At 46.5% G+C, this 64,943-nt stretch overlaps 4 protein-coding genes across 5 annotated transcripts; all 4 read left to right on the plus strand.

Moving 5' to 3' along the window:
- Nucleotides 1-1,659: 1,659 nt before the first annotated feature.
- Nucleotides 1,660-6,025, plus strand: LOC119303026 (BTB/POZ domain-containing protein At1g30440-like). 2 transcript variants are annotated; one of them, XM_037580106.1, is made up of 4 exons: nucleotides 1,660-2,249; nucleotides 3,339-3,408; nucleotides 3,918-5,105; nucleotides 5,226-6,025. In XM_037580106.1, the coding sequence occupies exons 1-4, from the start codon at nucleotides 2,176-2,178 to the stop codon at nucleotides 5,796-5,798; spliced, it is 1,905 nt and encodes a 634-aa protein (XP_037436003.1). In that variant the 5' UTR covers nucleotides 1,660-2,175; the 3' UTR covers nucleotides 5,799-6,025. The 2 variants fall into 2 exon arrangements, with proteins under 2 accessions (XP_037436003.1, XP_037436004.1); XM_037580107.1 differs by having other exon boundaries at nucleotides 2,211-2,249; nucleotides 3,862-5,105.
- Nucleotides 6,026-14,249: 8,224 nt separating this feature from the next.
- On the plus strand, nucleotides 14,250-18,443 carry LOC119303027 (cationic amino acid transporter 1-like). The gene is made up of 2 exons (XM_037580108.1): nucleotides 14,250-14,751; nucleotides 16,767-18,443. Exons 1-2 carry the CDS (start codon nucleotides 14,337-14,339, stop codon nucleotides 18,140-18,142), a joined length of 1,791 nt encoding a protein of 596 aa, XP_037436005.1. The 5' UTR covers nucleotides 14,250-14,336; the 3' UTR covers nucleotides 18,143-18,443.
- A 2,641-nt stretch (nucleotides 18,444-21,084) lies between these two features.
- Nucleotides 21,085-24,279, plus strand: LOC119303028 (IQ domain-containing protein IQM6-like). Its single transcript, XM_037580109.1, has 9 exons — nucleotides 21,085-21,412; nucleotides 21,527-22,066; nucleotides 22,178-22,243; nucleotides 22,353-22,441; nucleotides 22,546-22,636; nucleotides 22,732-22,878; nucleotides 22,991-23,083; nucleotides 23,174-23,275; nucleotides 23,396-24,279. Exons 2-9 carry the CDS (start codon nucleotides 21,560-21,562, stop codon nucleotides 23,903-23,905), a joined length of 1,605 nt encoding a protein of 534 aa, XP_037436006.1. The 5' UTR covers nucleotides 21,085-21,412; nucleotides 21,527-21,559; the 3' UTR covers nucleotides 23,906-24,279.
- A 30,373-nt stretch (nucleotides 24,280-54,652) lies between these two features.
- On the plus strand, nucleotides 54,653-60,243 carry LOC119303029 (homeobox-leucine zipper protein HOX32). Its single transcript, XM_037580110.1, has 18 exons — nucleotides 54,653-55,196; nucleotides 55,993-56,152; nucleotides 56,263-56,381; nucleotides 56,465-56,555; nucleotides 56,652-56,747; nucleotides 56,828-56,941; nucleotides 57,048-57,131; nucleotides 57,355-57,510; nucleotides 57,588-57,662; nucleotides 57,773-57,879; nucleotides 57,988-58,180; nucleotides 58,284-58,472; nucleotides 58,564-58,644; nucleotides 58,732-58,866; nucleotides 58,952-59,274; nucleotides 59,406-59,511; nucleotides 59,614-59,763; nucleotides 59,868-60,243. Exons 1-18 carry the CDS (start codon nucleotides 54,934-54,936, stop codon nucleotides 60,012-60,014), a joined length of 2,589 nt encoding a protein of 862 aa, XP_037436007.1. The 5' UTR covers nucleotides 54,653-54,933; the 3' UTR covers nucleotides 60,015-60,243.
- The last annotated feature ends 4,700 nt before the right edge of the window (nucleotides 60,244-64,943 follow it).

Genomic DNA, 64,943 nt, shown 5'->3' on the forward strand with positions numbered 1-64,943 from the left:
TGTTTATTTTACTCCTATCACATCAAGGTGGTTTGGGTTTCCTCCAGGCACGTACTCCCTCCGGTCCTTTTTACTCTGCATATTAGGTTTGACCGAAGTCAATCTCATCCAACTTTAACCAAATTTGTACAAAAAATTATAGACATTCACATAACAACACCAATATCATTAGATTCATCTTGGAATATATTTTCATATTATATTTATTACATATTATAGATGCTAATAATTTTAAATATAAATTTGGTCAAACTTAGCAAAGTTTGACTTTCGGCAAATCCAATGTGCAGAGTAAAAAGGACCGGAGGGAGTACTACTGTACGTGCTAGTAGTACCGACTGCGTAAGGTTAAAGACATGCGCCACCGATCGAGAAGAGCATTTGCCGGTAGCCCAAGCTTCCATTTTTTTTTTCTGAAAACAACATAGTACTACTAGTAGTATGAGATATACGACGATTTGATTTGCGCCTTCAAAGATTCTTTCTTATAAAAAGGATTTGCACCCGCTGATTTCATGTGGTGGGTTGAGGATACCACTGTCCAGCTAACCAACTCAACTCTGGTGCGTCGTATTTCCTTGCATGGCACAGTATGGGCTTCACTATCAGGCCCTCTTTGATTTGCAGGATTTTAGAACGTAAGGATAGGAAAAATACAGGATTTAAGTGTCACGTCGACTTGAATCTTATAGAATTAGTATAGAGTGTTTGATGCCACAGGAAAAACAAAAGAATTATGAAAAGAGGTTGAAGTAGATGCATGATTTTCAATGAACTGCAGCACACTTGATTCCAAAAGAAAAAACCTTGTGAATCAAACGACCAACATAGATAAAAACCCTAAGGACGTATTTTCAAGTACTACAAGTCTGCAACCCTAGAAGTAGAGGACCACCGTACCTAAATTTGAAAATGCTACGGACGTCCGGAAATATAGTCGGTATTGAGGTCAAGAGGACAAAGCGGTGGCTGAAATGCATGCATAAACAAACGTTGCCCGGCTGTACTCTCTCCTTCAGAGAATCTGTGTACACGCAGCCCAAGATTTCCAGACCCTTTAATGCCCTCCTCATCAGTAAATATTAACTCCCGCGCCAACAACACACGCAGCACACTGGCAGGCAGGAACCAACGCACAACCCCCGCTCCTCCCATACGCACCTTGCTTCTTCTTTTTTCCCTCAAAAAAAAAGAAAAGAAACACCTTCTTTTTCTGGAATAAATATACTAAAAAAACGCCTTCCAACACATTACTAGTCGTAGCTTTGGGATATTTGCGCCATTACTGTCACACAGGTATAGATTCCTACTCTACTAATTTATTTCCCACTATTTGCGCCTCAATGGATGGGAACCAGCCGTGCGATTCCGCAGGCCGCAATATTTCCCTTGTCGACCAAATAATTGATTGACCTGCTGCCTTGTCGTCTGGCCGCTCCCTCCGTTTGACGCCTACTACCAATTGACCCGATTCCTTTTCTAACTTCTTTCTCCTTGCAACAAAACAAAACAATTGTCGAGTTGGCAATGAATTGCCACCAGAAACAGAAAAGGATCTCTGCCGCTCTTTTACACCCAGTCATGGCGCTGTCCCCGTGACCACGAGCTCTAAAGAAGTAGAGAAAAACACACAGCGCCAACTGCTTCCCCTCTCCATCTCCATCTCCATCTCCACCTCCCCCCCTAATCAAACTCCCCGAGACCTTCTTAATCACCCACAAAAGCAGTTAAGCAGAGAGAGAGGGAGGGTGAAGACACAATAGAAACTGCCGTCTTCAAGCCTCCTCCCTGCCCCAACCCAACTACTCGCACTCCTGCTCTCTCTCCCAACCCCCATTGTGCGCCGGCGCCCACCATTAACTGCTTCGATTGAATCGGTGCTCCTCTTCCTGCAACCCCCGCTTGCGCTTGGTTTATTGGAGGAGGAGTGGTTGGATCAGCAGCAGGCCCGTCGCCAAAGGGGTCTCCACCTCCAACCATATCATGTATCGCTGACCCTGCCCTGCCCTGTCTTTCTTTCGCGGGGAGCTGGTTCCGGCGGCAGCTGGGAGAGAGCGAGAGAGAAAGGGGCAGACCAGGCCATGGCCTGAGCTTCCGAGTGCTGGTTGAGGGTTCTTCTTCTGCGCCCGAGTCTTACTCGCGCAGCCTTCTTTGGGGGAGGCCGCGTCGACCAGAATGGCCGCGTCGGCGTCGGCGTCGGTGAAGCTGGGATCAAAGCCTGATGCCTTCAGAAGGCAGGGACAGGCGTGGTAAATTTCTCGCCTCATTACTCTCTTCTTCCCTGTTCGCCCTATGTTCTCCGCGTTAATTCAGCCTTGATTTCTGCGGTCTACTTGCTCGCTCTCCCTTGCCAGGATAGACAATTGGGCCTTGTTGTCTTGTTCCTGCCCTTCTTTTGCTGCTACCTGAAACCTCAAGAATTTAGGGGAGAAAATAGGACAAGAGTGGCTGGTTGGCGTTCTTGGGGGTTTCTGCTCAAATTGGTGCCAATTTGGTGCCATAATTCACAAGTCTTTAACTTGTTTGGCTGGACTGCACGGCTTCGCTCTACACCGCTCTCCCTGAGCTCTGTCTCGAGTTTTGTTTTCTTTGTATATATACAGGCCACTGCCACTGATTCCATGTTCACATGCGTATTTTCAATTGCAAAACGATGAGATTCGAATAGCAGACTTGGTTTACTTGCTCCTGCTTGCTTGTCATTTGTGATTGAGAGAGAAAATTCAGGGTTGAAAACATTACTTTCAAATGCTATGCTAGTTGCCAAGAAAATGTGTTCAAAACAAGGCGTTAGCTGGAATTTGAAATTTCGTTTTGTCACCGACACACTTGTTGATTAAGAATATTTCCCACGAAATAAGGAGAAGACTTGCGGTATTGCCTGCCTTGGTGCCCCATTGCACATGCTAGATACAGTTCCACCATTCAAGTATGGTGGGGTGTTATTCACTCATTGTACCCACTAATATGCACAGTTGATCGCAGTTGACCGCTTCTGCAATCAGTTTGTGGTGGCCGGTGGGGGTCGCCTGCGGTTTTTCATGGATCCACATCACATTGGTTGGCAGCGGGATGCCATCGTTCCTCATTTCATTTATACAAGACAATGCAGCCAACTTGTAGTTATTTACTAGGGAGCAGGTTTGGATTTTGTTTTAAATGGACAGCCCAAGCTTCCCATGTTTCATGAAATCAACCACCTTTAGCACCACTGTTTGTGACGTCGAAGGGACCATTACCGTGGATATATATGTTTCAAATTTGCTCTGTGAAGTTTCGTATTTAAATATGTCTGATATAATGATCTTGACTTTTTCTTCTGCTTTTGAACCTTCTAGGTTCTGCACAACAGGACTGCCAAGTGATGTTACTGTGGAAGTTGGGGATATGTCTTTCCACCTTCATAAGGTAATATGCATTTCCTGTGATTGTCCGTAAACAATTTCGCCCTCTATGGCACTAGAAACAGCTACTGTATTACTATTACTTGTTACTAGAATGCCCTAGAAGAAAGTTATTTAAACTGTTTGGTATTAAAAAAGAATGTAGTCTAAAACATCAAGGTGGACTAACAAACTTTTTTTTGAGAGATAAGACTAACAAACTTTAGTCTGTCGTAACAAGCAAACAGTGTCCATTCTAAGTTGGCAAGGAACTACCTGTGGATTTATAGGAAAATATACATTGTCCTTATTAAGAAGGATGAGCAACTTGTACTTGTATTGGAAGGATTTCACTCATTTTTGGAGAATTAATTTGTGGCAACATTTCATCTTTAAAAATAATACACATGCCATTTGTTTACTTTCTCCTGTGGTCATTCATGCATCTTTACAGATTTTTCTTACCTTGTACTTGTAGACCTTCACTACATGCTGGCTGTTCTTTTACCATAATGCTGGTCATCGTCTTTGCAGTTCCCTTTACTTTCCAAAAGTGCCGTTCTTGAACAATTGATAGAGGAGAGTTCAGATCAAGAAGAGTGCATCATCAAACTAAGTGATATCCCAGGGGGTGCAAAATCATTTGAAATGGTGGCAAGATTCTGCTATGGAGTGAAAATAGAACTTTCTTCTTCAAATGTTGTCCACCTGCGTTGCGCCTCTGAGCATCTCCAGATGACTGAAGAAATATCTGATGACAACCTGATTGCACAGACAGAAATGTTTCTTAACCAAGTGGTGCTTCGTAACTGGAAAGATTCTTTAAAGGCCCTCGAAACATGTGATGACCTTCTCCCTCATGCTGAAGATCTTCAAATTGTGAAGAGATGCATCGAGTCATTAGCATCGAAAGCAACTACCGACCCAAACCTGTTTGGCTGGCCGATAAGGGAACATGGCCTCATGCAAAGCCCTGGTGGCAGTGTGCTGTGGAATGGGATCAGCACCGGTGCCAGGCCCAGAAACTTCAGTTCGGACTGGTGGTATGACGATGTTTCATCATTGAGTTTTCCCATGTACAAGAGGTTGCTATCTGGTATGGAGTTTCGACGCATTCGGCCTGAGATCATCGCTGGTTCTTTGGCATATTATGCGCGGAAGTATATTCCAGGACTCAGTAGGCGCAATAGCATGGGAACAATGCCCCTGGCCGGTACTCTTTCTGATGTAGAACAGAGGAACTTGCTTGAGGAGATCGACAGACTATTGCCTGTTCAGAAGGGTTTGGTGCCTACAAAACTCTTGCTCGGGCTGCTTAAAACATCCATGATTCTGAAAGCCAGCTCCACCTGCATCGCCAACTTGGAGAAACGCGTCGGCATGCAGCTTGACCAGGCCAGTCTGGAAGATCTACTGCTGCCAAACTACTCTTACACCATGGAAACACTGTACAATGTGGAGTGCGTGCACAGGATTCTTGAGCACTTTCTGGCAATGGACCAAGCCAACGGCGGTTGCTCCCCGTGCATCGATGACATGATGGCGTCCCCTTCTATGATACCAATCACTGCTGTTGCCAAGTTACTGGATGGCTATCTTGCAGAGGTTGCACCGGATGTCAATCTGAAACCTCCGAAATTCCAAGCCCTGGCATCTGCTTTGCCCGAGTATGCCCGGCCGCTAGATGACGGCCTCTACCGTGCCATCGATGTGTACTTGAAGGTAGATCTTCTATCCTACTTCCTTTTTTTAAAGTTGTTAATCTTTGTTTGTCTTGAGAAATCGGACGCTCACTTGTATCTGCATCTGCATGACATCATTTTGGTTTTGTGTTGCTCACAGGCACATTCCTGGCTATCAGAAGCGGAACGGGAGCAGCTATGCCGGCTGATGGACTGCCAGAAGCTATCCCTGGAGGCGTGCACCCACGCGGCGCAGAACGAGAGGCTGCCGCTGCGCGTGGTCGTGCAAGTCCTCTTCTTCGAGCAGCTGCAGCTGAGGACGTCGATCGCGGGGTGCCTGCTGGTGTCGGACAACCTGGAAGGGTCGTCCAGGCCGCTGCGGAGCGGCTGCGTGGCGATGTCCGGCGAGGCCGGGGGGTGGTCGGCGGCCGTGAGGGAGAACCAGGTGCTGAAGGTGGGCATGGACAACATGCGGATGCGGCTGGCGGAGCTGGAGAAGGAGTGCTCGGACATGCGGCAGGAGATCGAGAAGCTGGGGCGCGGCGGTGGCAAGAACGGAGGAGGAGGGTGGGCGTCCCATGTCCCGAGGCGGTTCAGCCTGAAGATGAAGCCGCAGATGTGCAGCACGCAGGAGGGGTCGGTGAGCGAACAGCAGAAGAGCATGAGCGCCAAGCTCGACAAGCTGCAGGCCAAGCTGTCCAAGCAGAAGCGCCAGCTCTCCGCCCACGCCTGAATGAAACACCAAACTCCCTACTAGTTACTCCCGTAATTTTAATTAACTTGGTGTGAGCTGTGTTATAGTTTCCGTAGTCGTCGTTTATAGGTTTAAATGTGCTGAAACGATTGTCATTATTCATATCAAACCAATAGCGATTCATACAAGCTAAATCTTCTAATCAATGGTGGGCCAATAATGAATTTTTTTGCATATGTATTAAGACGCTTGGCCTGATTTCGAAATTGTCCAGAGTTTTATATGTTGTTTTCATTGCAAAATGATGGGTCTCCTTCCAGAACTTTCCAATTACGAGTACGAGAATTGAAAGACATGAAAATTCTCAATTCTCTACGGCGTCTAGTAGATAGAAACAAGAAAATCAGAAGAATCTTTCTCTCTATTCACTATCATTCCGCGTCTTCGACTTCTATTAGTTTCTTTTCTTCTTTAATGCAATAGCTATAGTTTGATATAAGAATCCATTTCTCAAAGTAATGGAAACCATTCTCTTATAGGAAATGGTTCGAAAATCGCTATTCCACCTTTTAGGTATCGTGAAAAGTGATACCTGTGAAGATCGTGCATTTCAGTCAAATTCAGATACGTTTTTCGAGTCCATGATATAATATAACCAAATTGGATAGATCTCCCACCTGTTTAGCTAAGAAAGAATAGATACAGAGGTGGATAATAGATCGATATGAAGATCATGAGCTGCCCCATAATGAAATCGCCAGTAAGTGCAAGTGTTTTGAGTCCCTTTGTGTGAACATTTTCTGGTGTTTTGGGGTGTGTTGGTTAGTGGGAATGGAAATGTGTAGCAAAGTTTGATGTTCTGTGTTTACTGAAGTAGTGCAAGTGGTGGTCAGTTCATAGTTGCGAGTAATCAAATAATAGTGAGTACTATCTATGCACATAATATTTTTGGTTATTTGGACTTGTAGATCATTTTCTCTTTGGTTTGATTGTTCAAACAAAATGTTCAGACACGCAACGCGAGGTCAGTATCATTGGCACGACTGATGATTTGTGTGGACCGAGGAAGTTAAGGACGCTGCAGGGAGTCCAGTTGATTCCTTTGACCTCTGAAGCTAAGCATCCTTGTCTGCTCTGCGAAGGCCAGAGTCTGACCAGAGATCGCCATCTCAGGTCAATGCAAAGAACCTGTGATGCTTCAAGCAAGAGAATTGCTGACCAAATCAAACAGCTTCTGTGGCCAGCACGGAGCCATTGAGCTGGCAATGCAGATTTGATGTATCTTTTCCACATCATAAATCTCGAGGTTTCTGATTTCTCTAGAAACCAGAGGGAAATCTCTTTGTATACTTTCGTTCTTTCTTACTGCTGGCACAAAGCATGCTCAGCAGACTGTGTGATATGGACACAGAGAGATGATCAAGATGGGAGTAGTTCATGACATTTTTATTCTGTTCATCCTTGGAGTTGTAGTACATTACTTGAAGCAGTTTGAGTTCCTTTTTCTCTTTCTTTTTCTTCGCGCCGCATGTCGTTTTTCCTGGGTGACAATGACATCAAAATGTTCTTACTCATGTTCCTCGTCTCCAGCCTGGTGACAACCTGAAGAAATGTTTTGCTGCATTATGTTTTGCCCATCAACTGGCGGTACGTACTCGAAATTATATTTGTATAAATTTATTATTACAATTCTATGATTTTTGCCATGAAAGATACTCCCTCCGTTCCGATTTACTTGTCGTGGTTTTAGTTCTATTGGAACGGAGGGAGTACCTGTCATGGATTCGATTGGCCCGTCATTTGCAAGAGACAACCAAAGTAAAATGTTTGTTAGCTCAGTGCATCATTGCGTACTCCGAACGAAGTGTACACCACGTAAATGGACATCAACGTTCATTGTATTTCTTGGAGCGACTCCAGCTGAGTCGCCAAAACAGCCCGATCATCATAATAATCACCAATATACCACCCCCACCCTCACCCCAGCGCGCAAAAAATAATAATCACCAACATGACGGTTTTAACCAATAAGGCCGTTCTAATTGAGTTGTTATCCGACCTCGTAGTGTCATAATTTATGAAGGACGCTCTATATCGAGCTCGCGGGCCTTCTAATTTGAAGGTGGTGGGGCTTGGTTTTTGAAGGGTCTATCCGACAACGACGAGAGAAAGTTTCACATCCTCTTCATCCTCCTGTGTGGTCCACCTCCTCTTCCCGTCAATGGCGCAAGCGGCCGACTCCCATCACATCAGGAAGCAAGCCAATTAATGGTGGACGCCGCGTGCCCAATTACCCGCGCCCTTCCCATCATGATTTCCCACCACCTGCTGGAATAAAAAGGTCATTCCTCTTTCTCTCCACTTTCACCATGTCACTTACCCCTCGACCGGAAAAGGTTTTGCTCTCGGAGGAGAGAAATGATTGCTCGACGAGGAGGAAACGACATAAGACGCCACCAACATCGCTGAGGAGGAGGAGTGGGATCGCTGCGACACGGAGGAGGTCGCGCAGGAGGATGCCGCCCTCCTCAATGTGTGGTCAGATTCTAATCCCAAAACACATGTCGTTGTTTGGGATGTCAAGCATATCTGCCAGCAATTCCCGTATGGGGCAGGAGAGGTCTCGCCCACACAACTCATATCGACCACCACATGCTCCTCGTCGCCTCATTGTTAAGGAGGCATGGAATGAGCGATACGTTGCCTACGCGTCGGTCGTACAACCCAATGAAACTTTTGAGCAGACCATCCCTGGGCAGAGGCTGGCGTTCGAGAGGAACATCGCCATATGGCTCCACCGTGAGGAGGCACAAGCAAATTTCATGGCAGAGCGGGAACACATCATATGGCACTTTCAATGCCAATGGTTCGATTTGAGGAGATTAATTGCGGAATATTGCGTCTTCCCCTCCCCCTCCCCAAACATTACGGTTAATCTGTGTTTGCACATAATTGTCGTAGTCTCCGAATGGATATGAAGCACGCTCCATAAGACATATGATGACCCACATATGGTGACTCTGCTAGAGTTACTTTATTCGAGACAAGAATACAAGGTTTATGCAGTGCAATAGGAGGTACTGACACCCTTAGGATTGTTGTGAGACAAACTGAATGAATGAATCAAACAACCTTATTCCATCAATGGTCATTGACGGTCGAATACACTAGGGGTGACTTCTCGGAGGGGAGCCTGACAGTAGGCCTTCCATGGGGCCATATGGCTCCGACAGAGCCCGACGACAAGAGGGAGTCAGGAGGCCCGAATAGATCTTAGGAACCATCTTGGTGAGCAAGGAAAGAGATTTCTCATGTAAACTCTAGCCCCTGTGATCAATACAATATAGGACGGGGCTAGGGGTACATAGCAATTCCCATCTATACCCATAATCTATAGTCTTGATAACAAGAAACTCTACCATGAATATAGATTAGAAATAGGGCACGGGATATTACCTCCTTTGGAGGGCCCGAACCTAGGTAACCCACTTGTGTGAACTCTGTTCTGACACTTTCAACCATGTTTGCGAACCTAACGAGGGACCGCCGATTCTACGTATCATCAATAATAGAATCTATAGATGGAGGACATACAAGATGTGCAGATGCGGCCATACGTGCGGGTGTGGAGAGCGTCACGGCGGTTGCTAACCAACGGCACAAGAGATTTGACGAGTAAGGTTACACTTTAGTTATAAGATTAAATCAATCCTAACACCCCCCCCCCTAATCCTTGCTTGTCCTTGCGACTGGTCATCCTTGGAATCATGACCTTCAGAAACTTCGTGGAAAAAATGAAGGAGAAATATACAATATGCCATGAATAACTCCTTTTAAAAATCCAATGAGATAATAAGGAGAATATGACATATGTTGTCCATACTTGTACTTAAATTGCTTTATTGAAAACCTTACATGAGAAACAGTTAGGTAAAAATCACAAAGGAAAAGAGTACATACTGAAGATCTGATGATCTTAACAGGTTATAACCTAGGAGATTTCTCCCCCTGAATTTTGCAAGTCAGGGAGCTGCCTCATACCAATTCCATTTACATATTTATGTAATAGATAACCAGGCAAGGACTTGGTAAACAAACCAGAGAGAATATGGCATGACTTCGTTTGCAAATACTTATTTCCCTATTCTTTTGCACTTCATAGGGATAAGACAGCTTAGGAGCAATATGCTTTGTAATACTGTTTTTAATACGCTAAGAGCAACTTTAACAGAGTCGTCATGTCAGCAATGAGCGTAATGTATGTCGAGCATGCTTCATATGTATTTGGAGGTTGGTCAAGCGAAACGCAAACTAATAGTTGCCATATCCATATCCCGGCCTCAATAATTTGCTTTTAATAGTTTGCGGTCGTTTGGTCTTTCCCGTGAATGCATCGAAAGAGATATCTTCCCATGCCTAACGAGCACAATATCCTCATCGGGCTTAACGTTAGCTCCCTAAATTGCGACCTTTCTTGACAAGCCGGAGGGTTCAAATTGATCAAATTCCGCACGTCGGTCAGACACATGATCAAAATGTGACAACAATGTGCCCGAGATCAACATTTTTTGTTCCCGTATCACCCATAATACTAATTGAGAGGACATCCCAATTTCGCCAGCCCTCGAGACCAACCAAGGAGAGGCAACGGCATGGCCCTTCCCCGTCTTTTTCTTCGCTCCCTTTGCTAAACTCTTTGCCGGCAGGGTGGACGAGGTGTTGGCATAAGCGGCGACGAGGCTATTAGTTGGCTCCCGTGGAATTGTTTTTTGAAACAAACCATCGACGTGACAAGTGACAAGCACCAAAACCCTAGGGAGACTTGTATGAGATCTCACATTTAGGCGAGATCGTGAGATCAACCATAAAATAAATATTTAGACATTTTGGAAAAATCTAAAATTATTTGACAATATCCATGTGGGGTATGTCTACAACTCTGAAAAATCAGCTCAAAACTCGTTGTACATTTAGAGATTCGGAAAAAGACAAATTTGAATGTGAATATTGACAGCCTTAGGTGAATAGTACTTTGACACGATTCACATCTAATTTTGTTTTTTTTTGTTTCTACTAATGTAAGTTGAATTTGGAGCTGAAACCTTTTGAGGTTGTACACCAAAATTTGATGTGTGTCTAAAAGAAATTGAGAACGTTTGAGCATGTTTTTTTTTCAAAAAAATTGACCTCACACAAAAAAATCAACCTAAAAAAGATCAAGGATTGGCTGCAGAAGTCCATCCGGTGTATGAAACTAGCTTGGCATGCATTTCCTGGAATGGAAAGGAAACAACATAAATGCTTAGGCCAACTCCAGCGCATGGATCCCAAACGGACGTCCGTTTTGGCCTGGATTCTGTCCATTTAGGGCGGGTAATGAGGTCGTGTCTGGACCATTTCTGGGATGTGATGGCCGTGCGCCCAACACGAGGATACATCCTTCGGCCGCATCCTGTCTGCCTCCTTTTTCAAACGTAAATTTTCGAATAAACCACGCCCTAGTTCATGCCAGCAGCCCTAGTTCACGCCGGCAACATAGCCTGCCTACACGTCCTTGTCGGCAATAGAGCCAGCGGCCGACAATAAAGCCAACCAACAAAATGAATCGTTTTGTCGCCGGCAACACAACCAGCGGCCAGCAACACAACTAGCCTCGAAAATGAATAGGTTTCTCACCGGCACACAGCCAGTGGCCGGCACCTATGCCAGCCTCCAAAAAGAATGGCCACGGCCGAACAAACCACCTAGTTCAGTTCATTGGCGTCAAACATCTTCTGCCTGGCCTCGAACCAGCTCCTCGTCGTCTCGCTCATCTTGGTCAAGTCCACGCTCATGATCGCTAGGGCCACCTCCTTTGATTTGGTTGCAACATTGATGGCCTCGATGTCGAGCTGCCTCTACATGGCCGTGACATTGGCGGCCTCATGTCGAGCTACCTTTGCCGGGATGCCTCCTCCTCCATGTCGATCTTCCTCTTCTTGGCTGTCTCCTCCATCTCAAGCTTCTTCATTTGAAGATCTAGGTATTGCTTCATTTGCTCGTCCTTACTTTGTCGCCTTTTCTCGTCCCTCATATCCTTTTGAGACATCATGCCGTGCAAAGTCTCATGCAAGGCCATGTATGACGCATCACATATGTCGTCCATCTTGGAGTTGGTCTTGCCCCTGGGCCTCTTCAACACCTCACCATCTCCACCTTCGTCCAACGCGGCCGTCTTCTTGCCTCTCTTCCTTTGAAGTTCACAGTATTAATCTTTGAACTTAGGGCAATTGTTGATGAGTGTCCAACAATGCGTAAGAGTGAATGGCTTATCATTGTGCCGTGCCTTGAATGCTTCCAAAGATTGAAATGCCTACACGATCAACAACAATTAAACATGCAAACATATAGAAGGCCGAAGTCTCATGGCCGTAGCAACGAAAGATAAGAGAGCATACCATGTCCCCAATGCCGAGACCACTCACGGGTCGTGCTTCAACGCTCTCAAGTGCGGCACAATACTTGTTGCATTCTTGTTGGATGAACAACCACCTCTTTTGAATCGAGGTGATGCCACGGTTGCTCGCAAATTGGTAGGGCGCAAACAACTTCCTTTCATGGAATGTTTTGTGAACTCTTGTCCAGAAAACAAGTCCCTTTTGTTGCGTACCGGTCCTCGAATCTTGGCCAACCTCCATCCAACTTTGTCAAATCAACTTCTCCTCCTCTTGTGAGTATGATCCCGTACGAATGCTCTTCTTCCTCTTTTGTGCTTTCGCTCTCTGGGTGAGCTCGTCGATGAACAATGGCTCACCCCCAATATCAATGCCTTCCTCTTCTTCATCAACATCACCTTCGCAATAGATGTCATCATCTTCATGCCACGAGTCACCATGGTCGTCGTCAGCATGGTCGTGGGCATCAATGTCTTCATCAACAACTTACTGGCCGCGACCATCCTGACTTTGGGTCTCGTCGGGATCGTAGGAACCACCATGCCCACCCTCGTAGATGGCATTCTCCATGAACTGATTGTAGAAGGGGTCGTCGACCGTTGGCGTTGGCGTTGGCATTTCGTCGAACAGGACGCGGGGCGACGACATGGTGCCCGTAGACGGCGGTCGTGCTTGCTTTCTTTGCATCTTGACGGACGGCCGGCCGCTGCTGCTGGACCCCGGCATGACGTTGAGGTCGATGACGGCCGAGGGGCGCGGGGTGGACGGCGCGATCACGCCAACGTTCGGCGACCCGAGAAACGGGTCTGGCCTTCGTGCCTTGGCGGAAAAAAAACTGGGCGACAAAGGCGTGGTCCGCGACGTAGGCGAGGGGCAGTGTGGAGGCCTGGCGACCAACGAGCATGTGCTCGCCGGGCCGACGGGCGCTGCCGAGAAACCCGCCGGATGGCAAATCCCAAGCATGAGGGGGGGGCGTGCGCTTTGTTGACGATGTCCTCCTTCTCGTCCACGTCGACCTTGCGCCGCGTGGCCTGCAACGCATCGCGCTCAGCGGCGAACTTGGCCGCGTCGTTCTTGCCCTTGGCCGCCGCCCTCCGGTTCCTCCTCTTGGCCGATTCCGCGTCCAGCTTTGTGAGCTCCGCCGGCATGAGTTCCGACCGCGGCTTCTTCGGACCCTTGGCCGTCGCCTTCTTCTTCACCTGTTCGAGCAGGTCGACGGTCTAGCCGTCAGAATTCAGCGGGGCATCGGCCACGGACGGAAGGGTAGTGGGCGGGATGTGGGAGGGTTTGGGAGGAAATGGCGCGAAATGGGGCGCCGGGGTGGTGCTTTGTGCCACCGACGGACGGGCCAGAGGAAGACAAGTGCGAGCGTCCCGCTCGTCCGCGCGATGTCCGTTTCACTTCAAAAGCGACCCAAAACTTGGACCGTGGATAAGTCGAAAGCAGACATAAAACAGATAAAAGTCTGTTTGCACCTGCACGTTGGGTCGTATGATTTATCCGTTTGCCCCAAACAAATGCATCCGAACAGGTCTGAAGATGGGTGCCTGCAAAGTGCAAACTAGGCAGTGTGACCTCTCGCGTGCGTGCGTTGGCATGCTACCAGCCCGGTTTTTAATGGCGTTCCCATGTTCGCCGCTGACCCGGACCATACCTGCACTGCACAGCGCACCGTGCGTTCTGCACATGCGCTGTGTGTCCCGTCGCGGTTCATTGGTAAACAAACGGAAACGATCCACGATATGTGCTCCAAGCCTCCAATCATGCGCAAACAGCCAACGGTGAGCCGATCAGGGGTGCGCGGTCGCCACCCTGGAGCACGCCGGTTCCAACGCAGCTTTTGGAAGAAGAAAAACGTTTTCAGAAACGAAACAGAAGCATAGGAGTAGGTACTACTAGCTTGGTAAAATTCCTGTCCCAGTCGTGTGGCCTGTAGAAAATTCAAGAGATTATAAAGCATCGTCGTCCATCTAACCAGTTGCCAGCTTAAAAACCCACGCACGCGCACCCTCCTCCTTCTTAAAACCCCGCCCATCTCCTCTCCGCGACACGACCAAGCGGACGCCCCGAGGGAACCCGCCCAGAGCCAGACAAACCAGCCCATACACAAGAGCCGGGACAGGAAGAGAGCCCATCGACGGCCATGGCGATGGGCGCCGAGGCCGGCGGCGGCGGCGCGCGGCGGCGCGGGTGCGCGTGCGCCAAGGCGGACTTCTTCCCGGAGGAGTCGTTCTCGAGCTGGGCGGCGTACGGGCGCGCGCTGCGGAGCACGGGGCCGCGGCTGGCGGACCGCCTCACGTCGCGCTCCCTGGAGGCCACGGAGCTGCACGAGGTGCGCGCGCGGAGCGGCGCCGACATGAAGCGCGACCTCACCTGGTGGGATCTGGCCTGGTTCGGCGTGGGCGCCGTCATCGGCGCCGGCATCTTCGTGCTCACGGGGCAGGAGGCCAAGGAGGTGGCCGGCCCCGCCGTCGTCGTCTCCTACGTCGTCTCCGGCGTCTCCGCCATGCTCTCCGTCTTCTGCTACACCGAGTTCGCCGTCGAGATACCCGTCGCAGGTACGTGCCACGTGCACACAACACATACGCATGCGTACCTAGGTGCTATATATCGGCCCGACGTGCATGATCTGGTTTAAGTTCGCAAGAGAAACACACAGGCATGATCCGCAGTTCAGGATTTCTCCCGTCGTCGCCGTCTGACGATTAATCAAGATGCTTTTCATTTCTCTTTGGTTGATTTGGTTAATGAAGAAACTTACTAAGTACTCCTTTCGATCCAAATTAATTGTCGCGGCTTTCGTACAACGTTAGAGGGAGTAGTTTTTGTAGTGAATTTGATGGATAAGAAGGCACGTTACAAATTGGAAAGATTCTCTGTCACTGCTAAAGAAGTCCAAACATGAAGCAGGCCCTTAAATTAGAAATACAGTTATAACAATTACACTTGTAGAGATTCTGAGCTATTTTGGCAATTTCCCGTCTAATTGCCAAATGAACCAGCGAAGGATGAGTATGCTTGATCTATAATCTTCACAGGGGGGACAAGATATCGGTTGAATTTACCATATGGACCGGCCTCTCGCTCACTTCGAATCTGGCCAACACGTCACTGCCAGCACTTACAACGTGACAGGATTTATACTTGTTCAGTTTTCCAGGGGACAAGTCAAAGCCCAGAGCAAGTGTGTGGCATTCTTTTCCACACTGATGCGATGCTATCCAGTCCAAGTGATGGCTTGAGTTGAGACCGGCTCACATGGATCCTTGACCTCGCACGCCTTAATAAGTTTCTTTTTCTTTTTCTTTTCCTTTCAAAATGAACGGTGTTTAAAAAATAATATCGTTCGTCAATTCTCCTTGGGCGTTGGGTGATAGATAGTTCACACTTCACCTCACCAAACTAGTCTCAAGTGACAAGTCCAGTACTACTGTTGATTTGGTCAAATACTCTGCTTTCTGAGAATTCTCCTCCTTTGACCGAATGCTAACAGTGTAAGTATAGTGACAGGGATGAGATGGGCGTCCGGTTTTTTCTTCTTCTTATTATTTTATAAGAACCGTCAATTGAGTTCTACAGCACGTTACGTTATACTCCCTCCGTCCGGAAATACTTGTCGGAGGAATGGATGCATATAGACATATCTTAGTTCTAGAGACATTCATTTTTATCCATTTCTTCGATAAGTATTTTCGGACGGAGGGAATACTAATAACTTCAGCAAGACATAGTTCAAGCGGAAAAAAACTACAGTTGGTCTAATTCACATCTATATATTTTTTAATGATGTCACATCTAACCTTCCATATATATAGTGCAATATAAAAAAAAACTAGGACAAAAAAATAGACCACGAACAAAGTGAACATCAGTTTATGTCATATCTAGATGTGTCATAGACAGATCCAATAGCATGAACTTACTTGTACATAAATGTTTTAACCAACTTTATGTTTGTGCTAGTACTTTGTCAACTAGCCAAATTGACGAATTATTCAGTTCCAGTATACCAGATTTTCTAGGAAATTCTGGCGTGCCATGTGAAGATAGAAACAGAGCGTAGTAAGGGCAATGCTACATCCACGTAATGGTTTACCTAAAGTTACGAACTAATCTAACGTGGGACTATTTGATCGGATTAAAGGAGGGGGCTAGGCCCACCCCACCTGAAAATCGGGGGAGGGTTCGGGGGCATGTTTAAATTACTTGGAGTTTTGGTAGCAGCTACAGTCCTTCATATAGGATTTGGGTCTGTTTAGAACACATCTAGATGTGACATAGTTATGTCACAATTAACCTGATGTCCACTAGGTTTATGGGGTTTTTTTCAGTTTTTTTGCTTTATTGTTGTGTATTTGTGAGAGCTTAGATGTGATATCCTTAAAAAAACGTCTAGATGTGAATTAGGCAAACTATTAGGATTTTCGAGGTAGCAACCATATAAGTGTTGGCATTTCATCAGCAGAAAAATAAAATAAAATAAGCGCTCGACAAAATTCTTGCGAAGGATCGGCTTCGATCAATCCCTGACGGCTGACGAAGAAGGTTGATGAAAAGAATGGCTGCATTGCAGGCGGTTCGTTCGCGTACCTCCGGGTGGAGCTGGGCGACTTCATGGCGTTCGTGGCGGCGGGCAACATCCTCCTCGAGTACTGCATCGGCGGCGCGGCGGTGGCGCGCGCCTGGACCTCCTACTTCGCCACGCTGCTCAACCACCAGCCCGGCGACTTCCGCATCCACGCCCCCGCCCTCTCCCCCCACTACTCCGAGCTCGACCCCATCGCCGTCGTGGTCATCACGCTCATCTGCGCCCTCGCCGTCCTCAGCACCAAGGGCTCCTCTCGCTTCAACTACCTCCTCTCCATCCTCCACCTCGCCGTCATCGCCTTCATCATCGTCGCCGGCCTCACCAAGGCCGACACGTCCAACATGCGCGACTTCACGCCCTTCGGCACCCGCGGCATCTTCGCCGCCTCAGCCGTCCTCTTCTTCGCCTACATCGGCTTCGACGCCGTCAGCACCATGGCCGAGGAGACCAGGAACCCCGCCCGCGACATCCCCATCGGCCTCGTGGGGTCCATGGCCGTCACCACCGCGCTGTACTGCGTGCTCGCCGTCACGCTGTGCCTCATGCAGCCCTACGGCGCCATCGACAAGGACGCGCCCTTCTCCGTCGCCTTCGCCGACCGGGGCATGGACTGGGCCAAGTACGTCGTCGCCTTCGGCGCGCTCAAGGGGATGACCACCGTGCTGCTCGTCAGCGCCGTCGGCCAGGCGCGCTACCTCACGCACATCGCCCGCACGCACATGATGCCGCCCTGGCTCGCGCAGGTGCACCCCAGGACCGGCACGCCCGTCAACGCCACCGTCGTCATGCTCCTCGCCACCGCCGTCATCGCCTTCTTCACCGACCTCGGCATCCTCGCCAACCTCCTCTCCATCTCCACGCTCTTCATCTTCATGCTCGTCGCCGTCGCGCTGCTCGTCCGCCGCTACTACGTCACCGGCGAGACCACCGCCGCCGACCGCAACAAGCTCGTGGCCTGCATCGCCGCCATCCTGGCCACGTCCGTGGCGACGGCCACGTGCTGGGGCCTGAACGTGGACGGGTGGGTGCCGTACGCGGTGACGGTGCCGGCGTGGCTGGCGTCGACGGTGTGCCTGTGGGCGCTGGTGCCGCAGGCGAGGACGCCCAAGCTGTGGGGGGCGCCGCTGGTGCCGTGGCTGCCGTCGGCGTCCATCGCCATCAACATCTTCCTGCTGGGCTCCATCGACGCCAAGTCGTTCGAGAGGTTCGGGATATGGAGCGCCGCGCTGCTCGTCTACTACCTCTTCGTCGGCCTGCACGCCTCCTACGACGAGGCCAAGGCGATCGCCGCGGAGGCCCGCGCCGGCAAGGTGGAGGACGGGGACTCTGGGCAGATGGCGCCGCCGACCAACGGCAAGTGATACTAGATATCATCAGCGCGCGGTTCGTCGCCCCATACATAAGACGTGAAATTGTGAATCATAGTGGGATTGTATAGTAGAGTGTGTCAGTATGATATGCACATGCACCATCGACCAGAACCTACTCGAGTACCCGTGGAATTGCAACCGGGTGACAAGTTTATGTTAGGATGACAAGGTAAATCTCCTAAAATTTGCTAGTGTTGCGTCTGAGCTTAAAGTTTTAAAATTTGTATTCAACTTCAAGTGTGAAAGTGTAGGCTGTATTGGCATCCATGGCAATCAGTGCTCACTCAGAACATCTCTAGCAGATCTCCTATCTCTTCTTCCTATTCCATTTCCCTAATTTTCTTTTTAGGAGAATCACTGTTGCTCATCTAGCAAAACCTCTATCCTAAAAAAATTATTTTGTCTAATCTTCAATACATTTTCAAACTTACATAAAATATATTAATTAAAAACTTGACACGGTTCGTCGTCGTTGACCGCACACGGCGGTTCCTTGGCGTCCTCCATCCCCCATAGCGGTTCTTCTGTAGCGCCGATAAGTTGGAGATGGGCTGTAGCGATGATTGCCAATCGTCCACCACCTTTGGCGACAGCTCCTCGTCACCCTCCGTCTCATGTGGCTCCTCCTCAACACCCAGCCACAGTCGCAGCGACAGGTCGTGCGGGCATGGATGCGCGATAGAGAAGGGGAAGGGGGGAGGTGTGTCTCGTTGCCGACAGTCCGTCGGGCAGGAGAAGCGGCTCTCGGCCACAGTGAGGGCGTAGGTGCGCTAGTGGTAGCAACGTAACAGAGATCGCGTCGGCAAGTGGGAGGAGGAATAGAGTGAGAGAAAGAGAAGCACTGTCAAACCTAGCCAAATGGGTCAGTCTTAGCATGCTGCCCATGTGGGCCTTTTGCGACATGTTTATAATCGGGTCATGCCTCTGCTTTTGAGGCTGGGCACGGGTACCCACACAACACGCCATGTTTAATGGGCCGTCATACCGGCCCGTGTAAGAAGGGGTCGTACCTGGGGAGGGAGGGTAGCACGCGTGCTGGCCTAACATGGGCCGTGTACTTTGCGTGCCTGGGTGGGTCGTGTCATGCCTGGCACGACTTATGTACTTGGTGTGTCTAGGTGGGTCGTGCCATGCCTAGCCCATAAAACCTATTTGACCACATTTAAGCGTTGTTGGGTATGGACAAAGCTCTCCACTCTTATAGGAGAGTAGGTAGTGCGGGAGTATTCGCACATAAATCACAGTAGAGCGAATGGCTTGACCCTATGGTGCATTGCCACACGATTCGTGCACTCAATCAAACGGCCCATGAGTCGTTTGCTCGGAAAACATTGTCACCTGACGTTAGTGGTTTAGCATTTAGGATTACGTTACATTGGATATGTCCATAAAATATGGACGCAAATATCCGATGATCGATCGTCGGGGAGGGAGGCTCCAACGACTGAATTTGTCGCTCGGACGAGCTGCTCCCAGGAACAAATCGGTCCCCATCGATCGTTCGCCAGGGGACGGGCCAGGGCGAACCCCCATTGGCCCATAGGCCCAGTTTACTGTTTTTTTATTTAAATGTAGTGGGTGAAAAAACATATTTTCTTGTAAAAACAGAGAAAAAATGCCATGTACCTAAAAGAAAGCATCTCTTTAAAAAATGCTATCTCTTAATAAAAAAGCCACCTCTCTAAATATAAAATGCCATCTCTTAATATAAAAATGCCACCTCTTTAAATTAAAAATGTCATCTCTTTAAAAAAACGACATCTCTTAATATAACAATGACACCTCTTTAAATAAGCAATACCTTATAAAAATGCCATCTCTTAATATAAAAATGTCACCTCTTTAAATTAAAAATGCCATCTCTTAATATAAAAATGCCATCTCTTTAAAAGAACGACATCTCTTAATATAAAAATGACACCTCTTTAAATAAGAAATGTCATCTCTATAAATGAAAAATGCCATCTCTTAATATAAAACTTACACCTCTTTGAATTAAAAATGCCATCTCTTTTAAAAAAATGACATCTCTTAATATAAAAATGACACCTCTTTAAAATAATGCCATCTCTTAATATAAAAATGCCATCTCTTTTAATCGAAAATGCCATCTCTTATTACAAAGATGTCATTTCTTTAAATGAAAATGCCACCTCTTTTAATGAAAAATGCCATCTCTTAATATAAAAATGCCATCTTTTTAAATAAAAAAATGCCATTTCTTAATATAAAAATGACACCTCTTTAAATAAAAAAATGTCATCTCTTTAAATAAAAATATGGCACCTCTCTAAATAAAAAAATGCTATCTTCTAATATAAAAGTGTCATCTCTTTAAACAAAAAATGAGATCTCTTTAAATGAAATATGCCATCTCTTAATATAAAAAGACCATGTCCTTAAATAAAATGTTATCTTTTAATATAAAAATTCCATCTTTAATAATTGAAAATTCCATCTCTTAATTAAAAAATGCTATATCTTAATAAAATAAAAATGCTCTCTTAATAATTTTAAATGCCACCTCTTAATTTAAAAATGCCACCTATTTAATAAAATAAAAACGACATCTCTTAAAACAAAACTGGGTATCTGTTTAATAGAAAAAACACCATCTCTTAAAAAAATATAAAAATGCCAACTGAAATACTTCAAGGAAATATATTCGAACACAATTCTCCGATGAGGGGGACTGCGCCGCTAGCCAGTGTGGTGGCGAGGATTGTTTTGAATAAGTGAAATGTTCGCTGCCTTTTGTCTTACGTCGACCTAGTTTCAAATCTGACGTGGCAGCGGCCTGGCGCCATGATTCGTGCAACGGTGGAAAAGGGGCTCGCTGCATGCGTGAGTACGGTACGGATGGAGAGGAAAACAGGAGGAAGGTGCAGATACGGGGAGCATCGCTGGTTTCGATACACGCTATTCCCGGCGGACAGCTGCCAGATGCGGTTCGGTCGGAGCACGTGGAATGGAAAATGGAAGTCCCTATCTACACCGCCACCGCCGCCGCCACCACCGGCCAGCCTCCGTCTCCCTACATATTGCCGTTGTCTCACACTAGCAGTAGCACACACATCCATTCATATCGATCGGATAATTAGCTCCCCTCGACTGACAACCACGTGCAGTAGCTACCAAACCACCACCAGTTGCAGTCGGTGCTTTGTTTACGGGGGAGCGGCGGGCAAACAGCCGGACAACACCAAACATTCAAGCAGCAGCAGGCATACCTCAGACCTTCTTGTTGGAGGCCGGCCGGAGGTGAGAGTGTTCTCCATGATTTTGTAGCAATGATTTTTGCCGTTTCTTCTTCTTGTTCAGCACCGATGGTTGGCATCTGAAGCAATGGCTTGATTTTGGCCTTGTTTCTTCCAGTTCGTGTCAAGGTAGGTCCAGGCTACTAGAACAATGGGGGTCATGTTCTCCTGCCCCGCCGATGACTATGACCCCATGGAGGAAGGCATCCTCGCGCCGGCCGACGGCGGCGAGCCGACGATGCTCAGGGCCTTGGGCTCCGGTAAGCTGCTCATACAGGGGTCGCTCAGCTTCAAGAGGGAGCGGCAGCTGGACGACAGCCCGGGCTCTCTCCAGCTGGAGACCGAGATCTCCATCAGGACAGCCGGCGCCGGCGCCGAGGCCGAGGCGCCGCCGCCGCTTGCGCCGAGGGAGCTTGCCAGGCTGAGCGCGGGGGCGGAGAGCCCGAGGCACGATGCTGCGGCGCTCAGGCTGCAGAAGGTGTACAAGAGCTTCCGCACGCGGCGGCAGCTGGCCGACTGCGCCGTGCTGGTGGAGCAGAGCTGGTGGAAGCTGCTGGACTTCGCGCTCCTCAACCGCAGCTCCGTCTCCTTCTTCGACATCGAGAAGCAGGAGACGGCCGTGTCCAAGTGGTCCAGGGCCAGATCCCGAGCTGCCAAGGTAGGAAAACAAATTTCGCATCTGAATTTGTTCCCAAACAAATCTGGTCTGAAATCGGCAAAACTGGGCTGAATATCTTATCAAATTTGGGCGCGTTTTTCTCTTCTTCAGGTTGGAAAGGGACTGTCCAAGGATGACAAGGCGCAGAAACTCGCATTGCAGCATTGGCTCGAAGCGGTGAGTGTCTCGTCATTTTTTCCATCTTCTTACTGATGTTACGTAGTAATATGTTGTATTTACCACGCCATGAGCTGATGTTGGTACTCAAATCAAATTGTTAATGGAGATTGACCCGCGCCACCGCTACGGCCACAACCTGCACTACTACTATGATTGCTGGCTCCACAGTGAAAGCAACCAGCCTTTCTTCTACTGGTAAGTTAATTAGCTCACTCTAGTCACTAGCCACATTTCTGAATTGTTCATCCAACGAACAGAAGAATGTGAACTTATGGTCCTTGTCATCGCTAAAAATCCAGGCTTGATGTTGGAGAAGGCAAGGAGATCAATCTTGAAGGCAAGTGCTCCCGATCCAAGCTTCTCAGCCAGTGCATCAAGTACCTCGGTCCGGTAAGTAGTGTTTACAATCATAGACTGAGCAGGACTGAGTAGGAGTTGTAGCAACGCATATATGGTGGCTGACAGAATGTATTGAAACTGTGCAGAAGGAAAGAGAGGACTATGAAGTCGTGATTGAGGACAGCAAGTTGTTGTACAAGAAGAGCCGGCAAATAATCGACACGTCCTTCGGCCCGAGAGACGCAAAGTGGATCTTTGTTCTTAGCACATCTAAGAGCTTGTACGTTGGTCAGGTAAATATGCAGTTATGCGCATGCCATCGTATAGGGAGGGCAGCCCTAACATAATCAACTGTAGAAATACCAGTTCAGTGTGTGATATGAATCTTGCCATTGTGAATTGCAGAAGAAGAAAGGTAAATTTCAGCATTCTAGCTTTCTTGCTGGGGGAGCTACCTCTGCTGCTGGGAGACTGGTTGCTGAAAATGGAACCCTGAAGGTAAGCAATTCCTATCTGCAAACTGCTCTTATATTACATCCAGTTTTATCAGGCAACATGCTGACACCATCTGAACTTTATTGTTGGCAGGCTATTTGGCCTCACAGCGGTCACTACCGCCCCACAGAGGAGAACTTCCAGGAGTTCAAAAGCTTCCTCATGGACAACTTGGTTGATCTCACTGATGTTAAGGTAAGCATCCTACGATACGATTCAGACAAAAATTACACGACATTTCCGGCCGTGTCGTGTCATTGTGTCAATAATACATTGTAGCACTGTGGTCTTACTACATGTTTCAAATTGCTGCAGATGAGCCCAGCAGAGGAGGACGAGGAATTCTGGGGCAGCCTCAAGAGGATCTCGTCGGAGAACGACAAGTCTGAAGATGGCCCTGCTGCAGTTGAAGAAACTGGCTCTCTTCAGACAACTCAAGCTATTCAAACAACATCTACGGAGACAGAGAAACGGGAGGAACCAGTGGTGGCGCGCGAGAAGATCCTTCAGAGGATCAACTCCAAGAAGGACATGAAGTCGTACCAGCTCGGCAAGCAGTTGTCCTTCAAGTGGACGACCGGGGCAGGCCCTCGGATCGGGTGCGTGCGCGACTACCCTTCGGAGCTCCAAGCGCACGCGCTAGAGCAGATGAACCTGTCGCCGCGGTGCGCCGCCGCCGCCAGGTCTGCGTCCACCCGGTTTGCCTCGCCGCTGAGGCGGAGCTTCAACAGCATTGTGACGAAGGGGGGCGAGAATGAGACGTCCACGCCGAGAGGAGCGTTCCGGTCGCCTCTGCGGCATGGACTAGCTGCAGATGAGAGGTGAAATGAGCACACTTGCAGTTGCAGCTGCCTGAAGGAGAGCGTCCCCAATCAACTGGAAATGGTACTGAAATGCATGCAGATGTGTGCGACAGGAAAAATAAAGTACAGTAATACTACCTCTGCACACTAATATAAGACGTTTTTGCAGTCAATTTGAACTGCAAAAACGTCCTACATTAGTTCACAGAGGGAGTAACATACTGCCTGCGTAGATGTAGGAACTGTAGTGTAGTCCGGATGATATGCATATACGTTGTTTAGTTGACGTATATTACAGCTGCTTTAAATAGATAAGGACACCTATGTAAAGATTCTTTCATTCATTGATGAGAGCAGTGACTCGATGAAAAATTAAGCACACGCTTTCCCCTCATGTTCTAGTGGCGCTTCAAAATTGTGATGGATTATTATTTTTGCCAAATTGTTGCCCTTAAAGGGGATAAATTTTATTCAGCTAACATGCCAAACAGTGTGCAGAGAGTAGCTTTCCCTAAGGTAAAGAAATGGCTTCAAAGGCCATTCTGATATTACATCTGCAAGCTTTGCTGCATAGGAAAGAGCAGCTAGTGGAAGATCTACATAAGAAAGTCTTCTTTGGCCAGAGAATGAGCAAGGAGATTTTGGGTCCTTGTAGGAGTTGAGGCAAGAAGCAAAGTTGAAGAAATCGGCAAGTATATGCCTGATCCTCCAATGCCCTGGGTTGGGGAGTAAGTTTCTATTTCTTCCTTCCACAGCATTGACCTTTCTGAAAGAAACAGAGCTCCATCCCAATGCCATGACAGCCGAACCACCAAGAAGTAAACCCATGGCTTCTACTTGCAAAACTGAAAACACATTCGAGGTCGCCGCTTGAATGAAAACAGAATGTCTAGAAAATGCATTTTCGAGGAACACTCCAAAGGAAGCTTTATTCCGTGCGGTAGAAGGATTAAAGGTTGCGACAACGTACGCCGAGGTACCTGCTGGTGGTAAGGTGCATGGGGATTTCTTAGAAGAACTTAAAGTTGGGGTCCTGATATGTTCTTCTGTAGCCTCTTTTAAACCTGCATTTAGCATTGCTTTTGTAGCGAACACAACCCGCAAAGGGGTCCAAGATTTTTTCTTGAATCAAACCTCATTTGTAGCTTTCCAAACATTCCATAGAAGAGTGAATACACTAGCCAGATTTACTCTGAATGTTGTGCAGGCAAGATAAGGTGAATGATAGACGAAGGATATAAAGCCATACAGGTTAGGATCCAAAGCATCAGTTTTGAGACCATAAGAAAACTAAACAGATCTCGCAAATTTACAATGAAAAAACATATGCCAATCAGTTTCAATTTTTCCATAGCCACAGCATTCTTTCTTAGTATGGTTGGAACATCTTGAAGCCCTAAAACCAGAAGCCATAGCCCTTCTAATGAGTCTCCGAGCAAAAGTTTTTACTATAGGAGCAATGGAGTTTTTTTTTTTTCCAAACCTGATTGAGGGTGGCTATTTCCTGATCCGTGACTGTTGAACTTCGTCCTGGAGATGAAGATTGGACATCCTTCACGAAGGTTTTATATGAGCTATTGGTAGAACAATCTGCACTAGGTGTGTGAGTCTAGCATATAGTATCATTGAAATTAGCATTGATAATTGGAACGTTCGAAATATCTTATCTACATCCCAAATTTTGGAATTGGGCTGCCAAACATCCTTAATAACACAAGGACAAAGGTCTCTCCAAGTCAAGTTTTAAATGATCATGAATATTCTTCCAATCCTTGCACCAAGGATTAGTACATGCGCAAGAATTGTGTAACATCTCAGAGAAAAAGCCCCTTTTAATTATTTGCACATGTTAATTACCTTATTATTTTTACATCACCATCTATCGTACCATTGCATTGATTTCCCGAACATTTGTTCTCAAAATTTCAAATATCTTTTATTTCCAAAATTGTGAGCATTTTTTGAATAAGCAAATATTTATTTATAAAATCACGAACATTTTTTGAATCCACAAACATTTTCTGATTCTTTAAACATTTTATTTGAAAATTCGCATTTTGTTTCTAATTCTCGCAACTTTTCTCATGTCCCAAATTATTTAAAATAGAAAAAAGCGAAAACAGAAAAGAAAAAAGAAAAAAGGAAAAAGAAAAAAAGAAATTTAAAAATAGGCTGCTCGGACATGGGCCGCCCAAACGGGCGCGCTGGGTCTTCTACTGCATGGGCCACCCCAGGCGGGGGAGTCCCCTGTGTGAAACATTTTTTTATCACTTATAGGTCGCATTGGTGGGAAATATTTTGTAATTGTGATGGCAATTTTCGTAGCGTCGGCAAGAAGCAATAGCCCCTTTGTTATTAAGTATAGATATGGTCGTCCGTCCTTTTCTTTTTTTCCTTCTTCTCTTTTGCCTTTTCTATTATGTCATTTTTCTTATGTCCTATTTCCCCCCTGGTGTTTTGTTTTTTCTTTTCCATTTTTCCTTTTGTATCTTAAATTATTTTTATTTTATTCCATTCTTTCTTTTTTATCAATTAAAACAATATATATAATGTTCTAAAAATGTTTGTTGTGTATTTAAAAACTGGCTCATCACATCTTTTTAAATATTGCCCTATGCGTATTCAAAAAATATTAACTTTTTTGGAAAAAAATGATTGTCATGTATTCATTCAGTATTTCGAAAAAGTTCATGAAATGTTCATTTTTGAACTTTTTAAAATGGCTTGAACATTTTTTTCATAGGTTTTAAAGCACACGATAAAAAATTCTTAATACATGGTGAACATTGTTTTGAACAACATAACATTTTTGAAACGTTAAGTTTATCTATTGCGTGAGCATTTTATTTAAAGTACATGAACATTTCTTCTGAACTTAGTGTACAGTTTACTTAAAGTACATGAACATTTGTTTGAGCAACTTGAACATTTTCGACAGTACCTCAATGATTTCATTAATAGCACGAACATTTTATTTAAGGTACGTGAAATGTTTTGCCAAACAGATTCAACATTTTTTAAAACAAAGTGTTTTTTTTATTAAAAGTACATGAACAAACTCCTGCAAACACGCACACGTTTGATGTGCCTTTTTTTGCTATCAACGAATAAAGGAAAAAATGATGAGCTGTAGTGTAGGCCGAGGCCTGTTTTTTTTTAGCATAGCACCAGACTTTATTAATCAATGATACAGAGTTTTACAAAGTCTGGAGGCTGCAGAAACCATACTGGAGCAAAATCAAGAGAGAATCTTGTTAAATTATGGGCATCCCCATTTGATTATCTACTCTCAAACATGAAATCAACTTTGCTGAAAGAAAGTTTCAAATCTCTAACTTCTCTTATGATCATACCATTCTCACCAAGAGACCCATCCAAGATACTTTGGACCACACCGGTACGGTACGAAGCAATTGTCATTGACTTCAAGTCTACAGGTTTGGCCAAACAAATCGCATCCCTGTATGCTAGGTGGCTGAGATGACGAGGGCCGGCGCACCCAAAAGTTGTCCCTCCTCAGAGCGGAAAATTACAGTTGCTGCACTCTTTTCCCTTTCTTCCGATGGGGCGTCGTCAACATTTCCTTTCGCATCTCCTCTGTTAGGGGGGATCCATACAACTCCTCGTCTAGGTGACTGAGATGCTCTAGGTGCACTTTTCAGGGCATCCATCTCAAGCTCCTAAATAAATTGGGTGATGAAACCACAGGTCGCAAAGTGTGGCTGAAAATACTCTCATGGATAATACTCTCATTGAAGATTGGACATCCTTCAAGAAGGTTTTATATGAGCTATTGGTAGAACAATCTGCACTAGGTGTGTGAGTCTAGCATATAGTATCATTGAAATTAGCATTGATAATTGGAACGTTCGAAATATCTTATCTACATCCCAAATTTTGGAATTGGGCTGCCAAACATCCTTAATAACACAAGGACAAAGGTCTCTCCAAGTCAAGTTTTAAATGATCATGAATATTCTTCCAATCCTTGCACCAAGGATTAGTACATGCGCAAGAATTGTGTAACATCTCAGAGAAAAAGCCCCTTTTAATTATTTGCACATGTTAATTACCTTATTATTTTTACATCACCATGCTATCGTACCATTGCATTGATTTCCCGAACATTTGTTCTCAAAATTCCAAATATTTTTTATTTCCAAAATTGTGAGCATTTTTTGAATAAGCAAATATTTATTTATAAATTCACGAACATTTTTTGAATCCACAAAAATTTTCTGATTCTTTAAACATTTTATTTGAAAATTCGCATTTTGTTTCTAATTCTCGCAACTTTTCTCATGTCCCAAATTATTTAAAATAGAAAAAAGCGAAAACAGAAAAGAAAAAAGAAAAAAGAAAAAAGAAAAAAAGAAATTTAAAAATAAGCTGCTCGGACATGGGCCGCCCAAACGGGCGCGCTGGGTCTTCTACTGCATGGGCCACCCCAGGCGGGGGATTCCCCTGTGTGAAACATTTTTTTATCACTTATAGGTCGCATTGGTGGGAAATATTTTGTAATTGTGATGGCAATTTTCGTGGCGTCGGCAAGAAGCAATAGCCCCTTTGTTATTAAGTATAGATATGGTCGTCCGTCCTTTTCTTTTTTTCCTTCTTCTCTTTTGCCTTTTCTATTATGTCATTTTTCTTATGTCCTATTTCCCCCCTGGTGTTTTGTTTTTTCTTTTCCATTTTTCCTTTTGTATTTTAAATTATTTTTATTTTATTCCATTCTTTCTTTTTTATCAATTAAAACAATATATATAATGTATCTAAAAATGTTTGTTGTGTATTTAAAAACTGGCTCATCACATCTTTTTAAATATTGCCCTATGCGTATTCAAAAAATATTAACTTTTTTGGAAAAAAATGATTGTCATGTATTCATTCAGTATTTCGAAAAAGTTCATGAAATGTTCATCTTTTAACTTTTTAAAATGGCTTGAACATTTTTTTCATAGGTTTTAAAGCACACGATAAAAACTTCTTAATACATGGTGAAAATTGTTTTGAACAACATAACATTTTTGAAACGTGAAGTTTATCTATTGCGTGAGCATTTTATTTAAAGTACATGAACATTTCTTCTGAACTTAGTGTACAGTTTACTTAAAGTACATGAACATTTGTTTGAGCAACTTGAACATTTTCGACAGTACCTCAATGATTTCATTAATAGCACGAACATTTTATTTAAGGTACGTGAAATGTTTTGCCAAACAGATTCAACATTTTTTAAAACAAAGTGTTTTTTTTATTAAAAGTACATGAACAAACTCCTGCAAACACGCACACGTTTGATGTGCCTTTTTTTGCTATCAACGAATAAAGGAAAAAATGATGAGCTGTAGTGTAGGCCGAGGCCTGTTTTTTTTTAGCATAGCACCAGACTTTATTAATCAATGATACAGAGTTTTACAAAGTCTGGAGGCTGCAGAAACCATACTGGAGCAAAATCAAGAGAGAATCTTGTTAAATTATGGGCATCCCCATTTGATTATCTACTCTCAAACATGAAATCAACTTTGCTGAAAGAAAGTTTCAAATCTCTAACTTCTCTTATGATCATACCATTCTCACCAAGAGACCCATCCAAGATACTTTGGACCACACCGGTACGGTACGAAGCAATTTTCATTGACATCAAGTCTACAGGTTTGGCCAAACAAATCGCATCCCTGTATGCTAGGTGGCTGAGATGACGAGGGCCGGCGCACCCAAAAGTTGTCCCTCCTCAGAGTGGAAAATTACAGTTGCTGCACTCTTTTCCCTTTCTTCCGATGGGGCGTCGTCAACATTTCCTTTCGCATCTCCTCTGTTAGGGGGGATCCATACTGCTCCTCGTCTAGGTGACTGAGATGCTCTAGGTGCACTTTTCAGGGCATCCATCTCAAGCTCCTAAATAAATTGGGTGATGAAACCACAGGTCGCAAAGTGTGGCTGAAAATACTCTCATGGATAATATCATTGCACGCCTTCCATATAGCCCACAGTGTAGGCGCTGGACTGTCAAACGCAGAATGTAGCCAATGGGCTGTGAGGGGATATGTACCGCATGTAGCGAGACCAAAGAAGGCGCCCTCCCATCGCTACTATTGGGCCGGTCCAAGTAGCTTTGTGTAGGTTAGTTCGTTTTTCTTCTTTGTTTTTTCATTGTTCAGTTTTTTCATTTAAATCGTATTCTTAAAGATGTTCCAAATACATATATTCTAAAATTTAAATTAACTTTTAAAAATCACCAATTTTAAATGTGCTAAAACGGTGTCAAAAAATTAATATCATAGTTTAGAACTTTGTTTGGGCACTAAAACACATGTTCACGTGTTTATAAAAAATGTATGTGACATTAAAAGAATGCTTATACAATGTAAATCAAATTTCATGTGATAAGAAAAAAAATCATACCTTTCAAAAGAATGTACCTTATATTTTTTAAACACGGGTTTCAAATATATGTTCGTGACATGTACAAAAAATGTTTATAGAATGTACAGGTCATCTAAACATGTTCCAAGGTGTATTTTTTTAACACGTATGCAAAAAGATGTTCAAAACATGAATTTAGAAAAATAATCATCTATTTTTAAAAATGTTCAGTATGTATAAAAGATGTTTCAGATGTTGGCGAAAAATGTGCAGCACGTGTTGAAAAAAGTAGTCATATATTCAGAAAAGATGTTCAAATTATGTATTTGGAAAAAAAATCATGTATTTAAAAAGTATTCCATGAGTGTAAAAAATTCTTCAGATGTACAATGCGTGTTGAAAAAGTAGACATGTATAGAAAACAAAAAAAGCAAAGAAAAAAAATGAGAAAGACATAGAAACAAAAGAATAAGAAGAAATCACATGGAAGGTTCTAATACTTGATTGAGCCTGTCCATAGAACCTTACTAAAAGCGCAAAGAGACCCAAGTATCACCTGCAATTGGGGTCGATAGTGTGCGGCAGGCGCAAAGAGACCAGCGCGGATGGACAAGGCGAACGCCAATGGGCCGTCCCTGCAAGCGGCTATTGTGGAACCGAAATAATGACATTGGTGCACATCGAAAAGAAACAGTTTTGAATGTTTTTTCTGCTGTTTTTTACACTTTTATTTTTATATTTGTTTCTTAAATACTTTTTGATAATATATGGTGAACATTCTCAAATACTCACTTAGAAATTTTCAATTTTTCTTTTTTTTATAATATGTGTTGAATGTTTTTTGTTTACACATTGAACTTTTTATATACACGATGAATATTTTATAAGTACAGTAAACTTTTTATATGTTAATTGTTTAATACATGATGACCATTTTTATAATGCACGGTGAATTCTGTTGTAAAATATGGTGTAATATTTTAATTATATAAAATATACCCGGTGAACTTTTTCATAATACACGGTGGACATTTCTTAACATTTGTTGATTAGTTTTGTAATACACGGTGAACATTTTGTATAATACACAAAAAAAGAAGGAAAATGAAACAAAAAAGAAACAACAAAACCCGAAAAGGAAAATTGAACCAAACTAGAGGAGACAAAACCAAAACGTGGAAGAAGAAGAAAACCAACAAAACAGAAACAGTGGGCCGGCCCGCCGGGCTCGCTTTGAAACTCATGGGATTAAAGGACCCGGTTGTCCTTGAAACACTAGTGTGTCGAGAGGCTCTCTCGCTAGCGCTCTACCTCAACATGGCTTATGACTGTAAAGGAGTGGTCGACGACATCAACATGGCATGGGTGGTTTACATGGTACGATAGTGAAAGAGATTATCTCTACTGTAGCTAATTTCGAATCCTGCTCTTTAATTTTTGAAACTAGGAACTCAAATATCAAGGCAGGTAGTCACGCAAAGTTCACTCTAGGTTTGTCTGGGGGGCGCCACATTTTGCTCCTTCAACCCGCCGATCTGAATTGTATCCGTATGAACATTGATCAATAAATGGAGTGAGTTTTGCCTCAAAAAAAGTTCTAAAAAAAGGTGAAGCAGGTTTTTACTGAATTTCTTCTTAGCCCTAAAAAAAGGTGTGCCGTGTGCACGTATCATAGCGTTTGCGCCCCTCTACAGAGGTGCTCACATGTCGCCGGACATCCATGGATTAACAATCCGAGCAACCATTTCCAAGAAGAGAATATTTCTCGGCTTCTCTCCTTTCTTGGGAACAAGACCTCGTACGAGCATATTCCCCTTGCCCACGCTTGCAAGACGACAACACGATCGAAACGCTCGAATTTCTCACAACCGGAACTGGATCCATTCGGCTAAAAAAATATGAAAGCCTTATTTGAACGCAGGAATTTTCAAACTCCATTAACTTCTTTCTCGTGTGCACAATGCAAAACAACTGGCCCTACAATGGCTGCCATGTTTCTTAAACATGTCCTGAGGCTGGAGCTTAATTAATTCAGTATGGGTGTGCCAGTCAGCCTAGGATTCTCATGGAAAGCATGATGGGAGCTCCGTAATCATGACCTCTTCCCAGGATTATCCAGGCATATAAGTACATGGGATTGGGATGGGGCGACCCACACAGAGTTTTCTTAAGCAAGCTGCAGAGGCCCGCGATTGATTATGTGGGGTGTTCGTCAAAGGTGAGACACATGACATTGGCCTGCCATGCCATTGCCACGCAGATGCATGTACCTTTCCCTTACCTCGCAAGTCACTGCAAAGAAAAGCACACGTCACCTACTACCTCGTAATAAACCCATCTAGCTTAACAGTGACCAGTTGTGTTTTATCGTGTGCATTAGGGGGCACCGATCATTCCATGAACACTGCCATGCACACGACGTTTTTTTTAACGATTTAACGATGCTTCACATCCGGCCATTCGATCATAGAATAAAAATGCAGCACATCCATCTGATTGTCAATCGTGGATGGATAAATATTTCTTCCACTATGGTTCCCGTGACTCATTTTTGGGCGGGACAAATGGCAACGAAGAAATATTTCTTCCGCTATGGTTCCTTCTTAATTAAGGATGTCTCGAAAATTAGATTCTGAGAGGATAAGTGGCTATGTAATGCCACTCTCCACGAACAATATACAACTTTATACAATTTTGTGCGTCACAAAAGTGATACTATTGCCAAGGTTTTGGAATCATTTCCGTCAAATATGACGTTCAGAAGAGATTTAATTGGACCTAGACTCCAATCGTTGAACATACTTCTCCATCGGTTAACCACGGTACAATTGTCAAAGGGTTCGATGTCTTTCGTTGGAACCTACATGAGAATGGGCAATTCTCAATGGAGTCTATGTATAGAGTTTTGATCCAGTCTGATGTGCCAGTTGATAATAAGAAGATCTGGAATGAAAATACCTCTCGAGAATAAAATCTTTGCATGGTATCCTCGCCGCGGAGTTCTTCTTACTAAAGATAACCTTATTAAAAGGAATTGGCATGAAAGTACGCAATGTGTATTCTGTCCGCTTGATGAGACAATAAAATATTTGATCTTCCAATGTAAATTAACTTGTTCTATATGTCAGTCATCTAGATAGCTTCTGGCTTGTGTCCTCCTTGTAGTGTTACTAATATATTTGCCAACTTGTTACATGAGGATGATCACAAGTTTAGAACTCTTCTCAGGGTGGGACCGCTTGTCATGATTTAGTCGCTTTGGCTATATAGAAATGATAAGATTTTTAATGACAAAGTACTTCTCTTATGCAGGTTATCTACATATGTACTTGGACACTTCGTTTATGGTCCTCTCTGCAGCGAGTGGAGAACCGAGACCTGTTTACAGAGGTGTGTACACGATTGGAAGCTACGGCGAGGGATACTTTTACCCAACATGGGTGGCAGCATGATTTTAGAATTGGGCCACCTACGGGTTAAGCATTATACAGATATTCAATTTTCTTTGTATTTCGCCTTCTTCATTTATTTTGGCTTGTCGTGAGAATCTTGTTGGCTATGTACATCTTAGTTATGCAGAGCGCAGGTGTGATACTTAAACCTTTTAAATAATAAAGCGCTCCTTTCTGGAAAAATGTTTGATGTTCTTGTGTTTTTCCTCCTTGTTTTTGGTATGTTTTTTTTCCTTTGGCTTCGGCTACAAGACTACTTGTTATACCACTTCGTTTCAGGTAAATGAAATCGGCTTCATCCACACACAACAAAAGGTAAATAAACCGTAGAGGAAACTCTCTTTCTTTAATAAAAAGAAAAAAAACGGGTATGTTACTAAGGTGTTGTGCCACACCTACGCATGCCCTCCAACGATGCTAGACTACACCGGTGACCAAAGTTTTCACCACGAGAGCTCGTACGGAAATGTTTCTTGTATAGTTATCAACAATTCCAAACAATAGTTTGGGCACGCAGAAAGGAAAAGTCATATCGTGCTTAAATTGGGCCCTCCCATGAATTATGAGTTAAGCATGCCTGCCTAGTTAAGTCATATCTACAGTACCATTTTTATTTATTTTCCATACATATAAAGATATATAGTTATCATAGTGAGCGCCCTTGGCGTACCGGCACTGCTTAATCATATTCCTGCATGCACAGCACCACCTAGCATGCATGCATGATGCATGTACGAAATCTGTATCTATAGGCTAGCTCAAACTTAACTAATTAGTCGGCATCGTTCGTCAATCATGCGTGTTTTGCATGCAGTTCTGTCCATGCAGATCTGGCAGTTTCGTCGTCATCGGTGGATCCATTTGATCATCAGAGACCTATGCTCAGACACCGTCACCGATGACGATGAACGTCCACGGCAGCTCCCATACTGCCAGAAACACGAATCACGAGGCGAACACGCACGCAGGTTATGCTTGTGGACTCAGCAATAACGAATTCGTTTCGTTTTTGCACCTATAATAAAAATATCACATCATAGGATTTTTTTTCATTGAGTCTATGCTAATATTTATTTTCCTATGAAATACGAAGGATAGGAAGAATTCCTTCGTAGGAATAAGATTCTATTCCTACAAACCAAAGGCATCTAAAGAAAATTTTCCTATAGAAACTCTATTCTATAAAATTCCTACAAAATTCTTCCAAACCAAAGAAGACATAAGTGGTCAATTGATTGCTAACTTTCCATTTTAACCGTTCGATGAAGATCTAACGTTCAGGGCTTCATCTTCCACCTCATAATAGTATGCATTGTTTCTCTTCTTCCTCCCTCGATCTGTCTCTTCCCAACCGCCCACAGGCCACCACCGCCCACGACCGGCGGCGTCCCCTTGCCAGCCTCGCTGTCCCGCCCTCCGCTCAACCTCCGCCTACCGCCGTGTTGTCGCCGCCCCAACCCTTTAACCCTCACAATGGCCAGCTTTTTTTTCCCGACGAACCTGCACCACCCCACACCCTAAGATAGATAACGGGGTTGCCTGCCACTCTAAGATAGACCCAGATGGCTTCTCCGGCGAGCTCCTTCCTTCCCTCTGGTTGTTCCTTCCTTGAAGCGAAATTCAACTGACCCAAATTCTAAATTCAGACGGCTTACTTATAGGTATTGTGTTGGTTTGAAGTCAAAATCCAGGGCTGTTAATTCATGCATGGACCGTTCATGCATCTTAAGGTAGATAAAACCGCCGGTGCATGCATGCGTATGTTACCATCTTTTCTCCCGTGCAGAGATAGAGATGTGCGAGGACATATGTGTACTACGTACGTGTAGGGCACCGGCACCGGCCCAAAGGTGGCAAGGGCGGTGACATGCGTGCATGGACGTCCACATACATACATTACACGCCGGGCATGCTTTGCTTGCACTGCAATGCCAGCCAGGGCCCCCATGCCCCCCGCCCCCGTATTCTTTGGCCGCGAGCGACGGAGACGACGACGACAAGGCATGGGAAAAGTGACATGAGCACTCATCATGCCATGGCCATGCCACGCCAGGGCACACACACACCACAAGCACCACCGGTGCACGGCACAAGCCCCAGCCCCAGCATTGACCTATACTGCCATCAGCTGATGAGCTGAAATCCTCTCCGCAGATCCACGGATCATGGGCCAGTAATTGTGCTGCCATGCATGTCTGGTACTCTGGTTGGTGCATGCTTGATCGCAGTGGTTGGACGCCATTCTTGTCCTCGTCCTTTCCCCAGTCAGTGCATGATATCCCCTGCACGAGATAAAAGAAAAGCGCCAGCCTAAGCTATCTATCTCTATAGATGCATGACTTTCTCTCGTACGTGCGTGCTTGCCACGTTCTTGCACAGTTGAGCCTCCAAGCGGTGTCTGCTCTCATCGACGACATGGCCTGCACCATCATGTTATATATATCTACGCCAAAGTAAGGTATCTATACACAAGTAGTAATTACGAGTTTAGTATATGCATTAGCATACATGTATGTGTAAATAATTAGCATGGATGGATGGCACCCGCCGGGTTTGGGTACGGGTGGAGCTACCCCATACCCTTACCCGTCACCCGAAACTTTACCCATCACGCGTACCCATACCCGTCGATGGGTACAACTTTTTCCCATACCCATCACCCGACAGGGTAAATGGGTACCCGCGGGTAAAATTACCCAGATTTGCAACACATCAATTTGAGCAATACATAGTCATAAACAACAACTTATAATAACAACACGATCTTCATCTTCATACATTTGGGCAGATGTATCATCGACCCATTCAAAAGGAACATCTACTTGGATGTTGGTGCTTGTATCACTGCAAAAGTCAATGTTCACGTACATGAATAAATCACATCATCTATATATGAAAAACATATTTCTGCGAAAATAAAATATTTGTATTCAATCATCACACCAAAATTTCATATTTATCATGTATATCATGCATCTCTATGCAGAAATCAAGGGTAATGTGTACTGATGTACATGAATATATTGCAGAACATACATACAAAAGTAATTATTGTTGGAAACAAAATATTCCATACTTAATCGGTCGCTTGCGTGCTGAGCGAGATGTGCGTATAGTTTCAACAAATATATTCAAATTGTAAGATAAGGCTCGTTATCATAAAATCATAAACAAAATCGAAACTCACCTAGCCAAAATAGCCTTGCTCGTGTTCTTGTGCGCGAGGTCCCTTGCAGATCGACCATTGCTAAGCAGGCTAGGGCATCGCTGGTTCACGGATGTCTCAGATCTAGTGTTGTGACGGTGCTACTTGGACCCCGGAGCACGAGGTGGCCGACCTTGACGTCGGCGTTGATTCTTTCCTGGTGCGCGGAGGTGTAAGGCATCATCTGACGATAGGGTTGGGCTTGCGCTCGAGGTAGGTGTGCCATGCTCCTGGCCATGGTGGTCGCCGAGCTGCAGCTCAACCTCGTGGTTCTCGTCCATGTGCGAGCTCTGGAGGACATGAACAAGGTGGTGGTGCAAGGCAGCAAGCGATCGGAGGCGCTAGCGGTTGTAGGCGGCGGCGAGAAGATGAGATCGATCTACTGGATGCTATGAGCCTGTGAGGTAATTCTGGATGTCAATCACGGTGATATAGCCATATAAGGAAGGGGGCAATTCTATACATAAATCAATCACCTAGATATGCTTTTTTAGAATCAATCATCTACTAGATACGTATCACGTATGGGATTCTGAATGTAGGCTTGTGGCTTCGTTGTAGGCTAGCTGTGGCATTTATGTAAAAATCATTTAATATGTTGCTAAATAATATTTATTGCCTATTAATTAAATAATATGCGGGTCTGTGGGTACATGGGTATGGGTTATACTAAACCATACACGTACCCGCTATACCCAATGGGTTTTAAATTTTCCTACTTGTGTACCCGCGGGTATTTTTCTGACTCGTACCCTTGCCCTAATAGGGTTTTTACCCGCCGGGTACATGGGTAATGGGTACCCATTGCCATCCCTAGGATGGATCCCTTCATAATGCCAGACTTTGCGCCTTGTAATTATGAGAGATACGTACCTACCTACTAAGTCCTATAGGTAGATAGACATATTCTGGATCTGCATGAGGATGCATGGCTATAGCTAGTCTCATCCATCTTTTCTTTAATTATGAGACGTAACATATATTCTCCGGTGTTGTTGTGGTTAGGTTTTGTCCCGTTCTTGCATGCACCCACACCCACACACACATTGCGTGCGTAAAGTGACGTGACAAGCATACGACTATGTCTTGTACGTGTAGGAGCCGGGGCAGGTATCATTGTTTTGCTCCCAACTTTAAGTGAAAATTGTTGTTGCGAGTATGCATGCATGCATGGGGTATGTATGAAAAGCACAAAAAGGACATGGTGTGCGCCCGCGCATGTCAAACCTCAAAAATACTCCTCCTCAAAAGAAAAGCAACCAAAAGTACTATGCTCTCTCTCTCTCTCTCTCTCTCTCTCCTTTTGAGTGCATAAATAAAGGCAGTGTGACAAGCTTGGGAGCGAAGGGAGAGTGGTGTGGCCAGGCAGGCCAAACACTCTCACTTGTCACCCCAATGCAAGAGAAAATGAAAGACAGGCAGGATGGGGGATGGATTTTATTGGGAAGTGATGGTTGGTGCCTCCTCATGCCAAGAAAGCTGCTAGCTTTTGGGACAAAAGAGAGGGCCATGCCCATATGCATGCTATGCTGGCTACCTAGGCTTTCTCTCTCTCTCTCTAGAGAGAGAGAGAGAAGGACTAGAGAGAGAAGGAGGAGAGCACTGAAATGTGTGGCCACTCTGCTGGCTCCACGATCTTGAAAAATCTCTTTTGCAGCGGATTTGAAAGGCTATGTTTGTATTGTACCGCTCCAAGGGGCAGGCAGGAGTGCCTTTTGCTGCTCTTACTTTGATGCCACTACTCAGCGTGTTCCTGCCCTTTTTGTTAGCCTCTAGCAAAAAGCTGGCCACCGAAAAGAAGTTGATAGCGAGTAGGAGTGCCCGTGGAGGACTAGATAGGTTCGTTATCTTAAATTGATTGTGTAATAACGAGTGCGCAAGAAAAAACAATCATAGAGACCTATGAAAATTTGACCTCTCATCTCATGCACTTGTTAGTTAACCACCAAGCTGCTACTACGTCATTTCTCTCCTTGATCACGTACGTGAACACGTAGGGTTTAGTAGTTCTATTTAGATCGACACTGCTACTAAAAAAGAATTCAAAATTACTCTTACAATGTTGCTCCATTTCGAACCTATCAAATGGTGTGGGGAAAACACCATCGTTGCATCCTTGTCACTTTTTTAGTGACCACTCTAATGGGTGGATCGAGCTCCATATTTCCTTAAGAAGAAGAATGTTGGACACTTATTCGAGAAAATAAGCCATGTTCAAGAATTCGTCTGTTTAACCAGTTAACTTGCCGATTAATCCCTGCTCGTAGGGTCACCAACTATCCAATAAACTGATAAATCGTTCGATTAATAGATTAACCTGCTAATTAGCCTATTAATTCTTTACCCGCCAGCCAACCGAGTAGTTACCAGTTAACGATTTCCTCAACAATGAAAATAAGATGTGAATGAGCCACGTCGTTCCAATAAAGCGATTAAATTTTGACTTATTGGTAATTTGACAAGGTTCTTTTTTTGCCACAACACCAAGGTATGTCCATGATGCATATTAATCGTGTGTCATTATTTATAAGGGAGAAAGATGGGTGGACTATACAGATATTAGTCTGCACATATAGTCTATAGCCATGAAGAAATAACAGTGTATATCTTTTCTTTTTTCCTTGTTCAGTTAATGAGAGCATTTCTAAACTCTAAACCCTAGGGTTAGAGACAACATGAAGGCTCCTTTTTACCAGGATTAATAATGTAATAGCTGTCCAGAAATGTAAGCTACCGCAGTCGGACATACTTATATAGTCACCTTTTTGGCTGCTAGCAATGAGTGGCTAAGCAATTCAACTGAAATTAAATCACTGAAAGGCTGGTATGGGTGGTCAGGGTCATGAATTAACCTATGCATATCCTGCCCTTGTGTGGGATAATATGATTAACTCCGGATAGCAGTACCAGCTACTACTCCCTCCGTTCCATAATGTAAAAACGTCTTACATTATGGGACAGAGGGAGTACTTGATTTAATGCTTCAGCAAGCTAGCAATGCCAACCAACCAACGAATGAACACCTCAGACCAACTCAACGAATGCAAAACCAGTCAGGTTTTTCGACGACAGAGGGCCTGCTAATTGATCCAGCGTGCATATTCACATCCTCATAATGTACAGGACAAGCACTGCGCAGCTCCACTCATTCATCCATTGCCTCGTCCAGCTGCTAACCTAATACATAGATCCTGCATCATTGTCAGCTTTGTGCGCCTCCCCGGCCGGCCTGTCCTTCTGAAGCAAGAGCTAGCTAGACGCGAGCAAGAATGCACTTTTCGCTGAGAATTATTTCGTCTGTGATAGTATGCCTGAAGCGAACCCCCCTTCTTCTTCTCTGCGCGCGTGTGGCTTCGTGATGGCGATGCGAGAACTGATCAGCTTGATCAGTCAATAGAAAACTCTTGGAACAGCTCTGCTTTGCATCGCAACAACATCATGGAAATGCCGTCGTCAAGGGTGAAAGATGACATGGGTTGCGAGTCTTTCTTTATCGGGGAGTAACCTGGTCGACATAAATGTCACACACTGTTTTGGGATGGCTTAATCATGTGTATACGCTCACTTCTAATGCAAGCTTCAGTTGCTCCCCCTGGCAATTAGGAATTATTGTCAGAAGGACTGAATGTTGTTCATTTAAGTCCGGTGATATCACTCTCTTTTAACTAATCTTCTTTTTTTTTTGAAAAGGGGGATACCCCGGCCTCTGCATCAGTACGATGCATACGGCCCTAAATCTTGGTTACGAGAAATGAAGGCTGGCTAAATCTTGGTCAATGCTGCCAAATTCCAGCAAGACGGTCTTTGGTATACATGTACGTCAAACCAATCGAATGCCGCCTCATTTCAGATTAAGTTGGTGTATCCCTTGTGACGCGCCTTTAAGAAATCTCGCTTTTCCAAGCACATTTTGCGCCGAAAACTTTTTCTCTTCTTTTCTGGGCGGCACAATATGCGATCATGAGCTAAAGCCTGCATTTGTGGGGCTTAGTGGGGAATTAGCAGCCCTACCTTTGGATGCAAGGCACATCGCCAAAACCCAAGGAAAAAAGATGCAAACTTTTTCAATTGCTGGCTCATGCTTTGCCCCCTAACACGGGCCAGTGCATGCTCCGATTATGCATATATTACTAAATGAGCCGATAAAACTAACATATCTCAAATACCCCACTAAGTACAAGTACTCTCTGTAATGGCATGTGCACTTAAGGCCCGAAAGTTATGTTTTGTTCCGCAGTTCTTGTTGGTATTTGTAGGTCCGGCGCACTTTAACCGGCAATATATAGAGATAGAGATTTATATCATATGTGCGTGCCAGTTGAGCACGTTGGACTTTGAACGTGCAGTGCAATATGTACATATACTATTACACCACCTTTTAAGTGAGATTGATTTCTTTTGTGTGTACGATGGATATATACTGGACAGCATGCGTGTGTAGCTTGTAAGCAAAACATAAAACCAAGATGTTTTTCCTCAGCGAGATTTCAGCCAGAATGTAAAGACCAAAAGGTGGCAACAATTTCTGCAGAAAGGGACCGTTTAGAATTTAGCGGCCGGGCCGGCCGGGGTGCATGCATGTGGCCGGCCACGCGTGTTTTGCTCTGGCTCTGGCACGCACGCGTGCCACATGTATAACACTAGAAAGTTTACGTCGCAAAGGGAAAAGGGAAAGGAAGCGAGATGAGCAAAACAGGTTAGCTGAGCAAGTGTGCGTGTCAGTTTCAAAACACATCATGGTTCCATTTCGCAAGTGGACCGGTGAATTGGTAAATGGGGTGACAGTGTGCAGGTAAACGGCGTGCACGGGAAACACAAGATTAGTAGAAAAGGGAGCACCGAGCACAGGTGGCATCAAAAGGGGCCATGATGGTCCAAATCTAAATCAAACAGACATTCCCTCCGTCCCTCTCGGTCAGCTCGCAGTTTGCACCGCGCATTTGCATGTACAGCAAGCAAGCTGGCTGTGCATATGCACGCTGATGGAGGTGCTGGCCCCCGCCTCGGAGTCAACACCACTAGCCGTAGCCAGCCACATCGGCGGCTTGCGCGGTGGCATGGGCATGGGGGGGCCTTGGCGTGCGCTGTGTGCGCCGGGCGGTGTCGGCTGCGGCCGCGGCAAAAGGCTGACGCGGGACGGAGCACGCGCGCCGGCCCCGAGCAGACAGCCAGACACACCCGCAAGAGGGCGCCCAGCTGCAAAGCTTCGCCGCAAAAGGCGGCCGCGCCCGGCCGGCCACGAGACGGCGAGCTTATCGACGGCGACGGTAGTACGCCTTAACGGCCGCCGCTCGCTTGCTTGTAAAGCGGATTGGTCGAGAAGCGTCACTTCCGTGGACGAGTCTCTACGGTAACCTAACACCTCTGGCTGGACCGGCTGGCATGCACGGTTAATTAAGCATGCCCATCGAATGAACCAAATGAAGCAGTACTAGTACAATAGGCGCACCCTGCCTCGATCTTTAGCTGTTACTAGAACACATGCCTACCTGTGAATCTATCATCTATGACATGTCCATCTCTAGACTACGGCTGTTGAGTATATGCATGGGTTTACTAGCTCAATTTAACTCCTGCAGGTTGCTTTGCAGCTCATGTATATTCATGCATTCAATGGCAGAGGACAGCAGCAATATGGGAGGTAGCACGCATGATGACACATGTCAAAGCACCGCGTGCCAGATCCTGATCTCTCGCCGGCAAAAACATTGAACTCCCGGCAGCAACATTCTGATGTTCAGTTTTCTCCGGCGACATCCATCCACATTTTCCTCCTTCTGTCCGCCGCCGCCGCCACTTTCCACTCCACCCGTCCGCCTAGTGGCCATAGCCTCACATCGCCGGGTGAGGAGCGAGCCATTTCTGACGCCAGAGCGCCGACTCGAGTTCCTTGAGCATATCCAGGCTAGGCGCAAGCCCGGATCGTCGTGGGGCTACCTCCGGATGCAGTGGATCCGGAGGAGGAAGAGGTGGAGGAGGAGGAGGATGTGGGGGACGCTGGCGACAGGGATCTGCAGGCGGAGCAGCAGGCCATCCTCGATTCCCTTCGGTCGAGTCGACGGCAGGAGATGGAGGCGCAGCAGGCCGCGGAAGAGGCAGAGATGCTTGCCTACATGGATGAGCTCGAGCAGGAGGAGGATGAGCCGGGCCCCTCCTACCCGCCCGTCCAGCCGGTGCCCGGCACCGTCATCGTGGACATCTCCGACGACGAAGAGTAACTAGAGTAGTACGTAGGATTTTTTTTTGCATACTTTGTATGGATCTAGAGAATAAAATATGAGAGAGACGGATGCAAAGTGGCTAATTTGAGACGTGACTGGTCATTGTCTGCGGACGCGCCCGATCGCGTCACGGGCGCTTGAGGGGCCGGATTTGCAAAGTTCGGCTGTAGATGCTTTAATTTAAGCTTCAATAACCGCTCGGCGTGAACGGTTAGTTAGCTATCTTAAAACAAATATTCAACAAGAAGTTAAGTTCAACATTTCAATCCCAATACTATTTGCCCGACAAGTGAAAGGCTGTCTATGGTTTGTATTCCTTTCCCTTTCCTTCCCTTGTCCTCACCCCCGTGGGAGGTGATTTTGAAGATGGAATGGCGTCGGTTTTACACACATGACACATGGCATGCTGCGAGCACAAAATTTTGACTAAAATCATGGAAAAACTTCGTTTGTTTTCTTTGAAACTAGATTTTTTAAGAATTTTTTGGCATTTTTCTAATTAGAAAGATAATTAAAACTTATTTTATGAAACTGAAAATTATATTTAAAGCACCTTTGCAAACTAAATTTACAACAAGATAAGTAAGAAATCAAATGGGGAATAGACAAAGGAGTACTAAAAAAAATCGAGCATATGGTAATATTAACAACAAACTAGGAATTTCATGGTTTATGTAGAGATTTTTTAATCGAATTCATTGAAAAACTAATTTTGGATGGTTTAACACTAAGAGAATAAGGTCTTGCACTAAAGTTGAGGAGCAAACTTATGCTCTCTCTTCTCTTTAGAAGGTCAAGGCCGTATGTTAAAATTTCCCAACTCTTACATGACCATCCTTACAAAAGCAGAAAGTAAACATGGGTCCAGGGGGTATATCAACAATGTCTTCATCATGCACTCGTTGTCGTTGCGTTGTGTGCAAAGTTTGATGTGGCTTTTGGATCATCGAAGCTAGGGTAACATTGTGGACGCGACGGCCGGGAAGTCGCCGATTGGAGCCAAAAGAAGCAGCCAACAACAGGGTGTTAGATCGTCGTCTCAAAGAAGAAGATGGCGAAGGGGGCTGGACAACCATCTCAGATCCGGCTGGACAGAATTGGGGAGGCCTTACCTCATTAGCTTCCTTGCAAAGTTAAAGTTGGTCGTGCATAACCAAATGGAGAAGAAGCTTGGAGGCCGAAAACACAAACCTTGTCCATTTCATCGAATAGCAATGCCCAAGACCATCTTGAGAAAATGTAGACAGAACAGGGCCCAAGATTTGACCATGAACAAAGCTCCGCACACCCTCCACCGACGACAATGAACATCTCTGGAACGAGGACATGATGGAGAAAACTTAGTCATCAATGTTGATTACACAACCGCCTAACAACCGCCGGTCAGACGTCTAGACAAAGCCCTAGACTGAATTAGGGAGACCCAAACATGGCCAACCCCAAACCAGGGTTCCCCCCACCGCGTTGTCGCTAGAAGGCATTCGAAGGTGGGGGAAACCGACTAGTGTGACGAACCTTTCTTTGGAGAGAAAGACTGGAGACGAGAGAGGAGAAACAAATACTCCCTCCAATCCAAATTAATTGGCGCACACTTAGTATAACTCTAAAGTACATTAGTTTACGGTGAAACAATTCAAAGGGCACCTCAAGGAAGCTGAAAAGTGAGGACATTCATGTTCATCATGCGAGCACAAGAAGCCTCTTCATGCATATTTTCATGAATACCTTTGCATCTTTTCTGGGATAGTGAATTTTCCCCAAAAACCTTGGCTCTCTATAGTACCCGACAAAAGGAGCGGATTTTCAATCTTTGTTGAAACTATTTTGGCCACTCAGGATCGTAATCAACGGATTGCTATGGGTGTCATTATAATGGGTTGTTGAAATCTGTAGGTGCAAAAAAAGGTGAAATTTTCAAGAATTAAACACCAGAAATCTTTTGAGTCTTGTGGGTCACAAGGCAAAAAGGAAAATTTCAGATTGTCTCAAGAATTGAATTGACACTTATCTCTGAATACAGATTTGCCCTCATCTATTAATTCCAGCCCGAGTTTCTTAATGCTTGCCCAAAACATGAATTCGATAACTATTTATTTTCTTCCTCCCCCTATTTTTCGTGTACATATTGCTTTTTTAAATATATTTACATCCATTTCAGTGTCAACTAATTCTACACGGAGGCAGTATGAAAAATCCAGTAAAACCATTGTGTTATGGCCCTTGGCCAAAATAATAATAATAATAATCTGGTGATAGAATTCCTTCTATGTTGGGACAGGTCAAGCTTTTGGACAGGAATCCTAAAATTTGTTCGAACGGGCCAGACAGGATTTTGTAAAGCGCAAGATTCACATACGGAACACACATTTTGCCTGCACTGATTGACAGGACAGCACTGTCGAGCGCATAGGCGACGACGACGGCATCACGGACAGACAACCGTGGCTAGCTAGCTAGCTAGCTAGGCGGAGCAGCGCGCTCACGTACTCCACTGTGGAATCGTACCAGTCTCTCGCACAGTATATGTGAATAGTTGTCTACACTCTCGTCTAAAAATGCGCCCCCTCTCATGGGCCGATTTTCGTTGTGGTGCTTGTTTTGTAGCGCAGCAACAGGAAGCGATTTTATTCTACTCCTATATAGGAGTACTGTGCGTGGCAGGAGAGATGCTGTTAAACTGTTTGGGCTTTTAACTAGTAGGACATGGTACGTGCCAGAGCAGCCAGCAGAGGCCACAGTATACCGTCTTCCCCTAGGGTTTCGCCTAGGGTACCCAAACTCCTCCGGCGAAACTGCCGGAGTCCACCAATTTTCCTGCCGTCGCCGACCGGAGTCTCTCCGGCGGCGGGCAGTAAACCTATCTGCGGTCTTGACGCACGTGTAACATGGCGGAACCGACAGCGATCCAGGGCGAGGGGAGACAGGGGGAAGAGAAGGAGGAGAGGACAGAGATTGGATCGGGGTCGGCAGCGGACGAGGCGAGGCGCGTTCCTGTCGCAGCAGTGGAGGGAGAGGGGGGGGGGTGAGGTAGCGGAAGAAGTTCTCGGGGAGGAAGTTGAAGAGGATTGGGAAGGCTACGGACCAGAACCAGATCTGGAAGATCAGTTTGCCGGGCTGAAGCTGCATGGCGAGGAAGAGGATGATCTGGATCTCTCGGGAGAGGTTGAAGAGCTGGTCAAGGATGTAAGATGGCTCGGGCTTTTTAGGGTTCATACTACGGAACCCTTTGGCCATGCCGCTCTGTTGAATCAGATGAGAAACGCTTGGGCAACGGCAAAAGGCGTGACATTTAGCGTCAAGGGACCTAATCTATTTTTAGTCAGTGCCACTGCCTTGGAGATTGGAAGCGTATAATGGATGGGGGGCCATGGCTGTTCCGCAGAGCTCTGGTCATTATCGTCAAGTAGGATGGGTTCACGGATGTAGCAGAGTATAAGCTCAACAAGGTGCCAGTATGGGCGCGGATCAAGGGTTTCCAGATGGTCTTACAGCAAAAAGGAGTTAGCAGAGAAGGAGGCAGCAAAAGTGGGCGGCCCTCCATTCACGGTGGCAGTTACTGAAGGAATGATTAACCCTAGCGGCACTCTGAGAGCTAGGGTCTTTCTTGATGTGGAGAAACCGTTGGTTAGGTTTGTCCCGATTACACTGCATGGACTTAAGAGATATCATGTTTTCTATGAAAAGCTCCCCGACTTTTGCTTCTTATGCGGTATTATGGGCCATCTAGCGGAGGAGTGCGGCGATGGAGTGCATGACCCCCGGACGTATGAGTGGGGGGAGTGTCTACTGTGGAACATGGAGCTGCCAGCGGCTAGGCCTTTTGCTGGGGGCCGAGGAACTAGGGGAGGTGTGCGGGGAAGAATGGGAGGAAGAGGAGACCGGGGTGGGAGACGTGGAGGAGGAGGTATGGGGAGGGGACTGGCGTGAGGAAGCAGAAGGAAGATCACAGGATGAGAGGGTTGTCACAAGTCAGGACATCAATGGAACAGGAGAACGAAATATCCGCAAGCGCCAAGTTGCGCAAGATGGCACCATCAACGTTAGGGGGCAAGCCTTGCCTCACCTTATGGGCAAGGTAGCTGATTCTGTTTTGCGAATTGAAGGAGTACCAACAGCGTCAACATCAGAAGCAGCAGCTACTACGCCTGGGAAGGCTCCTATCGTCAAGAGAAGGAGACAGGGAGGGGAAGAGGTGGAAGTTGAAGATCCAATGAATGTGGCGGCCTCCTCTGGGGAGGACCGCCGGTCCCAATGAATGTCCTGTGTTGGAACTGTCGTGGTTTGGGTAATCCCGTGACAGTTCGTGAAGCCCGTGAACTCACGGCTAAAATTACCCCGGCTGTGCTATGTCTTGTTGAAACTCAAATAAGTAAAGAGCATGCTGAAATTTTAGCTCAGTCGTTTGGTTTTGATAGTTCTTTTGCGGTTGGAAGTACGGGGAGGAGCGGAGGCATTGTAATATTCTGGAATGATTCAATAAAGCTAGAAATCATTGGTTACTCGAGGTATCATGTTGATACAACTATTGCTAACTTAGGTCCGGCGCCTTGGAGATTGACTTGCATATATGGCGAGGCCCAAGTAGCGGAACGTTACAAGACATGGGATACGTTGTGCTCCATAGCGGGTAATTCGAGCCTGTCATGGATGGCACTCGGAGATTTTAACGAGGTTTTGATCCAAGCAGAGCACGAGGGGGTCAATCCGCGTGCCCAAGGACAGATGGACTCTTTTCGGGAAGCGTTGGACATATGTGGTCTTGCTGATCTTGGATTCAAGGGAAGGATGTGGACGTTTGAAAAAAGAGTAGCGGGAGGTACGTATACCAGGGTTCGGTTGGACAGAGCTGTAGCTGATCCTGGCTGGAGCGCTATCTTTCCGGATGCAGAGGTGGAAAACATAACCTCGGCTACATCAGATCATGGTCCGATCGTCATGACTCTCTTGGAGGCGGTGGAAAGACGAGCACCTAAAAGTTTCAAGTACGAGCTGATGTGGGAGAGACACCCCGAGCTACCAGCGTTTGTTCAGTCCGAGTGGGAGAGATTTAATGCTGGTTCGTCTGTCCAAGAAGTACATACAAAACTCAGAAGTTTGGGAGAAAATTTATCAAGCTGGGATAGGAATACTTTTGGACACGTTAAGGGAGAGATTAAATGTTTGAAGAGAGAACTTGAGGTCTTGCGAAGTGTCCCGGGAAGACTACAACCGAGTCATCTGGAGATTAAAGTAACAGATAGCCTGGTTGAGCTGTATCACAGAGAAGAAATTCTTGAGAAGCAGAGGTCAAGGGTGGACTGGCTAACACATGGAGATAAGAACACGAAGTATTTTCAGAGAAGAGCAGCGATGAGACGTAAGAAAAACAGAATATCAATGTTGTTGAAACCTGATGGACAGGTGACTGAAGACGTTGACGAAATCGAGTCCATGATGATGCAGTTCTATAAGGAGTTGTATACATCGGAAGGATGTAATAATATGCATGAAGTACTGGATACGGTACCAGCAAAAGTAACTGCAGAAATGAGAGCTCGACTTGATGTTGTCTATTCCGAAGAAGTGAAGAAGGCGTTGTATCAGATGTACCCGACAAAAGCTCCGGGCCCGGATGGTTTTCCGGCCCACTTTTTTCAGAAACATTGGGCCATTTGCGGAGCAGAGGTGACGGCTGCTGTTCTGAAGATTGTGGAGGGAAAGGAGAGTGCGAAAGGTATCAATCAAACTCTTTTGGTGCTAATTCCAAAGGTAAAAGACCCGACTCTTCTTTCACAGTTTCGGCCGATTAGTTTGTGTAATGTCCTATATAAGATAGCATCAAAGGTCATTGCTAATCGCTTGAAAGAGGTGCTTCCAGAGATTATTTCTACAGAACAATCAGCGTTTGTACCGGGGCGCATGATTACAGACAACATTATTGTTGCCTATGAGTGTTTGCATTTTATGAAGCGTAACCGAGCGGTTAAACACCGACATTGTGCACTCAAGTTGGACATGATGAAGGCTTGCGATAGAGTTGAATGGGAGTACTTGAGAGCGATCATGTTAAAGTTGGGCTTCTCTGAGAGATGGGTAAATATTGTCATGCATCTCGTAAGCTCAGTGTCCTTTTCGGTTTTGCTAAATGGCAAGAAGTTGGGAGAATTTAAACCGAGCAGAGGTATTCGACAGGGAGATCCAATCTCCCCTTACCTGTTTTTGTTAGCAGCAGAGGGCCTTTCGTGCCTCTTGAAGAATGTGAATCAGTCATCTCAGATGGGTGGGATACAGGTGGCCCCTTCGGCATCACCGGTTAATCACCTTTTGTTTGCAGATGATAGCCTGCTGTTTTTCAAAGCAAATGGTGGAGGGGCGACAGAGATATCAAACCTGTTGGAAACTTATTGTCAAGCATCAGGTCAGAGAATTAACCCAATGAAATCTACTATATTTTTTAGCAAGGGCTGCCCAGCTAGTGTGAAGGAAGTGGTTAAGACAATTCTGAATGTGCCAAACGAAACTTTAAAGGATAAATATCTAGGGATGCCCACTGATGTAGGAGCATCTAAGTATGGAGCTTTCAAATATTTAAAGGATAGATTGTGGAGTAAAGTAAAAGGGTGGATTGAGAAAACTATCTTTTCAGCAGGGAATGAGGTTCTAGTGAAGTCAATTGCACAGGCAGTGCCGGTCTACTCCATGTCATGTTTTAAACTTCCCAGAGGCTTATGTGAACACCTGAACAAATTGATTCGCCAATTTTGGTGGGGAAGCAAGGAGGGGAAGAGAAAACCCAACTGGGTATCATGGCACACAATGACACAACCAAAGTTCATGGGCGGCCTGGGATTCCGGGATTTTGAGCTTTTTAACCTTGCTCTCCTAGCTCGTCAGGCATGGCGCCTGTTGCAGCAAGCGGACTCGCTTTGTGCTCAAATGCTAAAAGCCATTTACTTCCCTGATTCTAACAAACTCTCGACTGAGCTTGGGAGTCATCCCTCGCAGGTGTGGAGGGCTATTTTGGAAGGCCGAGACGTGCTACTTCAGGGTCTAATAAGGAGAGTTGGTGATGGAGTTACCACGCGGATATGGCAAGATAATTGGATCCCTAGAAACGGGATAATGAGGCCGATAGCTTGCCTTTCTGCCAACCCACCACAGCTAGTAAGTGATCTGATTGATGGAACGAATGCTTCTTGGAGAAAGGAACTCGTGGAACGGATTTTTATTGCGGCTGATTCAAATATAATTCTAGGGATCCCCCTGTGTACAAGGAGATTGGCAGATTTTTGGGCCTGGAATCATGAGAAGAGTGGTGTCTTTTCGGTACGGTCCGGCTATCGCATGCTAGTTGATACTAAGAGAAGAAGAGAAGATTGGTTGGAAGGAAGGGCAGGAAATTCAAACTATGAAGCAGAAGCGAGATCTTGGAAATCTTTGTGGTCAGTGAAAGTACCGGGGAAGATAAGGAATTTTCTATGGAGACTAGCAAAGCACTCAATCCCAACAGAAGATGTAAGACTACACAAAAAGATGGCGACTGAGGATCGATGCCAGATATGTGGGGCGCAGGATTCATGGCGCCATTCCCTTCTAGACTGTACTATGGCCTGTTGCGTGTGGGCTCTCACAAAAGATGATATATCATCTCTTCTACAGGCTACAACAGAGGGGAACACCAAGAGATGGATTTTCTCACTAATCGAAACTATGCCGCATACACTATTGATCAAAACTGTAGTGACTTTGTGGGCGATTTGGTCGGCGCGCCGCAAAGCAATACATGAAGAAATTCTTCAGAGCCCTCACGCCACAAACTCCTTCATTACCAGCTTCATCGCGGAACTTGAAGCAATTAATGTAGCAAACACACATCAGCCGGGTCAACAGACCGTGCTGTCAAGGAGTGCAGAAGTAAGATATGAATGGAGGGCACCACCCCCGGGTATGGCAAAAATCCACGTGGATGGGGGCCTAGCGAGGGTAGGGAATGGAGGTTCATCTGCAGGATTGTGTCGGGACCACGATGGCACCTACCTGGGTTCTTCTGCGATGGTTTTCAGTGATATTCATGACCCGGCGACTCTAGAAGCGCTTGCATGCAGAGAAGCTATGGCACTTGCGCACGATCTATCTCTGAGAAGAATCGTTATTGCATGTGACTGCAAAACAGTGGTGGAAGAGATTCATAAGGGATCGGCTGGCCCTTATAGTGTGATCATCAAGGAGATTGAAGCTTCGGCTAAGGATTTTGAGAGTTGTGTCTTTATTTTTGAAAGTCGTGTTTTGAATTTTGAGGCCCATAGTTTGGTCAAGTTTTCTTCGTCGTTAGTAGACGGTCGCCATGTATGGCTGGGATTACCCCATGATCCTTTTGTTATCCCTGTAAACCGAACTCCGTCTTGAATAAAGTGTTGGTTTACCGCTGAAAAAAAAGCAGAGGCCAGAGTATTAGAGTCAATGCGAAATTAATCTAGAAGCATTTCCTTTCATCATTGCTTTGCCTTGGGTTATGCATGCATACATGCATGGCTGGTCTCCTCCGGTCGAAAATTCTCAAAACAGGTTTTGGTTCCGATTCATAGATAAAAACCACATGGTGAGTGGTGGCCGAAACGCGACTAAAAGAAACATAAGAACTGACAACCGACAAACTCGCGGCGGAAATTTGCAGGGGGACGCACTTGCCCGGCCATGTCTGGCCGCGCGATTGCTTCGCGATCTGTAAAGTTGTTTGAGTCCCTGCATGGTTTTAAGTTTTAGTTTCTAGAATCTAGTGATTTTATCATTCGTTTCTAAGTTCTTCTAGGTGAAACTTAGTGAAATTTTGTAAACTTCTTAGAACGTATTCAGAAGTGGTCTTATTTCAAAGCCCCTGTCGCAAAGTATATGAATATGCAAACGAAACAAAAATTAGACTTTTGGTTCAAACGATATGATTGACAGAAAAGCGAAAGTTAAAAGAAAGTTGGAACCTGTCACAGATCACCTCCAAACTCGCATCCCTGTGATGGAACCTTCGAGTTCTCGATCCATAAACTCGAGGCCCACGACTTTGCACCCAAGGAGGGCAGGACACTCGCACACATATTCGCCGACATTGCCAAAGTGTTGCACTTCCGCTCGGGAAATCTAACACACCTTGCCATGGATCCTAGTCATCGAGCCAACCCTGACAGGAGATATGTCACAGCGGATCTGGGCCTCCATATGTGTATCAAGGATTAGCCACCAACACTGGCAACAACCTTGCTAGGACCACCTGTCGTTGCACCCCACGCCATCCACATAGCCAAGGGCACATCCATCACTGTTGCCGCGTGGCTCGCCGGAGAGCCGCACACGCATCCCACCTTCAAGGGCCACCGCGCTGGCATCCAAGATCTCGCATCGACGCTCATTGGCACAAATGCTGACCACCTAAACAATGGAAGTTTTTAACTAGGATTTCAACATGAATTTACAAAATGGATTTTAAGAAGGACTACAATTTCAATTTCAACAACCTTAAAACTACGATTCTTTACTAATTGAACCACTTCCTCCTCTGGAAGTGACCTTGCGGGTGAGGGAGGCTTCGTCTGTCGTATCTTCCCCGACTAGGCGATCGATGAATGCATGTGCGTCTTGGATGCGGGATACGACCACATTTTTTAAGGCCACGGTGAGTGTGATTCCCATTTTTACGAAGGCGCTCGTCGAGATGCGGTCTAACTAGGTAGGGGGGGGGCAGGTGCAACTGATGGCTTATTTAGCCTCACAACGTGCATTGTCCTGGCCCACTCGGAGTAGTTCCATTCCCTCTCCCAAGACTTTCTCTCGGTGCGCTCCTCTTCGATCTCACCGGGGAGGGCTCAGTCGCATTGACATGGTCAATAAGGGGCGATTGTTGCGGCGACGGGGAAGAGGGAACAGAGTGGGAGGGATGACAACTGGCTTAGGGGGTGAGTGGCGACGACATCAATGATGGTTTAAATACACGCGAGTGAGCTCGCTCCGGCATGAAACAGGGGTGAATTTCCACGTACAGGGTGAAAAACGGGTGCGGAACACGTTGGCAGCCACTCGTCAGTGGAAAAAAGTAGGGCATTTACATGGGCGGAAGCGGCAGTCGTACAGATGACGACATCATTGACCAGGTTGCGCATGAGAGTAAGAGGTCGTACCGAAACTTCCCTCCCGCACGAGTGGTTGCGGATGGAGGCTGCTCCATATCAAGACCCTCAACCTGCAAATACGAAGGCTCGCGCGTTCGATTTTGTGTCGCTCTCCATAAATTATGAATGTCGAAGGACATATAGCGACTTTACTAGAGTGGTCTTTCCGACTAAAATTATTTTAACAATGACTATTATGCCGATCTGACCCGATATATATGACGCATGGAAATCACTGACGGGCGGGGAGGGCGGGTGTGCTTTGTGGTTTACGCTCACCTCCGAAAGCCCGGCAGCACGGGGCCCGTCGCCACCGTTTACCCACCCTATGACTGACTATGAATGAGCGTGCATGCTTGTGGCGTGGCCTTGTGCTTTGCCACGAAAAGCATGGCGCCACCAAGGCAGCGCACACGCCCCTCGACCCCTGAAAACCGGATGAAAACGACTCCTCCAAAGGAGAGAGCAATGCCCATTTTAATCCTACGGAACCAGGATTTATACAAGTGTAGGTGAACACTTCGTAGTTCTAGCCAAAACATGCATGGCACCTAATGAAAAACAACGTGGGTGAGGCACTGATTGTACTGTATACATTACGATAATTTTCATCAGAAAAACACCGACAATTTATGAAATCTCCTGTAAAATTAGACCCGCGCGGTGCCACGAAATCATCATCTCCCAGGCGAAAGGGTGTTTCGGCTCTTTTTGCTAATGCGTCCGAAAAGCGAACAAAACGTGCAATGGAGTAGCTCGAGAATTTGCTGAACTCTACATTTTGCGTCTTAATGTTTTGCAAAAACAGGTCAGGTGTTACGGTATCGTGAATTTTACTCTATAATCTTCTTCAATTCAAATGTAATACTATCGTACAATTTCAATCTGGATTCTTTTGCTATGGAACATGTTTGATTAATCAAATGTTTTGTTTCTACAAGTCACTTGGATCACTGTACGACACGCCCAAGCTCTAAGAAAAATCCAAAAGCACTTTTGTGGCGCAGTGAGACAACTTAAAACACTCCAACGTTGGAGTGTTTTTATTTTGTACCACTGTACTCCCTCCGTTCCATAACTTAAGAGCGTTTTTGACACTGGTGAAGACAACATGCCATGTTTCCAGTCGTTAATTTCTTTTATTACTACCATGTTTTGAGAATCATTTGAATTCTTCGACGGATATAGATTTTTTATTTTCAAAAAATAAGACGAATGGACGGAAAATACTCCCTCCGTTCCAAAATAGATGTACATTTCAAGGAAAAAGGCGCTGAAATTACGGAAACGCCCCTGGGGAGACCACAGTCCACAGGGAGACGAGGAGAAGGCCAGCAGTATAAACAAGAGCTCGGGGCTCTGCTTTTCCCTTTGTTCCTCTTCCTCCTCCTCTGCGCTCCGCTCCACTATTAAACCAAACCCCACCTCCTCCCCCGCTGCCTTTCCCTTCCCTTCCCCTCCGCGCTCTCTCCCCGCTCCTCCGCCTCGCCCCACCGGCGCAACAACCCCCCACACCACCACCGCCGCCACCACGCCCATGGCGTCCACGGGAGGCGGCGCGCGGAGGGCATGACGCGGCGGCGCCCCTGGCCCTGGCTCATCCTCTCTTTACAACAGCTACTACTACCACTCACTCGGTTGGCGGCGGTCGTCCCGGTAGCCGGCTCGAGATGGCGGGGGCGATGGTGGTGCACGGGCACGGCGGGGGCCGGGACCGGGACCGGGACAGGTCGTCGCCCGGCGGCAGCGGGGCGCCGCAGGTGGACACGGGCAAGTACGTGCGCTACACCCCGGAGCAGGTGGACGCGCTGGAGCGCGTCTACAGCGAGTGCCCCAAGCCCAGCTCGCTGCGCCGGCAGCAGCTCATACGCGAGTGCCCCATCCTCAGCAACATCGAGCCCAAGCAGATCAAGGTCTGGTTCCAGAACCGCAGGTGCGTCCTCCTCGCCCGCGCCTCCCGATCTAGCTCACCGCTCGCGTCCGCTCCTTCTTGGTGCTGCTCAAAATTGGCCGTCTTTTCTTGGGTTTGTGGTTGCCCGGCCCCCGTGGCTAAAAATCTGGGCTTGGTCCTCGACTTTTTGATTCCGGTGCTGATCCTTCCACCGAGCTTAGTTAGTGGCTCCAGGAAGAATCCACGTCTCCTTTCCAGGCGGCGGCTTTCCGTTTCGCCCGTTTCTGCTTAGTGGTTCTGGGATATATTTGGGGTGTGGAAGCAGGCACCCACGCACCTAGTAGTAGCATACGCCGCGCCCGAATTAGAGTCTGGTTTTGGCTTCACTGCTCTAAAAGTTGCTAAGATTTCATGATGGTTCCTCGTCAATACCAAGGAATCCAGTCCTTGTGTCCTGCCCTAAATTCCTTTCACCATGTTTTTGCCATTTGTGGCGTGCCTTTTTTTGGTGCGTGTTTCTTGTTTCTAGTAAAAGAGTTGCTCTTTTGCTGAATCTTCGCTGAACAAGTGTGATTGAATCTTCTAGAGCAGAGCTTTGAGTTCTTGTTCAGATTTTGGACCATATTAGTTGCTTTCGTGCCAGAGCATTGTGTAGCTGCAATGCCTCCACACCTAACACACTTGGTGCTCACCTGAGATGTGACATGTCAAAAACGTTAGTAATGACGCGGGAACCTCGTGCGTGCGTCCAAGATCGCTGTCTTGGTTTTCTTCATGAGCAAGTGAAATTTTATGGTTTTGGTGTGGCTGGCGAGATTGATTGATGTTCTGATTGTAGGTGCCGCGAGAAGCAACGGAAGGAGGCCTCTCGCCTGCAGACTGTGAACCGGAAGCTGTCTGCGATGAACAAGCTGCTGATGGAGGAGAACGACAGGCTGCAGAAGCAGGTGTCCCGTCTCGTCTACGAGAACGGCTACATGCGGACGCACCTCAATAATGTGAGATTTGCCCCCATCACTTATTACTCAAATCGTGTTGGATTCATGCATTATCTGCTGTTCAAATTGTTGGCTCCTGCGTCTAAAGTTTCGTTGAACGATGATTGCAGCCTTCTGTAGCGACTACAGACACAAGCTGTGAGTCTGTTGTTACTAGTGGTCAGCACCAGCAGCAGCAGCAGAACGCAGTAGTTCCGCGTCCGCAAAGGGACGCGAACAACCCAGCAGGGTAATTACAGTTTCACTTTTGTATGATGCTTGCATGTTCTTTTGCTTAACTTTGATAGAATTCATTATGTTTGTTACATACAGTCTACTCGCTATCGCTGAGGAGACATTGGCAGAGTTCCTGTCCAAGGCGACGGGGACTGCTGTCGATTGGGTGCAAATGGTTGGGATGAAGGTAATGTCATAATTCCAACTGGTGGAACTCTGGCATGCGTTTGATTATTTCAGTTTCTTTATACGCGATGAATTTAAAATCCGAGTTTCTTTACAGCCTGGTCCGGATTCCATTGGAATCGTTGCTGTTTCGCACAATTGTAGTGGCGTAGCAGCCCGAGCTTGCGGTCTTGTGAGCCTTGAGCCCACAAAGGTATGTTGTTGTTGTTCATCATCACAGAGCCTTTTTGTTTCCATTCAGCAGACACCTGCTAATAGACTACTACCACACAGGTTGCTGAGATCCTCAAGGATCGCCCCTCTTGGTATCGTGACTGTCGGTGTGTGGATGTGCTCCAGATTATCCCTACGGGTAATGGTGGAACTATTGAGCTTATCTACATGCAGGTATTGCATCCTCTTGCAAGTTATAGTTGACTTGGGTTCCCTTGTCTGGGTTTATTTGGATATGGTCTTGCGTTGACTGTAACATATTGTTCTCTCAATTATGTAGACTTATGCACCGACAACTTTGGCGGCACCGCGTGACTTTTGGATTCTCCGCTACACTAGCGGTCTTGAAGATGGCAGTCTTGCGGTATTGATATGTCTCATTGCTTGTTATGATTATGACATTTATGTTGGTTTGTTGATCTGTTTGTCAACTTCTCTGTTGGGCTTGATCTGTTTGGATCAAACAACTTTTGATTACACTTTAGGCTGTTATGTTTGCGATGCCATGCTAATGCTAGTAGGTTGACTCTTCTGAATATTGTTTGTGCTGAGATCTGGTAACTGTTACTCACTGCCTTCTTCTGCAGATCTGTGAGAGATCCTTGACTCAAGCCACTGGCGGTCCATCAGGACCTAACACTCCAAATTTTGTCCGAGCCGAGGTGCTACCTAGTGGCTATTTAATCCGCCCTTGCGAAGGGGGTGGCTCCATGATCCACATTGTAGATCATGTTGATTTGGATGTAAGCAAAATTATACTTGATCAAATTTGCAACTTTCATAGTATGTACATGTATCTTACAATCCTATCTCTTTGTAGGCTTGGAGTGTGCCTGAGGTCCTTAGACCACTTTATGAGTCTCCAAAGATTCTTGCGCAGAAGATGACAATTGCGGTATGTTCTACAATTTCATTTTACTTAAGATTTTGTCTGCACTAAGCATTCATTTGCTCTTGCGGCACTAATGTATGATTAAGTGACAATTGCTTGTCCATTTGCTACAGGCTCTGCGTCACATTAGGCAGATTGCGCATGAATCAAGTGGAGAGATGCCCTATGGTGGGGGGCGCCAGCCAGCAGTTCTAAGAACATTTAGTCAGAGATTGAGCAGGTTTGTAGCAATGCTCCTAAATTCCGCACATGCTATTCACACTGCTGTAGCTTACCAAAAGACATCCCATACATGCCCCCTGACTAAGGTGCTCAACATGTTTTGCAGAGGTTTCAACGATGCTGTTAATGGATTTCTGGATGATGGCTGGTCACTGATGAGCAGTGATGGTGCTGAGGATGTTACAATTGCTATCAACTCATCTCCAAACAAACTTGCTGGATCTCATGTCAACCCCTCCCAGATGTTTACTGCAATCGGGGGTGGCGTCTTATGTGCCAAGGCTTCAATGTTGCTGCAGGTTTTTACTCATAAAACCATCTAGTTTTATTTAGTAGGGGATCTGTTGATGTTTGTGTGACCTGACCATAACTGAGCCGGGTGAACTTGGTTTCATCATGTAGAATGTACCGCCCGCTCTACTTGTACGATTTCTGAGGGAGCACCGCTCTGAATGGGCTGATCCTGGTGTTGATGCTTATTCTGCCGCTGCTTTGCGAGCTAGTCCTTATGCAGTTCCTGGTCTACGAGCGAGTGGGTTTATGGGCAGTCAGGTTATACTGCCACTTGCACATACCTTAGAGCATGAAGAGGTATTTGAACTTAGCTTAAGTTCTTATAAATTGTCTTATATACTAATTATTGAAGGGTCTTTGCCCATCAAACTAACCTTTTAAATTGCAGTTCTTGGAGGTTATTAGACTTGAGGGACACAGTCTCTGTCATGATGAAGTTGTTCTATCAAGAGACATGTATCTTCTGCAGGTATGCTTTCAGCTGGCACTAGCTAGTTTGCATCATTTTCATTTTATCTGTTGCACCGGCCTTACAAATCGGTATCTTCTATGGCAGTTATGCAGCGGTGTTGATGAGAATGCTGCCGGTGCATGTGCGCAGCTTGTCTTTGCGCCGATTGATGAATCGTTCGCTGATGATGCTCCACTGCTACCGTCGGGCTTCCGTGTGATACCACTTGATGCCAAGACGGTTAGTATGGTTTGCACTAGTAGCATTGATCTTGTCCCATTGTTTAACACTGAACTAACTCGGTGTTATGCACTTGTCACTGCAGGATGCACCGTCGGCAACACGCACACTAGACCTTGCATCCACTCTCGAGGTTGGACCTGGTGGGACTCGTGCACCCAGCGACGCATCCAGCACCAGCAACACAAGATCAGTGCTTACCATTGCTTTCCAGTTCTCGTATGAGAACCACCTTCGAGAGAGTGTTGCAGCAATGGCGAGGCAGTATGTGAGGACCGTGGTGGCATCGGTGCAGAGGGTGGCCATGGCAATTGCCCCTTCCCGTCCTGGTGGACAGCTTGAAATGAAGAACCCTCCAGGATCCCCTGAGGCTCACACGCTTGCGAGGTGGATCGGCAGGAGCTACAGGTATAAGGCTGTCTCTTTTTTTTCCCTCATTCTGAAGATGGTTGCCATTTCTCCATTTCATCTTAGCTGCACTACCTGTCTGTCTATTTAGCACAATAGGGTAGTAATTTGGTTGCGTGAAAAATTTGCAGGTTTCACACCGGGGCGGAACTGCTTTGCACGGAGTCGCAGAGCGCGGACGCTTCCCTGAAGGCGCTGTGGCAGCACTCGGATTCAATCATGTGTTGTTCCCTGAAGGTCGGTTGCGTGCTTTTGATCATGTTGTCACGCCACATATATTCACACCGGCATTGTGTGGGCCTAACAAGAGTGTTCGACTGGCTTGCAACAAATTTTCAGGCTGCTCCTGTGTTCACCTTCGCCAACCAGGCCGGGCTGGACATGCTGGAGACGACGCTGATCGCGCTCCAGGACATCTCGCTCGAGAAGATCCTTGACGACGACGGCCGCAAGGCGCTCTGCTCCGAGTTCCCCAAGATCATGCAGCAGGTACGTTATGTAGCCAGCCGGCCAGTCACCATTCTGTATGATGAACAGCAATGAACTGAAACCCAAACTTTCTTGTTGTGTGTGTGTGTGCCTGTGTCCAACAGGGTTTCGCGTACCTCCCGGGCGGCGTGTGCGTGTCGAGCATGGGGCGGCCGGTGTCGTACGAGCAGGCGGTGGCGTGGAAGGTGCTGGGCGACGACGACGCGCCGCACTGCCTCGCCTTCATGTTCGTCAACTGGTCCTTCGTCTAGTAGTTTGTAGTTAGTTCACAAACTGTTCTTTGTGTGCCGGCGCTCGGTCGCTTTTGTCTTGTGTCAAGAGTCAAGACCCTCCTCCTCTTTCGTTCAGTTTTATCATCATCATCGTCCATCACCCTGTGGAAGACACCTTCCTGCTTTGTTGTTGTTGTTGTTGTCGTTGTTGTTGTTGTTGTTGTTGTTGTTGCTGCCCGCTGTATGAATGGATTGCGTGTCATGTGAATCGTGTGACCGACCGATGGACTGATGGTGATTCGATCGGTGGTGGTAGGTTCCTTCTTGGGGCCGGGGTCCCCGGCCGGTGACGGCGTGGTTGCTTGCCCCGCGTGCCTGGTGTGAGGCGTGATGCGGCCAAGGGTGGCGCGGGACGGTGACCGGCGGTGGTGGTCGCGTCTCGGCCGGTGAGAATTCGGGGTTGGCTCCGTGGCTGGCCTTGGGGCCGTGGGGTGGTCGTGAAAGACTGAAAGTAAGGCGGGAAAGCTGCGGTGGGAGGGCACCTGAGGACGGCGACGGCGCGCCAACTCGCCGTGTTTTGACCGCTTCTTTTTTTTGCTTTAGGAGCGGACAGCCTCGCTGTCCAGACGCGTGCGCCGCGCGGGTCTCGGTGATGGCCTGAGGTGTACGTACTAGGGTTTCGCTTTCCTCGTTTAATGGACCCCGAGTATGTTTTGCAGTGTACATGGCAACTGCCCTAGTATGATTGCAAGCAGATGTCAACTCTTTCTTTTTTTACCCGAACATGTCAGTTGCCATATATTTTGCATGATACATGGCAAACTGCCCTAGCGTGCATGTAAGTAGATGGCAACTGCCCTAGCGTGCTTGTGAGCACATGGCAACTCTCTTTTTTACCCGAACATGTTTTTTGTCATGCCTTTTTTTGTAGCGCTACATGGCAACTGTCTAGTGTTAATAGGTGGCAACTTCTAAAGTTTTGAAATCATGGCAACTGCAGCAGACTAGACCACACATGGCAACAGCTGTAGTTGTTTAAAAAATGGCAATCTGAAACTTTGACCTGAGATGGCAACTGCAGTTGAGCAAACATGGCAACTGTAGTTGTCTGACATGGCATAGTTCAGCGACATGGCAACTGCACTTAAATGAACATGGACGAGGGTCCGGCCCATGACAACTGTGGGGCGTGCGGGACCACGAGGTACGAGGCCTGTCGTACCGCGCATGTGGGAATTATCTATTTCGCCCACACGCACGCGTGTAAGAGGGACCGGGAGAGAAAAAAGAGGCGTGTGGGCGCTAATTGTTTTGCCCATACACAGACATGTGGGCTGGTCCTTTTAGGCACCACACAGAACGTGTGGGCATATTCCTTAACGCTCACACGTGCAGTTATCGGCGTCCTACATTTTTCAATCTGAAATCAAATTGCGTTAAGAGCAACTGGATTCACCGTATTATTAGTATTATTTTGCGGGAAGAACCTCTGGTCTACTCATCAATAATTCAATTTTTCACGTATCAGCGTCAAACAATTCAACAATATTTTCATATCCGTAAGTTCAAATCATGAATAAAATTCTAACAAAGAATGGGGTCCGAATACACCCAATAATCCAAATTAATAAATTATCTGAATGCGACGAAAAATACAGTGAAAAAAACTGCTAAAAAAACCAAACAATTACGATTAAGCAAATTTAGACACACTATCGCCCATGTAGCTGCCACTCATGCTCAGTGAGATCTTTGCATAGCTGGTCAAGGGATGCCTAGGTCTTTCAGTCTTCCGGTAAACCTCTAGAAAAGTCTAAATACAGCCTAGCCTAGGTTTCTACAAGGTTGACAGTTTAGCCAATAAAGTTCAAAAAAATTATATCATAGGTTAGACGGCCCATGACGTTTCATGAAGGAGAAACATAAGTACACATTGTTAGGATTGAAGTTGAATAGATTAGAAGTTTTTTCGTAAAAAAACGCGGAAACGTGGGTAGGTTTTTGCACCTGCTGACCATCGCCAAGCCAAGTCAAGTCATTATTTTTGCCAAGGTATAGTTGTCTTGGAAACGAGTATGAGGCCGATGTCCTCATCAAGTTGGGCTAGGGAAGAATGGCGGCAAAGTCAGACCCGCATCAAGCTCTCGTGGTGCGGCCATGGTGGTGCTCGTGTGGACGGCCGGTAATCTACCGTGTGCTTCATGTCAGGCAAGGCTGGTTTGCGTGACCACATCAATTAGGCTAGAGGCTTTTACAGTGGGTACTTTCTCTGCCCGGGTTTATTGGTCCCCTTTACACTTCCTGTTAAATTTTGATCATGAATTTTACTAATAAAATACAAATTGTATGTAGCAAAAATAGTGTTGTTGAAAACTAGTACTCCCTCCGTTTCAAATTACTCTTCGCACAAATAGATGTATTTAGAACTAAAGTACATCTAAATACATCCATACCTGCGACAAATAATTCGGAACGGAGGGAGTAATTTCAAATATGATTCCTTTTTTAGGGAATTTCAAATACGAATTCAGCAATATAAGTTGGGTCCCGATAACTGTCACACGTGTGGTGTATCGGATAGTTGTGCCACACGCCTCGTGTGGCACGGACAGCAACCAGCCCACACACCTACGTGTGGGCAAAACAACTAATGCCCACACACGTCTTTTTTTCCCTCCTGAACCCTTTCACATGCGTGCGTGTGGGCGAAATTGATAACGCCCACACGCCCGTATGTCAGGCCTCGTACCCTTCTGGTCCCGCACGCGACGCGTGACGCTCACCGCGCGCCCGCAGTTGCCATGGTCCAGACCCTCGTCCATGTTCGTTTATCTGCAGTTGCCATGTCGCTGAACTACAGTTGCCATGTCGGACAACTGCAGTTGCCATGGTTGCTCAACTGCAGTTGCCATGTATGGTCTGATCTAATGTAGTTGCCATGATTTCATAACTTTAGGAGTTGCCACATACTAACACTAGGCAGTTGAGAGAGTTGCCATGTTCTCACAAGCATGCTAGGGCAGTTGCCATGTAAAATGGAAGAGTTGCCATCTGCTTACGTGCACGTTAGGGCAGTTGCCATGTACGTGCACGTTGGGGCAGTTGCCATGTACCATGCAAAAACACATGGCAACTCGGTAAAAGACAGTTGCCATCTGCTTACGTGCATACTAGGCAGTTGCCGTGTACCCTGCAAAAACACATGGCAACTCGGGTAAAAAAAGAAAGTTGCCACCTGCTTATAAAGCACACTAGAGGCAGTTGCCATGTGCGCTGCAAAAACACATGGCAACTAGCAGCTTACGTGTGGGAGAGGAGACGGGCGTGTGGGCGAGATGGCAAATGCCCACACACCAGCCCTTGTGCGTGACTGAAAACTGATGTGTGGGTGAACTGCTAAACGCCCACACACCGGCCCCTCCGTGTGGTAAAATGGATGTGTGGGCGAACTATGTCACACACCACACACACGTTTTGTCCTACGTGGCACAGAAAATCAGCCAGATTGTGTCAAGATTCGTGCATATAGTACTGGACGGTGATGGATGCGTGTGGTCGAGATGGTCAACGCCCACACGTGTGGGCGTTAACATTTCCGTATAATTTTTGTGGCATACTGTATCACTTATAATAGCAGCGGAGGTACCCAATCGAGGCAGCGAGCGTAGGGTAGCATGCATGCGCCGATGCAGGTAGCAGCCAGCTACGGCGCCGCAGGCGTGCAGCTGCTCCGGTTGGTTCGTGTGCGGCAGCGGCAGCGGTAGCTAGCGGGCCACGCCAGAGCAGACAGCCCGTGTCCTGCCAATGCCATTCTTGCCCTCACCCCGTTTTGCCTGCAGCGCATTTATACGTCTCGCAGGATTCTCTCATCCGTCGCCGTCGTCTGACGCGACGACGAGCGTAAACGGCTGCGGTTTTGTTGCTTCTGCTCCCTGCCTGCCACGGTCAGGCGCATTCAATGGCGGTGTCTGTCTGCGTGGAGAGCGACGTGAAGCGACGATACGACCGGGCAACAGTCACGGGGTGGGGAGGGGACGAGCGTCGCCTCACGGCGGCCGAGGAGCGGGGCAGGAGGAATAATCCGAAGGGATCAGACGGCCGCCGGGATCCGACGGTCGGGAATAATCGCCTCGCCTCGCCTGCCGCGCTGCCATGCTGGTGGGGTGGGGGACATGCCGAGGTGGCCTCGCCGCGCGCGACGGGGCCGGTGGGCGCAGGCAAGCCGTGGTGGTGCCGATCGTGGCCCGCGTCCGTCGTCGTCGTCCTCGCCACCTTTCCTCCCTGGGGCTCCGCGCGCGGTGCGTGCGCTGCGGTCGCGACGCGGGCGACGGCCTGCCATGCCATTGCCAGCTCCCCCGCCGACGGACGGGAACCGATGACGACGCCCGAGCCAGGCACGCGCGCGCCACCTGTCGCCGCCGTGGGCGCGGCGCAGGCTGAGGCACGGCACAGTGCTACGTACTACTAGTACGCGGCGCGGCGCAGGGCATGATGGCTGGCGCATCATGCAGCGTCGCGGCCGCGCTCGTTCCAGGCTTTAAAGTTTGAACTCTGATGTGGTCAGACAGAGGGCGAGTTTTCAATGCCGCCGCGAGCTGCGCGAACGGACCGGTGTTGACCCGTCACTATGCCCGCGCGCGTGCGTGCCGGCGAGCGCGGCGACGCAGCCGGCCGGCGTGCTGCGTGCTGGGAGGAGTAGCCAGACCCCCTACCTCGCGCAGCTGTATGTGTATAGGTCGGCGACCAATCATCCATGAGGAATTAAACGCCGGGGTACGTGGTCGTTGGCATTGCTGGACCTCCCTGATTTCTCTCCTTGTCTCGGTCCCTCCAGATCCTACATTTAATATTTAGACGTCGATTGAAGGTTTGTTCTCTAGTGCGGATTTATGGTAATACAAGATTTCATTCTTTTTTTTTGCGGGAATCATTGAGCTTTATTCATTCACTAACAGCTCCAGCGCGAGG

The sequence above is a fragment of the Triticum dicoccoides genome, chromosome 5A (genome assembly GCF_002162155.2).
Source record: "Triticum dicoccoides isolate Atlit2015 ecotype Zavitan chromosome 5A, WEW_v2.0, whole genome shotgun sequence".
In the NCBI taxonomy this organism is placed as follows: domain Eukaryota; kingdom Viridiplantae; phylum Streptophyta; class Magnoliopsida; order Poales; family Poaceae; genus Triticum; species Triticum dicoccoides.

Bases quoted from the DNA above. Each gene is read 5' to 3' on its own strand.
- LOC119303026 (XM_037580106.1), top strand. From the start codon at position 2,176: ATGGCCGCGTCGGCGTCGGCGTCGGTGAAGCTGGGATCAAAGCCTGAT. The intron at 3,409-3,917 runs GTAATATGCATT...TCGTCTTTGCAG, and splicing joins TGTCTTTCCACCTTCATAAG to TTCCCTTTACTTTCCAAAAG. The intron at 5,106-5,225 runs GTAGATCTTCTA...TGTTGCTCACAG, and splicing joins CCATCGATGTGTACTTGAAG to GCACATTCCTGGCTATCAGA.
- LOC119303027 (XM_037580108.1), top strand. From the start codon at position 14,337: ATGGCGATGGGCGCCGAGGCCGGCGGCGGCGGCGCGCGGCGGCGCGGG. The intron at 14,752-16,766 runs GTACGTGCCACG...GCTGCATTGCAG, and splicing joins CGTCGAGATACCCGTCGCAG to GCGGTTCGTTCGCGTACCTC.
- LOC119303028 (XM_037580109.1), top strand. From the start codon at position 21,560: ATGGGGGTCATGTTCTCCTGCCCCGCCGATGACTATGACCCCATGGAG. The intron at 22,442-22,545 runs GTAAGTTAATTA...CTAAAAATCCAG, and splicing joins AACCAGCCTTTCTTCTACTG to GCTTGATGTTGGAGAAGGCA. The intron at 23,276-23,395 runs GTAAGCATCCTA...AAATTGCTGCAG, and splicing joins TTGATCTCACTGATGTTAAG to ATGAGCCCAGCAGAGGAGGA.
- LOC119303029 (XM_037580110.1), top strand. From the start codon at position 54,934: ATGGCGGGGGCGATGGTGGTGCACGGGCACGGCGGGGGCCGGGACCGG. The intron at 55,197-55,992 runs GTGCGTCCTCCT...TTCTGATTGTAG, and splicing joins GTCTGGTTCCAGAACCGCAG to GTGCCGCGAGAAGCAACGGA. The intron at 59,764-59,867 runs GTACGTTATGTA...TGTGTCCAACAG, and splicing joins TCCCCAAGATCATGCAGCAG to GGTTTCGCGTACCTCCCGGG.